At 37.3% G+C, this 72,089-nt stretch overlaps 2 protein-coding genes across 6 annotated transcripts in view; both read right to left on the bottom strand.

Moving 5' to 3' along the window:
* LOC134563685 (uncharacterized) overlaps positions 1-24,384 on the bottom strand; it is a 40,439-nt gene extending 16,055 nt beyond the window's left edge. The window contains exons 1-8 of the mRNA XM_063421856.1: positions 24,043-24,384; positions 16,417-16,511; positions 12,886-15,414; positions 10,273-10,455; positions 6,996-7,163; positions 5,253-5,354; positions 1,609-1,719; positions 1-2 (exon numbers count right to left, since the gene is read on the bottom strand). The exon at positions 1-2 is cut by the window's left edge and continues 177 nt beyond it. Coding sequence (XP_063277926.1) covers positions 1-2; positions 1,609-1,719; positions 5,253-5,354; positions 6,996-7,163; positions 10,273-10,455; positions 12,886-15,414; positions 16,417-16,474 — 3,153 coding nt within the window. The 5' untranslated portion in view covers positions 16,475-16,511; positions 24,043-24,384. The remainder of the gene's footprint in view (positions 3-1,608; positions 1,720-5,252; positions 5,355-6,995; positions 7,164-10,272; positions 10,456-12,885; positions 15,415-16,416; positions 16,512-24,042) is intronic.
* Positions 24,385-26,310: 1,926 nt separating this feature from the next.
* On the bottom strand, positions 26,311-36,820 carry NUDT12 (nudix hydrolase 12). Of its 5 annotated transcripts, none has more exons than XM_063421857.1 (7): positions 36,688-36,820; positions 35,985-36,198; positions 32,775-33,367; positions 31,635-31,817; positions 30,562-30,675; positions 28,979-29,178; positions 26,311-27,735 (listed from the first exon to the last, which is right to left on the bottom strand). In XM_063421857.1, the coding sequence occupies exons 2-7, from the start codon at positions 36,188-36,190 to the stop codon at positions 27,625-27,627; spliced, it is 1,407 nt and encodes a 468-aa protein (XP_063277927.1). In that variant the 5' UTR covers positions 36,191-36,198; positions 36,688-36,820; the 3' UTR covers positions 26,311-27,624. The 5 variants fall into 5 exon arrangements, with proteins under 5 accessions (XP_063277927.1, XP_063277931.1, XP_063277929.1 ...); XM_063421861.1 differs by having other exon boundaries at positions 31,635-31,802; XM_063421859.1 differs by having other exon boundaries at positions 36,670-36,793.
* Positions 36,821-72,089: the final 35,269 nt, after the last annotated feature.

Here is a 72,089-nt window from a genome sequence, read left to right as displayed (position 1 = left end):
ACCTAAAATATTACATGAGAAAACACAAGTAAAAACAATGAAGGTGTCAATACTTCTGGATACCCACGTAGGGTAAGGAGCAGGAAGGCAGTATTCTGTACCATGCCCATGTCCTCCCAATGTAGCTTCTAGAAGCAGCAAGAAGCAGAGCAGCAAAGGAAGCATATTAAATCATGTGTTATTTGGCCTTCTTTTGACACAAATTCAGGAATGAATCTATGTTTGTGTTGGGAACTAGTAATGGAGCCAGCTATCTGAAGATACCTCTAAAATTTTTTTGTGACCTATGTTTGCAAGCAGCATTTTTGGTACTTGTCTATTTTATCAGTTAGGAGAAGTAATTGAATTTTATTGCTCAAATGGGTGTACATAAATTGAAATTTAACCAAAAATTGCTGAGAATGTTCTGAGGGGCACCTTCAGTCCCTGGAATCTTACATATGCTCTTGAGGATTCTTTATTTTACATGCCTTGGAGTATTCTAACCTTTTCTATGCCCCTCACTGAGGAGGCTGGATGTTGGAAGCTAACCTGTGCTAAAGCATCTACTTATCATTTGCAGAAAGTAAGCACTCAGAAGAGATGAAAGATTGCAAGATTTGAAAAAAATACGTTGTCTTCATCATCAATAAGATGCAACATCAAAATATTTGCTGACAGTACCAATATATCTATTATTTTGACCCTAAAGGCCTGAAATTCTTATTTTATCAACACTAAAGAGCAGGTGGTAATGGCTGAAGGCAGATTGAGAAATGTGACTGTGACATACTTTCATCCACAAAATATTTGCTGAGTTTCTTTTCGGGGTACACTTGACTTTGGGAATGCTGACGGTGTGCCAAGATTTAATCCAGAAGGTATTCTCTGAAGAGTTAAAAATACCAGCAATCAGAGATTAATCTGCTAAAACGCTCAACATTCTCTTAAATACAACATTGTGAATGACACCTCTATAATTAAAGAACATGGTATGTGTCAAGTTACATTTGTCACTGTCTTGTAAAAGTATTTTAATTTATTGAATTTCCCATGAGCCTTTGTCAAAACTTTATCTTGGATAAATAAGGGAATAGCAGTAAATTAATTTTCAGCATGGAAACGTGGCTGTCTTTGGGTTTTAGTCATCACAATTCTGCGAAGAATATACACGTCTAATGTCTGACTCTGACTGACTCTGTTTCTGTGTTGGTGCAAAAGGATGCCTCATGAAATAAACTCTCTGATCTCCTGACTAGACTTCAGATCTCGGTGACAGAGAAACAGAACAAAGATGTTAAGTCTCTCCCTGAGGAAGTATAAGGCGTAAATAAGCCATTTGTGCCTCTGCAGTCAGTTTCATGGCTTTCTGAGTCACTTCCTTTATAACAGGAGAGCCAAAACCACATGTTCTGCTGCATGCTCTTTGGGGAATAATTTTCTAAAGTGTTGAGAACACAAGGTCTAGATAAAAAGTGACCTCAGCAATATTACTGTATGAAATAGTTATGCATTAAATTATTAATTGAGATTTCTGTTGCAAACATCACCCCGTTTGTCTGGATGTATTTGGAGCACTGACCAGGACACCTGACCCATTAATTTAATTTACTGTGATCTCAGAATTACCTTTCCTTGCCAGATTGGCAGCTTCTGAATGTGGCATGCTGGTGACATCAGTTCCATTGACTGCTATCAGAATATCCCCAACTTGAAGCCCTGCTTCTTCAGCTGCACTGTCTGGAATTTAAAGAAGAAAAAGAAAAAGAAAAAGAAAAAGAAAAAGAAAAAGAAAAAGAAAAAGAAAAAGAAAAAGAAAAAGAAAAAGAAAAAGAAAAAGAAAAAGAAAAAGAAAAAGAAAAAGAAAAAGAAAAAGAAAAAGAAAAAGAAAAAGAAAAAGAAAAAACAACCAAACAAACAAAACCCCAAAACCGCAAACCAAAAACCAAAAATTTATTCAGTGCTAAGATATCAAGCATATCTATATGATCACAGTTTTCTAGCAAAACAAGTATCTGTTGTCTTGCGATGCAAAATGTAACCATATGTATTCTACTACCATCTGTTAAAACAGGTAGGGCAGTGTTCTTTTTCTTTTCCACAACTCATCCCTCATAACTCCAGGGGGAACCTTCTCTTAATGGGCCAGCTGTTAAAACAAGGTGGGGCAATGTTCTTTATCTCTTCCATGACCAATCCTCCCTCCAGGGGATATCTGCTGTTAATGGGCCATTGAGTCTCACTGCATGACTGATAAAATTACGCCATCCCACTGGGAGATGCTCCACCCAAGAGCGGAGCCCAGTATTCCTACCTGGATATAATCTGACATTCAGAACACCAGGACAGCCTGTTTTGGCTGGATTCCCAGAGGAATACTGGGCCCATCTACACCACCACTGGACCTTCAGAGGAAAACTGAATGTTTCTCTAGGATCATTGCTTCAACAGAACCACTTCTGTCACTCCAGGAGGACTGGAGCCACCATTTACTGGACTGCTACCAGTGCCCTGACTAAAAGGGTGTCAGGTTGTATTCTGACTCTGTCAGTGTTTTTGTACTACTGCATTTTATTTTTAATTTTCCTATTAAGTAGTGGCATTTTTTTTATTATTTATACATACTAGTAAAGATCTCTTATTCGTATTCTCATACTTTTGCCTGAGCCCTTAATTTCAAAATTATAGTAATTTGGAGGAAGCAGATTTACATTTTCCATTCCAAGGGAGGCTCCTGCCTTCCTTAGCAGACACCTGTCTTTCAAACCAAGACACTGTTCAACAAATCAAGGATTACGTTTTAGGGCCTTCATGATGTCAGCTTGGAGGTGGCAAAAATTTTACTGAGCAACCTGTTATTCATTTGTAAATAAAGCTTCGGGATCTGGGTACTGGTGCAGCCCTAGATAATCACTGGCAGTCGACAAATTTCATTTAAAATGCCATTGGGATTTAAATGCTTTAAGATGCAAATAGACATTTCAATATTTGAAAGTTCTGGCCTGAAGTACAAAGATAGATCTGATGCAATGCTCAGTAGAGTCAGTAGACAAAGAAATAAAATCTATTATTCTGATAATGTTTGAATTTAACCCCAAAAGAGAATCTTCTGTACTGCTATTTGTCTTTGCTGATTAACAGAATTTGGATATGTCATTTTGAGGATTTTTTGCTTTAGGAAGAAATTACATGCTAAGTTAGAAAGGTCCCATTGAAGGAAGAGTAGAACAAGATTTTTAATGCATCACCTTTTGCTTATTTGTTAACCATTGCAAAGCATATACATTCCTAATAAAACAGTGCTCAGACACATGCCAGCCAGGAATGGAAGCAAACTAGGGAGGTGATAAATATGCTGTATTCATAATACACCAATACACAGTTATTTAAATCCCAGTTACAAATTTCTCAGATACAGTATTTATCTTCTCATTTATAAATAAGCATTCTTAATGGACTGTGAAAGAACGGTTTTGAAAAATATTATTCCATGTCCTTAACATTTAATGTATGCTTTTAAAGATTTTGTATTCTATGATGCAGAAAATGTGTTCCTTCAGTGTATTTCTGAGAATGCCTAAAACTGTAGGTATAAGATTAGTAAAAGTTTAGTAAACAGGCACAATAAATCCCCAGTCCACACTCGTGTGTTACAAATCACTTGAAAATGTCAGAACATTTTGGGTTGTTACCTTGAGCATGCCATACCAGACTTTATGACCATAAGTGGTCTGTAAATATTATTAAAATGTTCATTATAGAATCATAGAATAGTTTTAGCTGAAAGGGACCATAAAGACCATTTAGTTCCAATCCTCTTCCACTAGACCAGGTTGCTCAAAGCCCAATCTAGCCCTGCCTTGAACTTTTGAAGGGATGAGGCATCCATAGCCTTTCTGGGAAACCCTGTGCCAGTGTCTCACCACTCTTACAGGGAAGAATTTCTTCCCAGTGAAATGAATTATATTTTGAGAAAACATAATTTTACTACAAGCTTGTCTGAAAAAACCCCTTTTTAAAAAATGTTGTCACTATTTTAAAGCAACTATGCTTGAAAACAACATACAAATAAAAGTGATATAAAATGTGAATTGCTATACCTAATTTTAACTAGTAGGGATAAATTGATGTCAGAGTTATTGTATGCATGATATACTATTTTATTTGTACTTAGGTAAAAAACTTATGAACTCACAGGCTGCTGAATTCACAGGCTTTCCCAGTGTTGTCAGGATGATGGACAATCTAATACATAAGGCTGGTAATAGTGACAGAGCTATTCTCAGATGACATGCCAGAAGAGCCTTCTCTGTATAGGATGACAATTTGCATAGTATCTGGGGGCTTTTTTAGTAAGAATCTATCACAGTCTCCTTTACGTTCTGCACTTCTACTAATTCTACTCTGCCTTTCTTGAGATGCAGAGCAGTAGAGCAAGCAGTGCTCTAGATTCAGATGAGCCAAGGTCTTAGGCAGCAGTAAAATGACAGACTGCCTGTGTCTCATTCTCTCTGCTATTACTGACTGAGTCAGCTTTTAGCCAGATTTCTAAGCTGACATTATGCACAGAGCCAATGATTTCAGAGACCTTTCAGTGGTGACTCCCAAGATCTCATTCCTGAGCGAAAGGGCCAACGCCATTATTAAGGCAAGCTAGCTCATTCTTCTCTAGAGGCAGTATCTTACATTTCATCTTTGCTGAAAATGATCTGCCATTTTTTTCTCACTCACTTGGGATTGGGAGTTTCTTTTGGTGTTCCTTATGATCATCATAATTCCTGAAAGCAGTTAACAGCCCACCTGTCGAGAGTGACAGATGGCTTGATGGATCCAAGCAGAAGTGTGCCTAGCCATTAAGATTTTTGTAAATATTAGAAGGACCACTTCTAATATTAATTCATTTTAATTTTTAAAGGCCTACTGTCATTCATGGATGTCAGCCCACAAAGATTTTCCACTTTACATCTTGAGAGATGTTGAATGCAGGCACTTGCACAAGGTATGAACTGACATGGAAGAAGACAGGGCACTGGAGTCTGATTTACTCCTAGGGATACTGGGGCTCTAAGACTGTTGTTCATGAGCACCCACTAATTATGGAAATTATTGTGTACATCTATATTATGAATTATATAAAACAAATGTTTTATGTAGATCATAATATATCATGCAGCTATATATTATATATATAATCAGTTTATATAATAGAATATTATGTGTTTAATTTTTATATATCTCCACAGGAGAAATTAACCAGTACAAACACAACTTACTTGTGTCAACTTCAGTCACAAGGATAGGCTTTGAGAACTGGATCCTGAAACCCCAAGGGTAATTGCCAGTTCCTTTAGCGATCTTCACTGTTCTTTCTCGAACTGGAAATAGGAAGAAAGATAGCTTCTTTTCTCTACATATACAATTCAATAAGGAGCAGTCTGTTTTTAAAACCTTTAAAACTTTCTGTAGGCACTGAGCGTTACGGATCCTACAAATAGTTGGGGTGCTGGTCCTCAGACAGTGACATCCCTTACACTGCAACAGACCAAATATCATTCATGTTAGGGCACAGCAGACAGCAGTTTAAATTAAGTCCCTGGACTTTGTAATGAAGAGCTAAGTATTCAGGTATTCCACTCTATTGATGGTGTTCCGTGAGAGTAAAACACTCATGCTTTCTGTGTCAGACCTCTATACTGCAAATACAAAATACACTCTAATTTTACAAATGGGTTTTAATCTGTTTCTTGTCGTTTCATTCTTTTTATATTTCAGAAGGCCTCTATCTTATGGATAGTTGTTTCTTCATTTATTTCTTCTTCCACTCCACACTCCCACACTGCCCTCCAGCCCTGTAACCAAGCCTCCCCAGCCATAGTGGCATCTTCTGCCAAGGGGGCCTGAAATCTCTTTCAACTCAGCAGAATTTAACACTTAAAGGGATCAGCCTCAGTAACAAGGAAGATCAGGGTCTAATTGCCTACTTCCATCTCTTCCATTTCTTTCACTGTCTAACAGTATTATTATTCTGACTTTAATGGCCTGGTTCTTTAGAAAACCTTATGCTTAAGAAGGATTTAATTGTAAATTTGATTTCTTGCAGTGTTTTGATCATTTGACTACCTTACTGTAGTTTATTAATGGAGGCCATTCATCAGTAATTTATGACAGCTGTTTTGTCTCCAAATTGTGTACTATTTGGAAGACAGAAATTGCTTTAAAGGTTACTTTACTAGTAGGCCAAATGATATTATCTGTCAAAAACAGATACTTCAATACTGACTTTAACTATCTTGCTGAAGTTCTGAGCTCTCCTGTGGGAGAAGATGCAACCGAAATGGTTTTCCAGAATATTCTGATGTGTTAAGGGTAATTTTTCATGTCAGAAGATTTATAGAGGCCATTTGTTCCCTCTCATATTCTGAATGATTTATGAGCTCCAACAAAGAACTTTCCTGGAAAGCTACAGGTGTGTTTCAATTTTTCTTAGTTCTTTGAACTGTGTTACTTATGAGTAACTCAATATCTGAGAAGTGAAGGAAAACCTCCCATCCCCCAGAAAAAGTTGTTCACTATATTTGTTTGACAGATTTAAACTATGAATAGAACAACCCTACTCATAGCAAATAAGTATTTTCTTCCTGGATCAACCATGTCTGAAAGTTTGAAGTAAAACAGATTTTATGTCCATTATAATACTTTATGACCACAAATATCTCTATGGTTTTGCCATGCTTGAAGAAGTAATGGAATTACATTGCCTCTACCTTTATCTCATGAGATTTAGTTATGAACTTTTGCCAGTTTATCAAGTAATGATGACACTTTGCAAGACAATAGCTAAATAAGAACTATTCATTTTTTTAGTAATCTTTTAGATTCTTGGGTTACTCCTTTTCCTGTCTTTAGCATAAGTGACCAGCATCTTCTTCAAAATGTTGTTCCCCTGAAGTACTGAGAGTGCCCCAAAGAAATAATTTTTTTATGACATTTATTACCTGTTGCTCTAGCCAACTTACTTGCTACTGGTCTAGGCCTTTTGCTGAGACATCTAGGACTGTTATCTGGAGAGACATCATCTCCTCTGAAAACCCAGGAAGCAGAATGAAAGTTTTCTGTATAAAAACCTCCGTCCTCATTTTCAGAATATAGTCCCAGATCTACTGATCGAGCATCCTCTGAATTTACTGTCATGATGATAAAACAAGCAAAAGTTATGTCAGGAGGGAAAATACATGAAGAATAAGAGACCTCAGTCACTCAGCATGGAAGAAGTGCCACAAACTTCTTTATGAACTGTTTGTAATGTTTGTATTCACTTCCTCAATTTTGTTGCTGTTAAAGGTGAAGACTGCAGGAATTTCCAAATATAAGATCAAAATACTGGAGGCTAATGCATGTTGGACTTGAGTAAGAAGTGAAACCTTAATGCGAGTGGTCAAAACAGGAGCTGCAACTCTTTAAGATAAATATGGCTTTAGCCAGTTCTTAACCTATCTGTGACCCATTTGATTAGGAAATCAAACAAAACTTCTAGAAATTTAGTATGAGTTCAGTGCATGTCAGAAGACAAAAGAGAAGATTAAAAGTGTCTTCCATGATGGGGGCATTGATGACTATAATTTCTGTTTGCTTAATCTTAGCTCTTCCAGACATGTGAAGGTTTTTAAAAAGGAGGTGAGAAAATAATAGATTGTTGGTGGTGTTTTTTCAAATTTTATTTATTTATTTATTTATTTATTCATTTTTTATTGTTGTTGTTGTTGTTTTTAACCATAGAACTCCTGGCTAGTTCCTTCATAGACTGTTGAATATTTGTATGATATGTTATACTGAGGATACAAACAGCAAGTTGAATGTAAACAAAAATGCTGTGTAATAGTCTGACAACATCCCAAGTAGACCAGGAGCTGGAACTTCAAAGTTAAGACTGGATGGTGCAAGTCATATATAAGTATATCATCAGATGCTGTGCTAACAGATGGACTAAAAATATAAGTTTTCTGAAAGAAAAAAACCATCATGTACCATTCAGTATGAAATGCGTGGTATAATGCAGCTAGATTTAATGCAGCTAGAGGAAGGATCTGTTTGCTTTGTTTATCCTGTGTTTGATGCAAAATGATTCCCAGTTTAAAAACAGAGAAGATAAAAATTTACTTTTATTTAAAGTTTTATTTGTTCGGGAAGTCACTTCCTGAATACATCTAGATGGCAGTCCTTTTGTCACTTAGAAAATGTGCTCATTGTGTCCACCTAGACAAATACTCCACATCCATTGGTTTTTCTCTTATTAGGCAGAAAGTATGAGATGATATGCTTAACTGTATAAGAAGCTACTAGCAAATAAATAAATAAATATTACTATGCTGATATGTTTAAAGCTCATTTTACCTTGCTACCATGAATGCATAAATTAAAACCTAGCACCAAACAACTCAGTACAGCACAGTGTTTTGCCAGTTTAATGCTGAATTTTTATAATAGCAGTAGAGTTAGAGTATGTTAAAATGTGACAAATAGGCAAAACTATACACACTGCCACACTGACATTATTGAATTCTGCCAAATGTTTATTTTCTTTTCAACTTGAGTTTTTGGAACAGATGTCAAACTGGGGTGTCACAAACAAGTGCAGCTAAATCCTTCCTAGAGGCTGGAATTAAGTATGTAAGGAGCTGCTGCTTCCATATGTTAATCAGAATTGTGTCAAGTCTGCCAACACAGGGGAACAGTCAAACTACCAAACCAAAAGGGACAGAAGTCTCAGGCCTGTGACATACTATCCAAAACTATTAGATGTGAGAATCTGTGACAGTTGTCTGCCCAGTCATCTGTTCTGGAGAGCACCCTGGTTTATGCCATGTACTACCCAAAACTTTGTCTCAAGGAAAGCAATTCTAGCTTTTGCAACTTGCTCTTTTTTGACTTGATTTGTTAAAAATATATATATGCTTTCTCTATGAAACCAACACATGCCTGACTTAGTAAAATTTATGGTTCAGCTTTATATTCAAGAGACATTACTGTTGAAATCAAGGAACAGTTTACCCTGGTGTGTATAGCTTCTGGTAGTTTTTCTGAGCTCAGCTGGTTTGACATGGTAACTTTCTGGTCCTAATATGAAGGCCTAGAATCTGTTTTAGGGGCAAGCAATGAAAACTACTACCAATAAAGAGCTTCTCTATTTCCATGTGAAATGTCAGTCATGCATGCTCCTTTGTTAACAAGAATTAAAACTTTATGGATTGCCTCAGTCACCTGAACTTAGGTGGCATGTACCATATTGGGTACCTCAGGGTATCCTGTTTGCTGTTCAATTACTATTTCAAAAATGCTTGGATTCCCTGCTGGTTCACATATCTCAGGCCCGTCTTGGTATCCCCAGCTGGCAACTGAAATCCATGTTTAGGCAGTGAATTCAGGCTCCGTTGATGTAGGATTTGCCTCTTTGGTACAGGCATGGAACATATTTATAGTTTATAATATATTGTACCTGCACTGAATTCTTAAGAGTTCGGAGTCTTCAAAGGATTTGTATTTTCCCTTCTTCAAAGAGGAAGTTATATATCTACAAATAAAATTCCTGTACCAAAAGTAATCATTGTAGCCCAAAATATTTCCACGGGGAAGTACAATTTCTTATCTCTACAGAATATTTCTTATATTACTAAAAAAGCAAAACAGGAGGTGAGGCAGTGTCAAGTAAGAAGTACCACATATGTTCTCCTTAGACTGTGCAATCCTTGCTTGGTGGGTCCATCTGTATGAAATGTAAATTCACTAAGCAGCTCATCTTAAAAATTCCTTCCCATTAAGTTTAAGCTGATGAATTAGCACGTGGCAAGGTGATGGATTTCTTAAAGAGACAGTTATGAGTTACAGTGAATCACAATCTAGGCAACGAACCTAGATTGAAGTTGGAGCAGGTGGTTAGCTTTGTGAGGAGAGAGACTCCCCGCTCAGCATGGCTTGATGTGATACCAGGATTATGACTTTTGTTATAACCTCAAACCTGCTGCCACATGATCATGTGTTTGTGCCTAGAGTTTGTCTTAATATTATTTGAGTATATTATTTGAACATGTTCTAACATGAACATGCAGGGTAGAATCAACATTTTTTTTTTGTCAGATTGTTTGCTTAACCAAGGAGAAAGGATGTTTCATGTTACTCACGATAATGACTAACACAGACACTCAGATAGTGAACTAGAGATCAATTTCCTTAGCTGAAAACCCTGTCATAGTGTCACACAAAGGGGAAACATCTCAAGTGTAATACTGAAGTACTCACTTGATCCCTCAGTGATTGTGCTGTTTATGGAGCTCCCTCCAGTTGAACTGCATTTTTTGCTGTCTTTGAACTGTTTCCGTCTTCTGGCCCACTGGTCTATTGCATCTTCCTGGGAACTGTCACTTGCCCTGGTATCTTTCTTCAAAGGTAACTTTCTGGTTTTATCCATTTCTGATTTCAAGTCTAAGTTATAACCAGATGTTGTTTGTGAGAAATATGTGAGATAACTTGTATAGGTAATTTTACTGTTTAATATTTCCACATTCTAAATACGAGAATATATATAACCAATATATAAATGAAAATACCAAATAATAGTGAAAATATTCAGAAAGTATATATTTTAGACTAACTGAGGCCTTTATGCAGCAAGAACTCTAGCTAAATACCTACATAGCCCTTGAACATCACTATTTTAATGCAGAAACTTGTGAATTGCTCATGGTTCTTATTTAACATCATACATTTTTGAAGTGGCCAATAGGTAGATATATAAACTCCTGTTTGAACACCAGTAATCTTGTAAGATATGCATGAAGATTTTCCTTGTTTAGATTTCATTCCAGTTAAGGCAGAATAAACTTACTTCTTGTATTATATGTCAGATAAAGTAGCAATGGTAAAACAGATCTTGTGTTCTGTTCTGTTCTGAAAATGTGACTGTAACCACTGGAAAGGGCACATAGGCCCCAGCCTCCACAGGCTCCCTGGAAGAATGTGTAGGTGCACTCATGGCTGTACAGCCTTTTTTTAGCTTTAACTAGATCTTCATCACAGACACATGTAACTGAGCAAGGGCATTCCAGGGCACCATTCCAGACCAGTATTCCAGACCATTGTTGAGAGTTACGAAACCTATCTCACTGCTCTTGCAGTGCCCTTTATAGGGGTCTTGTCCTCTCTGATACAATCATGAAGTCCCCAGAACACCAAGAGACTTCTACATCACCTTTCCCCCATCTTCTTTACCACAGTGGCATCTCTTCTCCTCTGTTCTAGATGTTCTCACTCTTTGCTAAAAAATGACACATTTACTTTCCAGTGTCACTGGATTATTAAACTCTGTAAGTGCCATACTGTCCAATGTCTTGGCAAAGTAGGCTGGTATTCTCAAACTAAAAGTAGATTTTAATTCATATTAATAAGCTGTAATATTCGTGCTGGATGTACATTTATTCATTTAAGGTAGGACCTCCACAGCATTGCTAGAAATGAAGGAAAATCAAAATATGACCCTGGACAAAAAGAGGCCCAAAGAGAGATGACAAGTATGAGAAAGAACACACACAGATAATTCTTAGCAAGGGGTAAAAGGGAAGAGAGAATAAAGGAAGAGAAAATAAAATAAAAATGGAAGACATAGATACACCTCACTTCTGTGCTGTGTCCTTAACCATTTAGGTCCAATGTCCAAGAAGCCAAGGATTTTGGCAGTTTTCCTTTAGTATCTTAATTCTATACCTTGTTCTATAGAGATTTCCATTTCATCAATTCTCTATTTATTTCATATATTGATAATGAGATACTGGTATTGAGATATTGGTCTATATAGTATATCTATATAGTGTATATAGACTTTAGTTTTTTAAATTTCTATTACCAATGCAAAACAAGACAACCATGGAGGTCATACCAGTCCTTTTTGCAGGTATTGTGAACTAAACAATTTTTAAAAAACTTCATCTGCTTTGAACTAGGATTCTATAAGACATTTTCCATAAGAAAATGTATATTTTTCAACAGAATAAACCTCTTAACCTCCAAATCTGCAGGAAATGTCTTCTGGAGAGTTAAATCTGAGATATATTTGCATATAACCTGGTTAATATTAAAAAAAAAAAACCCAAAATGTTTGGAGTGATATTTAAACAACACATACACACATACGTGTGTACATATTCATCATGTAAAAGGCTCACATTGTGCAATGTCCCAGGATGGCTTAAAATTTTTATAGTTCAAAACACTCATTTCAAATGACAAGTTATGGATACAGGTAGATGAATTATAAAAAGGATTTTGTAAAGAGATTTTGTAAAATATGAGTTATAAAAATTAAGCCTTTTTCATATGCAGTTTTTTCAAACATATAAAAGAGAGGAGAAAAGCAGGTTAAAGGATCTTTATGGTCATTCTATGAAAATGTTCAGCCAGAATTAAGACCGAGATGTACTTAGTATTTATATATATTCAGTATTCATATTGATCACATAGATTTGAAAGCCAGATTTATGTGGTTTTAAACACTGACTTGTGCTCTGAGTTCATATCACATGCCATCTGCTTTTACTATTACTTTCTGCAATGCTATTTGCTTCTCTCATTAGTTGTATAGGATGGGTGGGCAGTTTTATGTAGGAAAATAGCGTCTTGATCAAAGCTGCATGAATTTATTATTGAAGTTTTTTAAAATTTATGTTTCTTGGCTCTACAAGATGGTTCCTAGAATCCTCAGCAGAATAACTGCATATTATAACTCCATGGCCAAACATATACCATAACAACATCATTGTAAACCTTTAATATACATTTATTTTCCATGAAAACAGATGTCACAAAAGCTCCTGTGCAAAAGGTGTGTGATATTAACTTGAAAAGTCTTGTAGCACCTACCTTTCTGACTAATCTGTTTTACTGATGACAAGATATCTGTATTCTCATAATAGTCTTCTTTCATTTCAGAATTTGACTCAATTTCTTCAGAGTTGGACTGGACTAACAGAAGAGGTTGATTTGCTCCAGGCTCTCTCCTTAAACTGTCATCAATTGACTGCTTACTGCAAAAGTTCTCCAATCTTTGCCTAACGTTTGAATGTTCTGTGAAATTCTCTTTCTTTTCCATGCATACTGAAGAGGTAGATAATACAGAAGCCTGTGCTGAATTATTATAGCAATCAGATTCAACAAGGACATCTCCAGATATGTCCTGTACCTTGGAAAGGCTTTCCAACGCTTTATTCGTGCCATGCTCTTTGTGATCTAACAACAAGGATGACAGCAAGGATTTTTCTTGTACGGTGCAGGTAAAGTTAGGTTCTTTCTTTACAGCAGAGCCAAAACATCCCGGTATCAATGTCGTGTTGCCCTGGGAAAGCCTTCCTTCTACTTCTCCAGTTACCACTGGAGGGTCGTTCAATACTGACTCTCTTCTTTTATTTGTTACCTCAGACTCTGCATAATGAGGATGAAAATCCAACTGTAAATCTGAACTTTGTTTTGGGATGCTTTCAATAGATGCATAATTAGTAATTTCTTTGTCCTTAAGGAATTCACCTGAAGGGCTTATAGAAAGTGGAGAGGCTTGCATCAGGCAAGTTTTGTTTTGCCATTCAACATGCTTTTCTATAGAGTTGTATTCTGATTTCTCTTTATCTAAAGCTTCAGTAGACTCAGAGCCTTCCTCCCACATGGATAGGTTTCCCAGAGGCTCTTCATGGCCATTTTCTTTTTTTTCGTGTATAGTATCACTGGAATGAAGACTCTCCATTAATGTTTCTTCTGTTCCTTCATCTTGCCCCACACAGTCTGCACAGTCATTCAGTAAACAAGTGCCATCTAGACAGCCATCTTCTTCAGGCTCAGATGGATAAATGGTAATATTATGATCAAACAATGTGAAAGCATACTGATATGAAGACTTAAGACTTCTCAAATTTCTCAGCGAGGAGGACAAGTCAGGACACTTGCAAAGCTCTGTCAAAGAAGAGGTCAAGCCAGGACACTTACAAAACTCTTTATATTTGGTAGGAATATATAAATTCCTGTTATGGGTATCTCCTGCTTTGGTCTCCTTAAGCAATACATTTAAGGATGGCAGTGAGTAAAAGCCAGAATCCCTTCTAGGGTGAACAGGTGATGGTACCTCGAGGGTAGTATCTGGGAAAGACTTTCTTCTTGCTGTTCTTGGCCCTGTGTCTCTGTGTTTGTCACAGTTACTTCTTTCTTGACCTGATACGTTGCTTTTACTAACACATTCTTTCCCACTGTTTGGGTTATGCAAGGTATTAATAGCTACAAGACAATTAGTATTACTTATTTTTGAGAAAAGCATTTTGTCCTTTGAAAAATCTTCCTTTTCATTGATGTGGTCTTCATAGTCCTCTGTGTTAAGTTTACAGAAATAATTTTCTTCCCCCCAAATGCTCAAGGCTGTACTGAGACCGTCAGATTCCTTTCTGCTATTAACAGGGTACAAAGATACACCTTCTGTGATTGTATCCAGGTGCAGTTTGTCACAGTCAGCAAATTCTTTTGGTGGAGGGAGAAGTGTATATCCATCTGGGAATGTATAATCTGTTTTTTCATGAAAGCTAAATGATGACTCACAGTCTGTGTTACACAATGTCTCCGTTACAGAATAATCTGTTTCACTCCAATATGTATCTTCCTGTTCCCTGTTGAGTGGTTGGCTCTGTGCCTGCTCAGCAGCTTTGAGGTTAACCTTCAGATTTTTCTTTCTGCTGGTATATTCCACCTGAATGTCTTTTGTTTCAATGTTCATTTCCAGGGAGGCACTTTCATTGATGGCAGTTTGAATTTTATGTTTAGAGGATCCCTTGTATTTCCCCCTGTGTTCTTCTGAATGGTCAATTGAAGGGCACTGGTACTTTGAACATTCTGAACACTGACTTTTCTGGCTTTTTCTTTCATGACGTTTCTTGTTCTTTGAACTTTTCCTTTTTTCATCCACAACTTTTGTTCCAGAATCAAACAAAGAAATATTCTTAATTTCTACTTTCACATTAAAAGAGCCATATTTTACTTCTGCAGAAATTTTTCCAGTGGCCAAACTAACAGAGTCTGAAGAATCTGGCTTGCCCCACAGTGTAATTTTTCCTTTGGATGAGCCCTCTGACTCACCAAAAGTTACTGTAGCTAGAATTTCATCTTGCTGAGCTGAGAATGTTTTAGGAGGGCAGTTCTTTTCCTTCTTCCCTTCTTTTTTACTGTGTGATACATTATCAAGGTCTCTATCTTCAGAAGCATCTGAGCTACGCTGATTCTTGTTTTCATGACCTTTTCCATCTTCTTCAGCACTCTTTACATCCAGTGGCTCTGTGAAGTGAGACAGAGTCTCATGTGCTTTATTTTCAAGGCTTCCTACACTTTGCTGGCATTTACAAATGGGTGACAACTGTGTATCTAATTTAAGGTAAAAAAAAAAAAAATTCCCATGGTTTGGTAAGCAGTATCATAAATGCGTGATGAGCTTTGAGACAATTTTCATAGAAAAAGCCTACAGTATCTTTAATATTTTCCACATTATTTTTTTTAATTTCAGTATTAAATTGTTTTGTCATAGTTATCTGATAAGTAATGTAGAGTCAGATAAGCAGGGTGGACCACATTAATTCACTTTGATTTGAGAAATTCAATATATTTGCGCTTTTTTTTTTTTTTTAATAAATTTTAGCTTTTGTTAGGGGATAAGGTATTCTATTTGCTTATAATAAGAGTTACATTATAAATTATATTACTCCCCCCAGTATTTACCTTGTTCCTGTGAACACACTGGGTCAATCAACATCCCACTGCCTGCTTGCAGTTTGGGTAAATTCTATGGAAGTTGGCTTTTATAATCCTTTTACAGATTGGCAAACAAAGGGATTAATTAATAAGATCACAATCACACAGCAGGTCAGTGGCACATTGCCAGATGTGAGTCACAGCTACCTGAGCTAAGAATAAAATAATGTTTCCTGGCTGTACTAGGCAAGATTTCATGGCATTCACACAATGACACAAAATTCTGTCTTCAGTTTTTTTAGAACAGGTCGTGCATTACAGGACATAATATAAACATATCAGTTTAATAATGACAACTACCTAAACAGGATTAGAACAAGCTATTAAACTAAGACAACACTGAAATTTACACCAAGAATGATGACATTTTGAGGCAATCAGACAACAAAATATTTGGAAAGCCTTTGCTAGAAACAGCCAGAATAGCAGTTTAACTAAAATAAAAGAACTAGCCTCACCAAGACATTACCTATATGTACCCACACTTAAGTGTAAATATTTCCAACCTGACAAACAGCTTTGGGCACCAGGTGAATTTCTGTCTTGATGAGTAAATTAAGAATAGCCATATATGTTTCCATTGATTTTACTTTATATTAAATATTTCTGTAAACTTACATTCTCTGGAATCAGAGCTCTTTCTGCTCTTGCAGCTTTTTCTTTTTTTTCTACTCATTTCTAAGAACCAAGGGCATCTGTGTCATCTGTGTTTTCTGTTTGGGAGGGAAAACATTGGATAATGAGAAAGCTTCTCTGGGATGGTTTTGCCCTCTCTAACTCTCAGGTTTTCTAACTTGTTTTATTATAACTTGTTTATATAACTTGTTATAATAAAAACCAGAAAAGTTCTAGAGCAGGTACTAGCTTATATAACAATAATAATGCACATATTTCTTCTGTTGGTTATTTAGGAACAACTCTTGAAGATTTTCAAATAATAGCTTAAAATCAAGATCTCATGGTCTCAGTTATAGGGCCTGAACAAATACCCTTTAAAGTCTGTGGAAGCCTTGAGCGGTGGGCGACCTTTTACAGTCTATGATTTTATCTGATTCAGATTTTTAGAGATTAATACTTTGTTTTAAGCATTGATTTAAATTCAATCTTATTTATATGTGTAATAAAATATGTAATAATAATTTATTTCTTCTCTTGAAAAGAAACTCACTTTGAAGTGAGAAGTATTTAAGCACCTAATACATCATAGGCATGGTCTTTAGGAAATCAATATGGGTTATTCAGAAAAATCAACTAATTACAAATGTTATTAGTCATAATAGTCTTTTGATGTTTGTTTATCAGAAGATGCAAAACATCATTGCAGAAGGAGTGTGACTGAATTTTTAAAGCCACAAACTTACTCGGTATAATGAGAATATATGAATTTCATTATAAGAATGAAGCTTTTAAAATAATTGACATTTTAAGACGCATGTTACATGTCACTGTATGCCATGATACATAGCTAGCCAAACAACTGGGAAGAAATTTTTTCAAAACACAGTCTCTTCTACTTCTGAAAAATTTTAAATTTGTGTCAGGCCTGAATGACTGAATACACCAGTGTACATTCATTAGCTGGCTGCAAAATGCACGCAATTCTCCTCTGTCTTTTTGGAAGATACTAGAGAGAGACTGTGAAAATTGTGTACTTATTTCACAGCAGATACTTTGGAATGTTTACACTCTCAGTTTCAGTATGAAGATATACCTCTACTTTTTCCAGAGGTCTTTTAATCAAAGCTTGACAGGCAGCCAAATCCACCAACTGAGCTCTGTTCTCAGTAGGAAGAATGAGCTTAAAATCAAATACAAGGCTTTAAAGGACACAGAGGTGAGAATTAGGACTGGTACTATTTGTAGTGTAGGGCATGAGGGAGTGTCCATCAGTTCCAGATAAAAATCAATATTCTCTTAAAGAGTTACATATGCAAGTATGCCGTGAGTAGCAACCTCATATTTGAGGTGTCATTTGTAAGATTTGCAGACTGATGCACATATTCATGAATTTAGGAACTAAGAGAACCCTATGTGATGTTACGGTTGAGGTTTCAGTTATATTTCATTAAGATTCAAATAAGAAAATGTTTTTATTTCTATGAATTCCCTCATTTCAGCCTAAGGATGATGCTACACACTCAACTCCTTCCGTTCACCTTCTTGACCTTCATGGTTGTGTTTCCAAAATACTAGCATTTGCTATACTACTTTTAATCATTCCTCAGAATTCCATTTTCATGGGTTTTGCCCCCTTTCTGTAGTCAGTAGTGAAATGGTTAACCTCAATACAGGAAATGTGATTTCCAGTTGTCACTGCTAAAATGCTGTTAAAAACTATCTGCAGATCAAAACCAGCTGCCTGTTCTACTTTAGTTTCTCTTTACATTTGATGGTTACTTTTACACTTGTATGCACCACAGAATATTTTTAAACAATTTTTTAATTTTACTGAATGCAACATTAGGCCAGAGACACATTTTTACACAAAGTGCTTGAGGCTTATTTTTAGGAAAGAATAACAGGCATATCTGTAATCAGTTAGCAGCAGATTTGAATTATGACAACTTTGTGGATAAGGTTTGCTTAGCTGACGATAGATTGAAGAATAAAAAGTACCTAAACTACCAGAAAGAACCACTGCAAGAAAGATGCTTGAATATTAAGGAGGTAGAAAGGATTGTAGATCAGTTATAAAGAAAATCATATTCATTTCAGTTTCTCCTCATTGTTGAAATGTCCAGTTTTGCCAGGTTTTGTAATGGTAGAATATCAATCAACTTTGCAGAAGGAATTCCGTAGCTGAGATGATCAGTAGTTCTACTACTATTCAAATTTATGTGTATTTGGTGTCATGGGACACTCTGAAAGTACTGAAGGTATGTAGTGCTAATTCTCTGCATGACAAGGGCTTGGGAAATGATGTGATATCTTCTGAAATTTAAAACTCTGAGCAAGCAGCTGTGAAATCATCAGTAGAAATAGCCACAGATCACGCTTGGTTTATAGAGGTAGGATTACAGATTTTGCTTTATTGTTGAAGATGAGATTTGCAATATAGGTTAACAGGATGATTAGGTTGTATTTTTTTAATAATTTCTGTAATTAGTAATAAGTAGATCAAACCTATAATGACTATTTGCACTGTTCACTTGTGATTAATGTTACCAGCTCTTATGTTTTTATGATTAATTAATTAATAGCTCTTGGCTATTAATTATTTACATACTTTTATTGTACCTGCAGTGTGTTAAGTTGTTGATACCTTAAATTTCAAAAAAAAAACCCCAACATTGGAAACAACTTCATGGTGCAAACAGTTTTGCTGCCCAGATTATATTTACATATGTTAATTCATCCTTTCTTCTATAAGGTCTACCATATCAGGAGAGGCACCAGTTCTTTGTTTTTAATTTATCTTATCAATGCATTGTTTTTATCTATTCTTGTTTCAGTGGTTCTGCAGCTGAGATGATAAGAGAATTAGGAATCTCATCACCTTCCATCCTACTCATGAGTAGACTATTGACTTGAGCAAAGATTAGTTGTATGCATCAGGACTGCATGGTAAGACCTCACCTTAGGAACTGTTTTGTCCACTGCTGCAGACTAGATGAACACAAGCCAAATTAGCTTAGCTGAGAATAGAGGCATTCAGCATTTGCCTGGATGGAAGCCAATGTCCACTGACATAGTTTCTTACATGATAGGTTATTCTTACTACATAGATTAGTACTTGGGTTAGCTCAGAATAACAACATCCTGATTTTGAGCAAAAGATCACTTTAGAAATGTTTGTATATGTATCACACTATAAATACAGGTAAAGCTCTGTCTAGAATGCATTTATTTTCATTGCTGATAACATCTGTAATGTTGTTTCCTTCAGGTTAATGCAGATGATGACAAGCTCTCTGACAATGAAGCAAAAAAAATAACCCCACTTCTGTAATGAATGCTTTCCTCTTTTTCCTGCATCATTTGAGTGACACAGGAAATGTTGCTTTAAAAACACTGACTGGAAGTAAATTTGGAAATACAGGAGTTATTTAACTTTATGTTTACATATTTATATTGTGGAAATTTCATGTGAAAATATGTGTTCTTTTGTTTTCTAAACAACGTTAGTGAACCTATTGTCAGAAAAGACAAAAGAAAAAAAAGAAAGGAAAATATGGAGAATATATTTGCTAATTCTGAATTGGAATGGTGTGATGACACAATAAATTTGTAAAATATTTTAAGTTCTTTCAGGGTAATGTAAATTATCCTTTTAGACTCTAAGTCTCTTTCTTATAATTCAGTATCCTATGCTGTACAAGGTTTTGCTATGAATATATTCAATGGCACCTCACTGAATACTTCCCTACTGAATTCTACAGTGCTCACAGAATTTAGAACAATGATGTCACAGCATACAAAAAAAAAAGCCTTTCTCAAACAAGAATATTTTACTTCTCCTTCCTTCTGTGTTTCAACACTAAACCCTTCTGATCTGCTTCCTCCCTTTGGATACAGAATCTTACTTTTTGTCCCCATATCCCTAGATGAACTTAATTACACTGAATTTCATTCTCATTTATTTCACAATTAATGAGAATGTCTCTTTGTATTTCACAATATGCTTCTATTCCATACTAAACACTGCTTTGGTTTTGCTCCCCAAGTTACCAGCTATGTGTGGTCTAGTCTCTTATGGCTTAGTTCCCCTCCTCTAATTACTAAAGTTTGAATTTTCCATGTGGATCATACAATGGCTTAGGCTGGAAGGGAGCTTAAAGATGACTTCATCCCAATATTCCTGCCATGGACATGGACACCTTCCACTAGACCAGGTTGCTCAAACCTCCATCTAGCTTGGCCTTGAACACCTCCAGGGACGGGGCATCCCCAGCTTCTTTGACTGACCTGTTTCAGTGCCCCACAGTGAATTAACCGATACAGTTAAAACCATGGAAACTCTACACCGAATTATCCAAAGCCACCTGAGATTCTCAAACATGTCTAGGCAAATGCTAAAATTTACTACTTGATTTCTTTTTATTCTCCATACTGACGGTGGTTTGTGGCATATTCCATACTTTAGATTTCATACGCTGGGGTAGATGCCCCACAGATAATTTACAATGTCATTAGAATGAGTTGGATAGGAGAGTCTTGAGTTCAACAGAGAGCAGGCAAAAATGTTCATCCTTGATTTACCTTTTACTTATCTCATTGAAGTACATCATATTGAAGTACCTTCTAGTTTTGCCTTTTTCTCTTTATCAAGCTTCCACTAGAATTTTATTTGAAAAATTTCTGAACAGACATTTCTGAAGTACTGCAAAACATATTTCATGTCAAAGAATGCTTTTTATGTCAAACACATACAAAATGTGTCATCAAAAATGCTGGTATTAGCAGTGGTTCTCACTCTCTGCCTCAGCTGAAATTGATCCTATTTTCACTTGTTTATAGTTTCATCTATGTATTTTCCTGAAAAGACAGGTCTTTAAAAAGGTATCTGCAAAATGTCTAGAAAAGAAGCAGGCAGCCATTTACAGGGCCGGTAACAGTGTCATACAGCACTTTGCAAAATCAATAAAAACGTGAACTCTACGCCTGCAAATAATCAGGTTCCAGTCAAATGGAATTCAGTGGATATAAGGCAGTATCCACTTAGCTCTGAGAACAGAGCATCCAAATGAAACACAGAAAAAACATGGGTCAGTGAAATCAATCTGCAACAGGTGTTGTACTGGGACCCACTGACCAACCATTTTATTTCATGAATTGTACTGTGGCACTTTTACTGAGTACACCAAATCAGACCACAAAAAGATTGCTAACACAAGTCACTATTTCTTCAGTCCTGATTCAGAAGGAAGGTTACTGTCTAAGCAACTAGGAATATCACATATGCCATAAATCAGCATTTTTAGGAAACCACATCCCCATGTAATTAGATTTTGCATTATTTTTGACTTTTCCACAAGCAGAAATGGATACAATATGAAGCATTGAACAGATTTTGACCAGTCTTTTGAAAAGAAATAATAGGTATATTATTCTTTCCAATATATTAAAGCTGTCCCTATACAGGTAGGGTACACTTCACTTCAGATTTAGAAAATGCTACTACAATAGCAGTCAGTCAAATGTTTTCAAGATTATTTTAATTTAGCACTGAGAATGCAAATGTCAGAAAAATTGTAGTGAACTACAGATTAGCAATCATGGGCTGTATATATACAGGCACTTTTTAAGGGAGACATGAAGTCACAGGTTTCAGCTCTTAAATTCTGCAAAATCATATATAAAACTCATTTCCCGTAAAGCTTCTGTCTCCTTATGACATAATTTTGCTTTTCAGTTAATTTTTTTGAGCTTTTGCAACAATAATAATAAAGACAAGCATGTATTTTAGACGTTGGAGATACTTAATTTCTGCACCAATATTTTTCATTTTTTTCTTCATTTAAAAATGTGGACTGCCTTACAATGCAATAGACTAGTAGGTAGCCTCTGTGCTGTAAATGGTCCATAAAACATTCCATTATAATTTTAACACAGTTATCAAATAACGAATATTTCAACTTTACTACAATGGATGTTCATGTTCATGTTCACTTATTATCATGTAAGCAAAAACATATTTATAAATAGAGAACAGAATTTGCTGTGCATGACATCTTTTCTACTGCATAAAATAACTTTTCCTCATCAAAAGCAGTGAAAATGAGTTTTAAAAATCACATAAAATGACATTTCTGTTTAGTGTTGGACTTCTGCTATTCCCATTTTAGAACCCAAAGGAAAATCTCCTAAACTGAGTATCAGCTGGATTAGCCTGTTCATGTTAGTTTGTCATTCTGATATTTAGAGTGCTATCTATGGACTTCATGCTTTGTCAGTACCAAAAATGACAGCAGGTATGGCAAATAACCTCCAGATGTGATGCAGCAATTTATCATGAAATTAATAGAAATCTCACTACAACATATACTAACAATAGCAACTATAACAAACATTTCCAATACTTAAATGTAGTTTCTACAGTCAAAGATGTTACTGTCAGTTAATTCTATAACTCCTTCTCAGTCTCTGAATTACTCCAATTTATTTGAGCTTCAGAACTGCTCATACATCTTAACAGAAATCAGGTTTCAAAGTGTTTGCTTATACTTGAAACTGAGCCCATCAAAAAACTCCTGCAGAGTAGTTGTACACTATAAAAATTTTCTTTGAAAATGAGGTAGTTTTTTATTTTCAAAATGTCTGGGACTATAAAATATAAATTACAATTATAAATGAAATTCCATCATTCATAGAATGCAATAAGGGCAAAATCCATCACTCTAACATCTAGGATTTGATTTCTGGTGTCTAAAATGGGAAAACTAAGACACCATATTTTCTGACCATGCCATTTCCAGGGTCACTTTCTCCAGACTAGCAACTTACACAAAATAAGTAAGGAGTAATTTAGATTTAGAATGACAGAAGAATTCTAGATGCTTATTTCATACACTCTTTTTGAGCTTTGGTGGAGGTCTTGAGAAAATGCCTACACTTCTTAACTGAGTATTAGAATGCTAGAATGCTTCTCTCCTTAGAAAGAAATAAGGACATATTTTACCAAAGCTAGCTTAGTTTGCAGGATGATGAAATAGTAGGAGGAAAAAAATTACTATCCAAGGTTATTTCAGTGCTGAAAAATGAAAATGTAAGCTTCTCTACTCAACAACATGTAATATTCCTTCTTGACTACTAATTCTCTAGTCTTACCACTACAGTTCTCCATATTCCAATGTGAAATATCGGTTGCAGAAAGACAATACTTCTAACAAATGGAAGTTCATTCATACAGGCTTTAATTTCCAAAATTATATACCATTAAGTTTATAGTACTTATATGATAAAATAAGATAACCTATAGTCTTAGGAATCAAATATCCATCTTAAAAATCATTTAGGAAAACAGTAATATTTTCTCACTGTGAAAAACATCTGCAGAATTCCCATATTTAATAAAAGCTATGATGAATTGTAACTATTAGTACCTACAGAATACTACCTAGAAGAATCTAATTTAAAGAAAAAAGCTTATACCTACCATTGCCACGAGCCAATATTCATTTTCCTCAGATGCCTGCTGTTATGCACTGTCTGTGAACAGTTTGCTTTTCTAAGCTCATGAAGGATAGGTTGGCTATCTTGCTAAGGCTTAATAGGATAACAAGTTCAAATTTTTTTTAGACTTACCCCCTTCTGTACCGTCAAACCCAGTCAGCAATGATATGCAGTACATACATATCCTTCAAATCACTGAAGAAATAAAGGAGTACCAGTTATTTAACTCTTTACAGCTAAAACAGATAATAAAAATAACAACTAAACTACCCAGTGGATACAAAAGGTCAGCTTTGTCTGAAAAGTCTTAATCAATCAGATTACCTAATTAAAATTAAAGATAAAAGAGGGAGCAATGTCCACAGTCTTGTTCCACTTCTTTTTCTATTTCTGTCTGCTAAGCTCAGAATCTGATTAGTATATTTAATTCCAAGAAGCATCATGACTAGTCTACCTTTAATCAGCCTGTTGACATCCACCCGTTTTTCCCTCACATGTTGCAGACTTCAACATAATCATTTACTGACTTGCCAATGCTCCTATCAAAAACATAATGTTCAAAATATAGAATCAAAACTGGAATGATTCTACTTTTCACATGTTTACATATATCCAGAAAAAAATGAGTTAAAAAAAGTATGTTTATTGGGATAAATGCAAAGTTTGTAAAAGTATCTTAACTAGTATTATACTTCTATAAAAGGTCATTACATTGCATGAGATTCATTAGAAGTATCAATTTTGGTTTGTGTTCAAAGACCTAATTATCCTTTTATGCTTTATTAAGCTACTATATCTATTATCTGTAAGTTATTATAAAAATAGGTAAAATACGAAGTATTTTCGAATTACATAGTGAAGAGAAGGTGGTTCTCTTTAGTACATAGGCAAACTGTATCTCCAGAATTTTCTCCCTTGTACATCTGGTAACACGAGTACTCTCTTTGATCTGTTACTATTGTACAAGCAACAGAGAAAAGAGAGATCATTATTCACAGCGCAGGAAAAAACCCCACTCTTTTTAGTTTTTTAAGTAACACTATTCTCTCAACGTACCGCATTAACTTTGTGCCAAGAAACAGCCTGCTTCCAAAGCTGCTGCTGTCTTTTGGATAAGTCAAACTACTGAGATCTTCTGGAGGTGTTGCCCAGACAATACTCCAGTCAGAACCACTACACTCTGTACAATTGCTTCTAAATTTAATTTGGCACTTTCCTACACTGTTGTTGTTGCCAGATAACCACGATTTGACAATTCTATGTAAACTGCAAACAGTAACTGTCCTTCAGAAAATGTATAGGCATTTTCAAATTACTATTCAAACCTTGACCTACAAACAGGGCAAATTGAACAACAAAAAGCCACAAAAAAATCTTTCCTCAAATACATTATATTTTTGTAAGTAGTTTTCTTAAACAAGTGAGATTTGTCTTCTTCCCTGCAAATGGTTCCTCTATTGGTGAGGGAAAAAGGAAATGAAAGCTTCAAAAGCCTTTTCAAAAGCCTGGTTTATATTTTGAAAATGTATAAAGACTAAAAATCATTGACACACTGAGGTTATTAGACATGAAAGATGATTACAATATTATTCTCAAAATCAGAGATTATTTAAGTGTTGCTCCCTTTGCCATACGATTCTTTTTCTGTTTTTCTTCATGCAGGAAAGTGAAAATTTTCAATAGCATTGTAATTGCAGATATATACCATTACACAGATTCTCAAAAAAGAATTAGCAGATTAATAACATCAGTTTTGGTTAGGGATACTGTGTTTGGAGTTTCACTGTTAGACGCACATCTCTATGGCAACTCACCATAACTTTCTACACAAAATACTAGTATTCCAATGGGTCTTAGTCATGTAGCTTTAGTTCTCTCAAGTGATAAACTACCTAATTTTATGCTACCTGTATTTGCTCTATGCTTTACTCCCTCTTCCACCTGCTCCTTTGTTGTTCATGTCTCTGAATGTAATCACCACAGTACTAGTTGAAACTTCCTTTCATTTCTGAGCTTCTGTCACTTTTTGCATACTTTCCAATACTCTCCTTCACTCTATGAGCAACCTGCAACTGATTAATGCCATTGTTACCATGCAGTCCTGCTGGTACACGTGGCCTACAACAGCTTTCCACAACTCTCCTTCTCCGTAAAAGAAAATTTTAAGGGAAACGGTGTATTGTTTCCTTTTTCTTGCCAAACAACTCAAGAGACAATCTGATTGTCTTTATTTGTAGGTATGGCTGAAACAAGGGAGAGAATGAAGCATCATAATATGTCAAATAGTCCAAGTCTGTCAGGAATGCTTCTTGCTTTAAAGTTTCTTAGGTATTGCCTTACAAAAAAACCATGAAAATTGCTGAGCATAGAGTGACATGGATGGGGAAAAAAATGAACCAATCAGGATTTTACTACAGTTTTACTGATTCCAGGCTGCAGTGGATTTTGGAAAAAATATAACACCATTCAGTGTTAAAAAGAATTTAAATTACTCCAAAGAAACAACTCATATAATAATAAGTTTACATTTGTCAGTATAATTGCATTTTCCTCAGGTTATTTGCATTTCTTTTCATATCACTGCAATGACTGCAGAATGACAGACTATGAACTGTTACATAATGGAATTAATAATAAAACAGTATACTTTCCTTTTTAGAATATCAACATTATCATAAGTAACTTGATAAAGTAAGGCACAAACCTGAACAGCAGCATTAAAAATACATAAATAAATATTTTAATTAACATATTGCTATCCCAGTCTTATAGAGGCAGTTAATAAACTTCTTTCAAGTGTAAGATTCTTAACAGCAGATACAACCTTAGCATCTTTATTTCCCTAAAGAACTTTCTGCATATTTTGAATATGCCTAGTTCTTCCTTATTCATTACTCTATAGTTTCATTTCTAATTATCAGAGAATGAAATTACTTATTTTCTAGCATCAATATGTACATTGTTCTCTTGTAAAACCACTAATACTTAGGATTTGGGGGTGGTTCTCCAACACCATTTTCAAAAACAAAGTACCGTGTTATACCTTTCAATTCAGGCTGACATACAATTGGGTAAGTGCAGGCTAAGTCAGAATGGACAATTAAATGCTCTGCTTTTACTCATCCATTAATATACATTAAAATGAATTTGTAATGTAAAAGATACGAAATACCACATATTCACTATTTACATATGATATTAACTTTAAAATAACCATAGTTGGTAAGGCTTTCAGCACTGAATGTAGATTTTTGTGACAGGTCAAATTTAAAGAATGGAGATAGGCAAAAATGAGAATGAAATAATTAAGGCCAAATAGGAGGATGTAAGTAGAGAATTCAAACAGCATGCAAGGTCAGACAGCCCTCTTTGTAATGCTGTGACTCCTTCCAGTAGGGGAAGACCAAATCAAACATAGGAAGTATAAGAGCAAAAGGTATAATAATTTCATTCTAAAACAAAAAACACAGCCTGTACTCAACAAGGTACCAATTCCACTTATTTGTTGCTTGCTTGCTTGGGATAATTACTGGCTTTTGTCCAAATCTCATTCAGGTCTGAAAACACCTACAAAGGTTTGCACAGTTTAGCTCTAGAACCAATGTGAAGGCTCAGAAAATCACTTGGTTACACATTCACTAGACAAACAGTTCTAATTTATTCCAAATTAAGCATTCAATAGAAGAAGCAACTTAAAGAAATCCATTTCTTGAATTAAAGATTAGCATTCATTCCAATCCAATGTTTTATCAACTGGTGTGCAATAGCTCGACTTGGTGGTACAAAGAAAGAACGCTGGTTTCCTTTAATGAGAACTTCCATGACCTGCAATAAAAAGATATTTTTTTATTTTTAGAAGACAGCATTATAAACCATATAGAATCTAACACTGTATTAATGCAGAAATTATCTTCCTATAATGATCCATCAGTCTACCATTGCTATACCTATCGAAGAGCTACTAAAAGATTCTCCAAGGTAAATGCAGAGGAAGTCCCACATTGTGTGAATGATGACATTTTTGAGCTTAATGTACCCCAAAGGATACCGTCTTCCAAACAGAACTGTGGAGACTGCCAGCATACTATTTCAGGTTTTTGTGGAGCCTTTTTATGGGAAGGACCACCAGATGGTGCTCTACACTGTGACAAAAGTAATTCTTTCAATTTTTACATTTAGTGCCAAACAAGATGTGTTTTGTTGGTCTTCTGAAGCAGTTGCAAGTATAATGCAAATACACTTTAGTATATCTTTGAAGTATATTTATTTCCAGCTGCCAATCTGCAGGTGATTAGCTGTATTCAGAACTGATGGTCATTTAAAATAATTCTCTCAGCGTTAACAGAGATTGTAGGTGACTAACTCTGCCTTCAAGGTGACTTACAGTCAAAACACTTGGAACTGCTAGGCAGATGTCCACTGTTATTAAAAGCTTAGCTCCCAAGCTGCCTATGGGAAAACCCTGTGAAAACCAAGTTGTGCAAGCAATCTTTCCCTCTACACATGAACTGAAATACTTCTGTGGAAGTCTTTTCTGTAACTCTTTTATTTGACTATATTTTGACTACTGATGGAAGCTAAGTGTAGGATTTCTTATTAATGCACAGTAATCTGCATTAAATACCAGCGCATTAAAATAGTACTGCATGAAAAAAGATGGTCAATTTAATGAATTCCCAGAGTCCATACTTTAGCTTCCACCATCACACTGGTAGCATGCTTGTTTGGAGAAACTGTGATGAATAATGCTATTTAATACTACTTCTGCATGAAAATCACAGGCTTGCTATGGAAATGGGTTAAAATAACCTGGCTATCTTACAGAAGGGAAAGGTGAAGAGTAAACTGGCAAAGTCATAAAATGAGCTTGCAAGTAACTCAGACATTACTGTGAATATCTGTCTTTCTCTGATTGTGCCTAACCTACAATCACAATATAATGCAACTGTAGTATGATAAAATGAAGAGTACACATTTGACTTGATGGAAAAGCAAGTGTCTGTTGTATGCCAGAACCAATACAGTCACAGACTAATCAATAGAAGAAGAAAATGAAATTGAACTCTACCTCTTCTCTAGTGAACCAGCGGGCATCCTCTATTTCATTCTTGTCAACTTTAATTTCTGTGGACACTGCAACAGCTAAGCAGCCAATCATTAGGGAGGAGGGCATTGGCCACGGCTGACAAGAGATGTACTGAACATGGGCAACTTTGACTCCAGCCTCCTCCTCTACTTCTCTTCGAACAGCATCTTCTATGGTTTCGCCTAATCAAAAATGGCAAACAACAAGCAGCTCATAAAAATACTCCAAGCAATGATCACACGCTGTGCTTTGAACTGACTCAAAAGATTTGAAACTGCCCAAGGCAATTATCTACAAAGATCTAGTTCAGAGATCAGGGCAAAGTCCTCAGCACAAGACACAAAAGTCTAACAAGGTAAATCAGCCACCTAATAAGGTAAAAACGCAAAATGGAACGTTGAAAATAAAGTGTAGTAATTTCTCCATAATAATACTTATTTCGTGAATTGATAATTCATCATACACACAAATCATTATCTATACCTAAAATGTCAAAAATTAGGTAGAAAATATATAATTCCTATAATTATTCTTGAAACATTGATCTGTTAATTTGTAACTAGCTCCATGTTAATTTCTGGATTTTCCGTATGATAGCATGTAGTACAGCATGTACTACAACTTGAAAAATCAGCATTTGGAATTACAACAGTAAGAAAGCATATTAGAATACTTGCTCACATTTCTGCATTGTATTATTCTCTTTGCCTGACTCATTCTTCATAGTCCTAACACATGCAGACAATACTGTAAATTGAAACTTCAATGGAAATCTCTGCTTCCAAATCCATAGAAAACTGTGGATGCCTGTGTGTGGAACACTGATGGTCACTGGCCTACATATGCACACATGTACTTTGCTGTAACCACGCATTGCAGGTTCATTAAAAGACACAGTCCAACCATCAGAAATAAATATCTTGACTTCTTCCAAATGATACCTGAATAAACATGCTGTCACTGTACATCAACCTGCACACATTTATTGAATATATTTATTCACTATAATTTCACTGTTGATAAAGATCTATTCCCAATATAAGAATGTTTTGCAAGTTGTTCTGCAGGTACTTGTAATTGTAACTACTTTCAACTACTATTGCTTGACATAAGTATTGAAATATCTCTTCATCTTTCTTTCAGAATTATGTAATTTCTACTCATCTTCCACAGAATCAATGAGGCTGTAAACACAGAAGTATATCCTTAACTTCATGTGAAGTTTAACTTAGACTGTAACTCTTACTTTTCCTATGCTAAAATCCTTTACCAAGTATCACCAGCCAAAGTAACATGTTTTAAAATGATTTTTTAAATTTAAGTAGTGATTTAAGGCTACATGATATGAAAACTATTTTTTTATTTACTCAGGTTGCTTTTTGCCTTTTTTTTTATAAATCAGCAGCTGCAAAGTACAGAATAAGCATATTTATTATAACAACTCATCTATCAGGAAGCAAAAAACTTCAATTTGAGCTAACACAAAATATATTTCTCTGTAATTGTAAAGATATAATTCTCTTATTGAGAAAACACATTTGATATAGGAAAATGAAATTACTTACCAGGTTCTACAAATCCAGCAAGGCAGGTAAACATTCCGGGGGGAAATCTCTTCTGCCTACCTAAAAGGCAGTGGTTCCCATCTGGATGGATGACTTGCATTATCACAACAGGATCTGAAAAGGACACGACATGAATATATTTCAACATCTGAGGGACTTAAATGCAATAAAAACTTCCAGTCTATTCCATACCAATGCATATAAAGACAAAATTTATATTGAGATCATAATTGTGTGCATGCCCAGAGTAAGCTGTTATTTCATTTCACTTTGAGATTTCTCTCCCAAAGAGATGCAAGATACCTCTTAACTTGTTTGTGCAACACATATACTTAGTAGAAGCAGTTTACTAACCAAGGCTTGAAATGCAGGACAGAAATTTCCTGTAGCCAAAGCACACCATCTACTAAGAGTATCAGCAGTTCTAACCTAGCTATGCATCCAGTATACACCAACAGTTTTTACACCAAATTCAGTTATTAGCACCTTCTCTTCACCATGGAGGTCTGCAGAATGTATTTTTGACTAACACCAAATAACTAGACACTTTGCTGACAATGTAAATACTGACTAAATACTGATTACTTTCCACCTTTGACTTTGTTTACTCTTTGCTGTCAGTTTCTCATATAATGTTGCACTTTGACAAATTTTCTCACTTCTGGTCATCGTATCTGTCTTTTTATTTCTACTTTACTATTTTCTCTTATTGGTTTAAGCAACCCTATTACATTCATGATCTTTTTCCCTTTTTATTGTCATCTGGTTTTAAGTAAAAAGTACAATGTGACCCTTTTGTACTGCCGATATCTCATTTATACTGTTGGAATTCCTAATTGATATTACTTGATGAAAGAAGGTTTGCGTTGTCACAGCAATTCTGACTAGTGCAAGAAAGAGAAGCCAGAACTACTTAATCCTAAACAGAGCTGAGACACACATAGCCTGTGGAGACACAAGCATGGAAGACCTACGACAGAAGTAAGCAGCTGAAATAACTAGAAATAAATTAGAAATAAACTGATTTACATTCATATAATATAAGCAAGCCACTTTTGAATGAGTAATCTCACCAACTCTTGGATATGATGTGTTGTGAACTCCTTGGAGACTGGGACAATCTTCTTTTAAGCAAGTTTTCTTGTAACCTCCTTCTTCAATCTTGGTTGAACTCCCACATGTTGGGCAGAATCGGTAGCGGCTGTGCCATGCTAGAACAGATCTTGCCTGGGCTATTACTCCTTCAAAACAATACATTGAAAATGCACAAAATCAAATACTAATTCATACTAAGCTTTTAACACCACAGAAAAATCACGTAATGAAGTTTAACACATAAAAAAATCAAAGTCAGAGTGTGGTTTGAATCATAATCGTGGCTATAGGTGAACTTGAGCAGTATGAGTTATGCAGACCTTTTTCTTTGCAGCACAGCAAATGCAATAGAACATGGTATTAAAGAGCTACTGGGCAATTTACACATATTCAGAAACAAATTCACCCAGATCAATATACTGTTTCTCACAAAAGTCACTTTGTGTAGGCAAACTGCCAAAATTACATGTATCAAGTCTTTCCTAGACGACCATTTTAGGGCTACTGCAGGTATTGACATAATAATGCATTGTTCCATTTGAACTTAAGGTTCAAGGCAAGCTTTCCCTTTATTCTTATGCAAAAATGAAACTGCTACAACAGCAGTCATTAACAACATTTTTTGTTAATGTCCTTACTAACACTAATTCACTTTGGCATCCTGACTTTTCAACACTTCTTTGTCAAATGAGTATCCAACCCACTCTTATAAAGGAATTAGGTTCTCATTTCTTGTTATTAATAATTTCATAATAATTAATTTTAATTGTTAATTTCATTACTGAAAACTCGGTATTGACAGATTTTTTCCCTTTTTTGTGTTTATAATGTTCATGCATGAATATTTGAATAGCACTGTTTAAACTCCATGATGATCAATAGTTTTACAGTCTAATATTGTCATAGCAGAAATTATTGCTTTGCAAATGCACATGTTCTTACATACAAAGTTCTTCATAAAACCATTGCCAGGCTTTAAAATCAAAACATTTTTAAAGCCACTGAATACATGATTTCTTTGCAGTGGTTTGTCTTTTGTTTGAATTATATCTCAGGAAATACCAAAGTGTACCTTTCTGATTATACGTTTTGTACTTGCTGCATTTTATGCATCTTACCAGCTTCTTTTTCAGGTAACTGCAGTAGTGCTGGCATTGGCGGGTGAAGGAAGTAACAGTCCTCATGCTTCTGCTTAAATTTTTCAGCAGAATCAGAATCTATGCTAAGAGCAAACCAAGCAACTAACCCATCTTCATCTTCTTGCAGAACTCTTCCATTGCAAGCAGCCATCATGTTCACGTCAAACTCAAGTTCAACTCCAAGAAAAATCAAGGTACATTCTTCAGTTTGGTTCATGTACTGTTCTACATCCTTGTGGCACAGCCTACAAAGCTTTACTTCTGGTTGGTGTGAGCTCTCTCTTCCTCCTCCCAAAGTAACTAAGGGACTTAGATTTGAGAAGAGGATGTATACTGTAGCTGGATGGCTTTGTTTTTTACTTAGCCACTTGGAATCTGTTCTTTTATCACTCCTTCTGTCCAGAAGCGTCATGCCAAAATAATTTTCATATTCTTTCACATCATTTGACAAAAAACTAGGTTTCTGATCACCTTTCACATTAGCCAACAAATTTGCTATGTGTTTGTACCCCCAAAATTTAGCAATGTCCAGAGCTGTCTGCCTTGATTTATTAACGATGGATCTGTCACACCTAAAGAAACAGAAAAGAGCTGAGGTTACCAAAGTAAATATGTTTAGAAAGGGTCCTGATGCTGCCTTATTCTTATTTACTGCATATACATCTGACACTATTAAGGTACAAAAACTTCTAGACACTCTGTCTATACTGGGATAACATTTAGGCAAAAATATTTAGCATCATGATGACAAAATATAATTATATTTATTTTTCTTTTGCCAAGGCTATAGTTCACATTTTTGTTGATCCTTTCCAGATTATCATTCACCAGAATTCATGAAGTAGTAAAAAGGCAATGAATTAATTAAAATTCCACACATTGTATCATTAAAAAAGGGCTCACAAACAGAGTTTTGAATGGCAGGCTACAGGTCTGTTCCTCACAACCAGTAATCAAAACGGAGGGAAGCAAAAAAAAAAAAAAAAAAAAAAAAAAAAAAAAAAAAAAAAAAAAAAAAAAAGCGCAGCCTAACAAGCATTACTTTCTAGACACTACTGGAAACAGCAACAAAACATTTACAACAAAATATTTTATTGAGATTAATTGGCTTGTTCAGCCTGGAGAAAAGAAGACTGAGGAGAGACCTCACTGGGGTCTCCAAAATCCTCATGAGGGAAAGCAGTGGTGTAGGTACTGATCTTTTCACTCTGGTGGCTAGTCACAGGACATGAAGCCAGAGTTCAAGGAGTGTTTAGACAACGCCCTCAGGCATTTGGGCACACAGTGGAATTCTTGGATGTCCTGCGCAGCTGCAGGAGTTGATCCTTCTGGGTCCTTTCTAACTCAGGATATTTGACGATTTACCAAAAAATTAGAATCAAGAATATAGCCTCTGCTTAGTGACAGAAGCTGGTTCCTGTAGGGATCTTTTAGTTACTCAGATGTCTATAAAGTGAAACAGATAAGTGAATGTTATAATCTAATCTTAGAAATTTAAGAAAAAGAAACCCAAATTTTAAATAAGTTGAGGTTGATTGGGAGGTCAAAACAACACAATTAAATTATTTGTTAATCTTAAATTGGTAAGTGAAACAGAAATGTCACTGTAAACTACAAATTACATAATAAATACTAGACTCATCAGTTTTTAAAACCAGAAGATGCCAGTAATCTTAATGTTGCTGATACACAGGTAACCATACCACAGGCAAGATCATTTTGAGATTTTATATTCAACTCAGTAGTTTTTGAGGGAATTTGAGTACAGCTTAGAAAACTACTCAAAAGTTAAATTACAAGGTTTTGCTGCTAAAGCAACTCCTCTCGTGACTCAAGGGAATGGTATGAAGCACTCTGAGGGGAGGTTTAGGTTGGCTATCAGGAAAATGTTCTTCACCCAGAGGGTGGCTGGGTACTGGTACAGCTTCCCCAGGGCAGTGCTCACAGCACCGAGTCTGACAGAGTTCCAGAAGTGTTTGGAAAATGCTCTCAGGCACATGGTGTGATTCTGGGAGATGCTGCTGTGCAGGACTATGAACTGGACTTAATCCTTGTGGGTCCCTTTCAACTTGGGATATTCTACGATTCTACAATTCAGTGATAAAAAACAACTGACTAGATTTCTAGAATTATTCTCTGTAATGTTATGAAATACTATCTTTATAGACAATTATATTTATATAACCAGCAACTGCAATTGTCAAAATAATTATTCTAACCGTTAACTAATAGGAGAGCAATGAGGCCACAGCATCATTTTGCAAGCTATATTCAATTGCCTAAGAGAGCAACCATGAAAAGGACATTTAAAAGTGATATTCACTTTTTTCAGATGAAAAGCATAACTTTAAAACTATTATCCTATTTGCCAACTGATAAATTCCCCAGCATGTCAAAAGATTCCTCAATACACAAAATCTGGAATACTTAAATCAGTACTGGAATGTACTGATTATGGTAGAAACCAGTGGTTCATCTAACACCCCAGACTGAGCCCCATCAGAGGCTACAGGTCTTGGCTGTAAAAGAAAAAAAAATCAAAACCGAGTGGGATGATTACTGGAGGCTGAGGAATGTTATGCCTGAAGTTACTCATTAACTACCGAATGAACTAAACTAGCTTTTTTCTGTAATTAGGAGTTCAGAAAGGAACAGCTTGGTCTTAATTAACATTAAACTCAGTTAAACACATTTGATTCTAACTTAGTTCTAAAACTTTTTTCCATTTGAAATAACTTCGGAAAAGGTGAGTCTGTCATGTCCTACTGAAGAGTCAGCCAGCATTTTACATTAAAAAATATTCAAGTGGATTACATATCAAGTTTAGAGAAAAAAATTCAAGTGGATCAAATACACCCAATTTATATTTAGTACAGTGGTTGAAATTAGGGTGCAAACTTTGTTCTATTGTGTCGGCCTCTGTAAAAAGTGACAACACAAGCTCGAATATTAAAGGAGCAACTTTAGAGATATTTATGACTTTTAGACTTTCTTGGCAAACATGAAAAGCATGACGCAACAGCAGATCCCAGTTATAAACTGACACAGAATACATTTTCTGTGAATTTCAGAGAATTCTGCCACTGTCTGAATGGTAAATTTACTTCTGAGACAAAACTGATAGGGATAAAAAAGGGGAGAAGGGTGTGCAAGATAGAGCTCTTGAATGGGGTCTACTACAGAGCTTACCCTTCCTGAAGAAGAACCTGCACCACGCCGAGGTGCCCGTTCCTGGCCCCGTACATGAGGGCTGTCCAGCCGTTCGCCGCGGCCGCGTTGAGCAGCGCCGGGCAGCGCCGCAGCAGCGCCCGCAGCGCGCCCGCGTCCCCGGCAGCGGCCAAGCCGTGCAGCTGCGAAACCAGCTCCTCATGCAGCTTCTTCTCAAAGCCCGTCATCGTGCCAACTGAGGGAAAAGAAAAATGCCTGTGGGCACACCCACCACTTCTAAAACTATTTAAGTAAAAGACCGAGATTTAATGCTGTACAGAAAATCAGTATTACTACCGAATATACAGACACAGCAAACTGTGTCCGTGATTGGTGTTATATTGTTATTCCAAATCAAATCTTCGTCCTACCCATCTCCTAACATAGTGAAGCTTTACCTTAACAAATCAAAACCAGTTTTAAAGAGGCTTAAGGACCACAAGATTTCACTACGGAAATGTAAATTCTGAGTGTAAAAAAACCACTCCGTGGTTTCTAAACCAAACGCACACACAGAAGCGCATAGACACAGACACACACATTGCTGCCAGGACTGCTGCGCAACACAGCGACAGCTTCTGTTCCTCGGGGCCCGCTGCACTCCCTTCCCCAGGACCGCCACCCGGCCCCAGCAGCGGGGCCCCGTTACCGTGCGCGGCCCCGTTACCGTGCGCGGCCCCGTTACCGTGCGCGGCCTCCGCGGGCAGCCAGGCCCCGTGCGCGCTCCCGCCGCGCCCGGCAGCGCCGCCGGAGAAGCCCCGCCCCGGCGCGAGACCGGGGGAGACGGAGCGGGGCCGAGCGGGGCCGAGCGGGGCCGAGCGGGGCCGAGCGGGGCCGAGCGGGGCCGAGCGGGGCCGAGCGGGGCCGAGCGGGGCCGAGCGGGGCCGAGCGGGGCCGAGCGGGGGGCCGAGCGGGGCCGAGCGGGGCCGAGCGGGGGGCCGAGCGGGGCCGAGCGGACTTCCCCGCCTGGCCCTTGAGGTGGGCGGCGCGCCTCAGACGCTGCGTGTTCCTGGGGAGAATCGCCGGTCGTTCCCTGAGCGCCGCTGCTGGCGGGGCCGGGTCGATGCACAGGGTTAAAGGGCAAACAGCCATTTTGTCCGCGGGGCGGGAATCTCGGCGTTATAGGGAAGCGATCAGATTGATTTTTGGCATTGCTTCACTGCGCTAGCAAAAGACAAGGGTCGGTGGCAACAGATGGCGAAGGTAGTTGTGAAGAAGGTGGAGCAAATTGACACGGCAGGGGAGAAGAGTTAGCGGGGAAATAGGAACGATGTAATGAGCCAGAAGTGTGTCCTGCCTCATGTCAGGAAAATTCCACAAACCCCACAAATTTATGTCCAAAAAGAGGAGTCCTTCAAGTTTTTTTTCGAGTAAAGGGGGAGACTCTACTGGGGCGCATGCCCTCGGGATTTTCTCTCTCTCTCGGTTTCTGGGGACGCAGCCTCATTTTATCCCAAATTCTCAGGCACATGTTGCTCTCTTCTTTTCCCCATTGCTGAGGTACTGGGAAGATACAGCCTTCCCAAACCACCTGCCACTTGTTACCCCTTGAACCTAATGTCATTTTACCCCAAAATTTAGAAGTTTAGGCTTGTGCAGACCCTTGTCTCTCTCAGGAGCCAGGCCTGCCTGGGCTCTGCAACAAACCTGCTGCCCAAAGTTAGTAGAGAGGTTGAGGCCCATTTCAAAGATGTTAACACCCATACCTTCACCCATTCAAATTGCGTAAAGGTATTAGCTTTCATCTCACTAAGGAAAACATTGTAAAACTGAGGCTATGTTAGTCCTATAGAAAGGAACAGGGGACTGTTGTCCTAGTGCCTTTGCATCCGGAGACTGCTAAAAAAAAAAAAAATAAAATAGGGGCATAGCTTTTCAAAGGTCAAAATAAAAGTTTTGTACTGTATAGGATAATCCTGCAACACAGATTGCAGTTATTCCAATAGCCTAAAGTTAGAATGCAAAGGTTAGGCTAAATCCAGTTCTTCCATCAGTGTTACATTACCGGTTTTCCCACTTGGATTTGTATTAAACGTGAATAACTAACTCATATGAATCTTTGTTTTAATGTTTTATTTGAGATACTCACTGTTGTATTCAAATAATAAAACGATTGGTCATCAGCTTGCTTTTTAATGTGGCTCTCAGAAGGTCCATCAAGTTTCTGTTTTAGCAATAGAACTTTAGCTTGAGATATCCACATATATAAAAATATGTATATACAGAGGTATATGTATATATCTATGTAACCTGTTACTCAAGGGCAGTGTCATTTAGGATTCAAGAGCATTGCAGAAGTTTAGTAATGTATGAACAGGAATAAATAATACAAGGAAGTAGGTATTATGTCTTGCTGATGGTAGGATACTCTCACTCTGTCCTGACATTATGTCAGCAGTTCCCAAGGTCCATGATTTTAAGTACGTCTGGTGGAATTAGTGCCATCTTCCAGTGCATCCTTGCAAAAGCAACTTAGTATCCTTTGTTTAAATACCGGTAATGATAACAAATTGTATGTGACTTTAAAATTGTAACATAGCAACTTGTGAGTTTGAAAATATTTTGTTTCTACTAACAGATGTAGTTACTTTGCTGGTTAAAAGGTTAGAAATTCTTGCAGATATGTAGATTTCCATTTAATAGTCACTGAGCTGAATTTTCTAAGAGCAGTTTAATGTTTCTTTAGAATGGAAATGTGTAATAGTAACTTGCTTTAAAAGCTGTTTTTAGCTTTGGTGTAGTCAAGAGATAAGTAAAACTCATTGATAAGGTCAAAGTGGTGCTGGATTTAGCTGTGCCATGGTTCTTGAATTTTGTAGAGAATAAAGCCTGTACTGGCCAGTATTCATTAGACTTGACTGAGTCTGTTAGCTCTTCAGTAGTGGGGAGCACGGTTGTAAAGGTGTATTTGCAAGGCTTCAGGAGTCTGAGGTTGCCAGTGTGAGAATGGAAATGAATGCAGAATCACTAATTTACTCTGATCCTGAAAGAGGGTATGGTGGCTTCATCTATCTAATGATAGTCTTTTCAAAATGCTTGCTGCTTGCTGCTTGCTGTGGACAGCAGTCAGGGAATATCTAGGGCCTGATTCATTCAGTGCTGCAGCCTTTACAAAAAAATTGCATGTGCTGTAAAGAATATACCTACATGCCATTGGGAGCACTGCAGTGGTTGGGCAAAATAATTGTTGGAGTGCCTGCAAGAAGTGAGAAGACTGCTTCTGTCTGGTCTGAGTTAACTTCTAAATCTCTTTATTTGGGCTAATAAACTGTGCTGAAGTGGATGTCTGAAAAGACCCCAATAGCTCTCATTTAGGTTAATAGAATTAGTAAAAATAATGTAAAATTCCATTTTTTTTATATTTCTATTATCTAGATTCTTTAGAGTGAGACTCTGGATTATTCTCATTTTAGTGTTGGGGCTAGGTTACACACAAGGATTATTTTTAACACTATTTTTAATTCTTTTCAGTAAAACAGTAACAGTATGACAGAAGGTTTGTTAGTTCTTCATTTGGGCTTGCAGTTCATTCTTAACCTCTCAATTCCACCCATGTTTCATGAAGGCTCTGTTTTTCAGAGTTGATGTGCTGGGTAAAGTTTAAAAGAAGCTCTGATTTTAAGTTGCTGAAATTAAGTTTTAAGTTCAATGGTATTGAAGGTCCCAGGCTCCTGGGTCAAATCCTGGCTAGCTCTAGGCCCCAGTGTGTTACCCTGATAACGGCCCAAAGGCAAAAGGCAGAGGTGCTCTTCCTCTTCAGGACCACAGTCCCACTGTTTTATTGCAGAACTCACCTCCCCAGCAGCAAAGAAAGAAAGAGCTAGAGCCACATGTTTTAGAGGTTTTATGCCCAGGGAAAAGAGGGCAGGGAGAGGAGGAGAAATTTTAACCAATGGGAAATGACCCCGGGAAAGGCAGGGGGCATAGGGAGGAATTGAATAGGGGATACCAAAACCCACAGAGGGGGTCTGGAACATACCACGTACAAAATATAACAAAACTACTTCTTTTGTGTGCAAATATAACAAATCATCCAGTGTAATACAAAAATGAACTAGCTACTTAGTGCACTGCAACAAATGGAAGTGAAAAAAGTAAGACACTGGATGTGTGAATGTGTTGTCAAATATTTAAGTTTATGTACATAAACTAAAGTGATTAGTGATTAGTGCATTATAATAGACTATACTTTTCGCACTTCTTAGTTTCAAAATAAAATTTTGGTGCACATGTGATTTGTCCTAAGGATTTAAGGTTGTTATGAGGGAAGCAAAAATCAGTATTATCTGGCACTTCAGCATTGTGTAATAAACTCCAACTTCTTTGGAGTTGTAAACAAGAACTTTGGGACAATACAACTAGTGTCTTTCCTAAGCATCTCTGATTAAGTTTCAAGCAATCCTCAGTGGAAAACAATTGGGCAAATGCTAAAGGGCCTGATCCAAAGCAACCATTGGTCTAAATATGAGTTTCTTGGTATTGAAGAGATGGAATCCTTTTGATGGGAGTTTTTACTTTCTTGTAGGAAAGAGCTGTAACAAAGCTGTATGACAGTATTTAGTATTATCTTGGTTTGGAAAGACAGGTCTCTGTCAGGTAAAGCTGGAGCTCCCCTTGGAATAGAGAATGTAAACCCCCTCCCTCCAAATTATTATAATTTTGTAATTAGGGGCTTTCAGGCTAAAATATGGGACTAGGAATAACAGGTTTTTTACTAGGAATATTAAAAATACAAATGTAGTAATAAAAAAAAAAAAACCAAAACAAAAAAAAACAAACAAGCAAAGAAACAGAAGTCCTAGAAAACCATGATGGAGTCAGGAATAGGACCTGACACTCTGTTGACCAGGGTGTTGGAAGCAGTCCAGATAAATCCTCCTGGAGTAACAGATGTTCTGTGGAGTAGAGATGATCCTGTAGAAAAGGGTCCAGTGCTAGCGAGATGGGTCCAGTCTTCCTTTGAGAATCCAGTGGAAAAGTGAGTGCTTGGTGTTCCTACACCTCAGTTCTTATCTGGGTAGGGAAGGGTTGGCTCTTCCCCACTGGGTTGATCCCCAATGGGATGATGTAATGTGTCATGTCATTGGTGAGCCTTAATGGCCCATTAACAGAAGATATCCCCCAGAGGGTGGACAGTGGTGAAAGAGGTAAGAAACACTGCCCCACCTGGTTTTAAAAGATGGTATATTATCAGAAGGCATCTGCCCCCTCACCTCTGGAGTTACAAGAGATAAAGAAAAAAAATCTCCGCAAATGCTTTCAACAGATGAAATAGAATACTTTTTTTTTTTTTTGGTTACATAACCCAAGACAATTATTTAAAAAATCTGTTTACACATATCAGTTAATTTCAGTTTAAAACCCCCAAATACTGTTTTTAATACTAACTCTGGACCTCAGCAATATAGAGGATAGGTAGAATAGGAATTCTTTCAACTCAAAGTGCTTTCAGTCAGCTGAACAGGAAGTTTCTTTCAGCTGTGGAATGTACTGAAATACATGCTGTGTTTGACAAGAAAAAAAGGCATGTAGCAGGACCAGTCTGCTCAGAACATGTTCCTGAAAAGTGAATGGTTGTCATATGATGGTTATGAAACAAATTTTCCCCAAGCAACTCATGTGAGGGTGGGAGGTGATGAGTGCTGAAACTTAATAAATGTGCCTGAATTAAATTTGTGAGGACAGTATGCACAGTATGGAGATCTGGCGGGCAGAAGCACAAACCACTTACTTTTTCAGCAGGTGACTTTTCAGAAGGGACCACTGCTATGAAAGGTCCCAACTGCTATGAAAGGTCTTCCTCTGTGAGACTGAATGCCTGACCACTGCCCCATTTTCCTGTTCTGCGCCTTGCTTAACTTGCTTAATCTTGATTCATTGGGGAAAGATGAAGGCACTAAAAATGTAGCTGTTCAATGACCTAGCCCAAAGTGCAGTCCAAATGGGGAATTCTAGAGTAGTAATCTGCTGGAGTCTCCAGAACCAGAAAAACTGTGAAGGCTACAAGAAAAGTAGTGTGTCTAGAGTGGGGATGAGGCAATATTATTATAGTATGGGTAAGATTATTGTATGTGCTTTGTGACTGATGAAGATTTTCAAGTTGTTCTCCAATCTTGTGTTTTTTTGGTTTTTTCCCTATTCTAATTTGGGTCTATTTGTTAAGCACTTGTGTTTAACTAATTGCTTATGAATTTGGAAGCATGGCTCCCTGAGTTCTAGACAGGTTAATTTAGTTTCTCAAATTTCTCAGGTGATGGCTGAGTTGATATTTGAATTGTTTAATAAGGGTTGATTAGTAAAAGTGGTTTCAATAATCTCTTAGTGTCTGGCTTGCAAGTACTTCCTCATGATCAGTGAACTCATATTTGCAACAAATTTGCATTGAAATAGCTATTACTTTTCCTTTTCTGTGGGCACTCTGACACCCAGAGTTGGCATTAAAAATATCAGATAGCATTTTTTTTTCCAAACTGAAGTTATATGATACCTGCAGATTATTTTTTAATTATAATTATCTTCATGCAGATTGTTTCAAGTTCAAAGGATGACTTCCCTTAAATTAAAGTGTATTTTAAAACTAGGAAACTAGTTTTACTTATTTTGGAAAAAAAAAGAGAGACTTTCAATATATCTGTGGAAAACAGTGGATTCAATACAGGGATAAAGATTTAGATCTTCAAAGCAGGTTTCATAAAACTGTTCCTTCTCTGGGCTAATTCTTTGTTTCTATAATTTAACCTTCTATCTCCTGTGACCTCTGGTCCTGCTCAAGTGAGCTTGTTCACTCACACCAATGCCACCCAGTATATTCTTCTAAACACTGTTCCTGCCTGTGACAGGAGTGGCCCCTTCTTGCTCTGTAGCTTGTGCTGGGATCTCCCTCTTTACTGGAGTCTCTGATGCCACAGGCCAGGGACACCCACATTCCCAGGTTTATTCTGGTGGCTGGCACCACTTTCCATTCACACATAGGCACATGCAGGTCCCGCCAGGTACCTGGCACTGAGTTCTTGCAGCATGCACATGCATAGGACAGTGCAGTTATGTAGAGAGGAGGATAAGAGAATTTTTAATAAGAGGATGCAAGAAGATGAGACAGACTGTGGCCCTCAGGCACAAGATTAAGTTGGATGAATGTACTGAGTGGCACTACTTTAGAGACAGCTGGACCCCTTTGTATCATTTTGTCTATCTTATCTCTGTTCCTCCTTGCTCTGTCTTCCCCTGCTTGTCTCTCCACAGCTCTATTGATTCCCTCACACCACATAGTTCAGGGCCCCTGGGTTTGCAGAACAACCAGAGGACCCCTGGGTTTGCAGACTGATGAACTGAAAACTCCGGGTGAGTTTTCGTCACAGTGGTGACTGTAGTTGCTAGACAGCTCAGCAGCTGTTGTGACTGGCAAGGTTAGTTTACTGTCAGTGTTGATATGTTTAGTCAGGTGTGTGTCAGTATATTTTGCTTCCTGACTTGCCACTTGTTCCTTTGGTTTGCCATCTGACCAAGTTTCCAATCAAGATAACCTTGCTGGAATAAACATACCTGTGCCCTCACAGGCCCCCTCATCAATTCAAGTGGCTGACCAGACCTGGTTGTCATTACCACCTTCCTTATCATTTGGTGGTCAGGTTTGTGTCCTTGTGTGTTCCTGTGCATGGCTTTTCTCATTTGCTGCACTGAAAAAGTTCCTTGACCAGATATCCTTAAAAATACTGACATTCATTTCTACATACCCTTACTGTAGCCATGGTGGAACACCTTGTATCTGCCAGCTTATGCTATTTGTCTGTTTCCTGGATCTACTTATGTCTGCAGCCTTGATTCCTATGACAGATTTTATAGTGCTCATTACACTGCTTTCTCTTTCTCATTATTCATCATCTTACACAACTTCTATAATTTTGTCCCACCCAATCACAATTATGTCTTCAGTATTGCTATATCCAGGCTGCTGTTGTTCAGTTGTCATCTCCTATTCTTTTATTTCTCTCAAGATAGTTTGGCACACTTTCAGGCTGGTGTTTGCTCAATTTTTAAAGTCCAAGATGTCTATGACTTTTTTGGCAGTGATTAAAAACATATTTCATAGTGCTAAAGATTGCAAGAGTTCTTCCTTAGACCTGCTTTCAATAATTTGCAGAATACTTTGGAGGTGGCATTCATAGTTACTATCAGTCAATTATATTTTCTAGAAAGAGTTTTAAAAAAATTGGGTTTTTTCAAAATCATTGACTTCAAACACCTGCAGCATTTTTAGCAAGGAACTCCACAGGTTAATTGCAAATTGTTTGGGAAAAAACCATGCTTTTTTCACCCAGTATTGTTTTTACTTTGAACCTGCCATCTAGTATGCTCTTTTGATTCTTACTGTATTGGAATAGAGTGAGAAGTCATTTTTCACCTATTTCATGTCACTTGTAGTACAAGTCTTCCATATTCTCCTCTGTCTTTTCTCCAAATGAAACAGTTGAACCCAATTATTGCTATCACCATAAGACTGCTTATTGTACTCTTTTCTTAACACATGCAATTTATATTCCCATACTATCTTAACGTTGCAAATGTCCTTGTTCTGTCAGCCCAGTCCCTCTGCTATCTATCTACACTTCCTTGTCAGTATAGGGGCAGTCATATAGCTAAGGGATTCTTTATAGTCAGCACAGTGGGAAGAAGAAAGAATTCCCATAAAAAGTATCTTGTGGCTTGACTTTACATGAATGTCATGTGCCCACCAAACTCACTCTGTCACTCTCCTTGTCAGGTGGACAGAGGAAACAATATACAATGGAAGGTTTCATGGGGTGAGATAAAAACAGGTACAGATTGCTCAATGGTTGCTGTCATGGGTAAAACAAACTTAGAGAAATTTATTTAATTTATTACCCATCTAACTAGAGTAGGATAATGAGAAGTAACCCCAAATCTGAAAAATAGCTTTCTCCCATCCCTCCCTGCCTAATTTCTTAGCTTTATTGTACCTCTCTACTCCTATCCCTAGCAGTGCAAGTAAGGCAGTAATGAGAGTTGTGGTCTCTGCTGCTACATCTTCCCCAGGGGAGGAAATATTTCCCCTGCTCCATGTACTTCTTCAGTATGAGTCCTTCCCACAGGCTGCAGTTATTCATGGACTGCTCCAGCATGGGTTTCTTCCATGGTCTGCAGTCCAGGAGTGTAGTTCTCCAGCCCAGGGCCCCTTTTGTTGCGATGTGTTTTATGATGTGAGAGTTCATTCCCATTAATGGTTTTTCCTTGGACCACCCTGCCCCAGATTTGGGTCAGTCCTCCCTTTTCCCCAGATCCCCAGAACCTTCTACACCCCTCCCCAGAGACATGTCCATCAACGAAAGGGGTTTTACCCCATCAGGGGAATTTCAGACAAAGGCGTCAAATGATAGGAGAAAAACAAAGGAAACTCCCCCTGCTAGAAGAACACTGGCTCACCTGAATGCCCCTCTACCTGAATTATCTCCTCCTTTGCCCCCTTCTTGGTGGGTTCCTTACCCCTTACTCCCACTCCTTCCCTGAATAAAAGGGACCACAGACCTCATGATCAGGGTCTGTGGGGGCTGTTTGACTGGTTCAAAGCCCATGCTGGGGCTCAAATAAACTTTGGACTAAGAAAGTCCCCCCACAGTCTGGCTCCTGCTCCTTCACCTCGTCCAGTTGCTCGGCAAGTAAACATCAGGGAAAGTGGTCTCCTTTTCCCAGCTCCCTGAGGGTCTGCCTCTACAGCCACTGTTCTCAGTCTGGACAAGTCAGGACCTGGACCAACACGTGGTACAGGTGTAGCCGATCTCAGCCCCTGGGCCAAGAGAGGTATCTCTGCAAAGCAGCTGCAGCAGCTGTCTCTCTGTGGTATCAGCTGGGACTCGGCAGCGTGTAGGAGTCCTGTTCCACACCCTCTGGGGTCACAAGTCCTGCCCACAAACCTGCTCCAGGCTGGGCACCTCTCTTCACAGGGCCAGAGGTCCAGCTAGGTACTGCTTGTCTTCCCACAAGATCATAGCCTCACTCAGACATCCACCTGCTCTGGCAAAGGGTTGTTCTTGGGCTGAAGGTGGATCTGTGCTCCACCATGGTCCACCATGGGCTGCAGGGGCACACCTGCCCCCCCATGGGCTGCACCTTGGACTGCAGATGGAATCCAACTTCAGAGCATGAAGAATTTCTACCCTTCCTTCTCCTGAACTGTCCTGGGTATCTGCAGAACTGCTCCTCTCACATGTGCTTACTCTTCTCTCTGGCTGCAATTGCTTTGGTGCTGTAATTTTTTCACCTTCTTAACTCAGGTATCCCAGAGGTACTACCACTGTCACTGATGTGCTCAGCCTTGACCAGTGGTGGGTCTGTCTTGAAGCTGGCTGGCACCAGCTCTGTTGGATAGTTTCTCACAGAAACTACTACTTACAGACTACTTTTTAATGGAAACCACCCCTGTAGTCTCCTTGCTACAAATACCTTGCTATGGAAATCCACGGCAGAAACAAGTCCTCAGTTTGAATCTTCACATCTGCCCCAAAAGTTTGTCAGTGCTTTTTATCCCACAGTCTGCTCTCTTCATTTTAGTAACTTAGCGATGAACTTTTTTTCCTGGAATTCAGCCTTCAAGACCAGGCACTGGAAAGGAACATTTTTCTTCCAACACAATATTCTGAGCAGCAGTATAAGGCAACCATTTATGATAGCATGGCTTACTTTCTACCCCTGAAATTTAGTAGGAGAATTAGGATGATGTTACATGCTTAAACAGATAAACATATAATTAAATAAATTTATAAACTCCCCCACAAACATACATCTCATCTCATCTCTCTCTTTCTCTCTCTCTTGCTTTCTCTATATATAAACTTAAAAAACATAAGTATGTGCATGTGCCAAGTTTCAATTTCAGAAATAAAATTATTCTTTAATTTGTTTGCACTTTTGTCTGTACAGAAACCTAAGCTAGTTCCAAAAAGAGTTGCAAAGGAAATGTAGCAACCTGTCTTCCATTGTTTAATAGTCCTCTCTGATTAAATTCACGGAAGCCTATTGCTACCATAGAGCTGAAGGCCTAACTTAAATAACAAAATCCCACAAGAACTTACTAAGTCTGTTTTCTAAAGAATAAAACTTATTTCTTTAACATCTCCTGAATTCCTGTGCTAGGTTTGTTGGCTTAAAAATTAAACAACATGATTTAATAAATTTTAAATTAAATTATTTACTCTTTAATTTTTCATTATGTGAAAACATCTTAAGAAACACATACAGAATCTTAAACAAACAGTTCCATAAAGCAGGCAGAAAGTCTTGCTTCTTTACTGTGGTTATTCTGTGCATTTAAGAAAGCATCAGAAGAAGACAACTATGCATCAGCTGCCAACAGAAACTGAAGCAATGAGTGATGTTTAAAATGGTCAAAAAAAAAATCAATGTTATTTGTATATCTTTCTTATAGATAGAGTGAAATTTGGTGTAGAAACTCAGTAGTTTAAAACTACTGAGCAAGAAACAAAATTAAGATGAACAGCAGGTGGCAGTGCTATCAAGTGCAGTGGTTCTGATGAGCATAATCGGCTCGTGTTCCTATGCTGTCAGCTCTGCTGCAAAGGTAAGTTAAATACCACAAAATCAGCTATGGCTTGTGCTTTTGGGGTAAACAATAATGAGATATTAGCCAAATTCGAACAAATCTCTTGTTTCAAGTGGTTTCTTCGTCTGCAAACAGGAAATCAAATTAATAAGAAAGGTTGTATTTTTTTCTATAAAATGACAAGCTAATTCTGTGCTTCCTTCTAGATGAGATTGCAAGTGATTATATGCAGTTTATATAAGAATACATACAGAAAATCAACAAAAAAAATTTGACAAAATAAGTTTGGTTGTAAAATTTCAGACATGCAAACACTTCAGTCCATAATTCTGCTGTCTTAATTACTGACTATTATATCTTTGCTAATGCAATGCTCTTTGTCAAAGCTGATGAATCTGTTGATATTTTATAGAGTATTTTAAAAAACATTACTGAAACAGTTTCTCTTAAAGACTGTATTTTAACATCCTCTCATATAATTGTGCTAAGTTACATTTATGCATTTCATTACAGAACAAGTTGCCAATTTTTTTACTTAATTGACCTTTGGTGGAATTTACTGTTATTTGTGACAGCTTAAACATCTGCCAATGGTTAGCATCTTGCAAGGAGCTACACAGCTGGAAATTACATCACTGAGGTTCAGTGTGCTTGTGCTTTTTCTATTAGCCTAAAAAATCATTCCAGCAATAGAGAATGCCAGGATCCCACGTGCAGAGAGCCAGTTACTGCTGATGATTGTCCCCAGGGACACTTCTCAAGCACTGTTGTGAGGTTCCTCTATGAGTCTCCTCAATGTTGGTGGAGAGCCCTCACTGTGCTTCTTAAAAGACAAGTTGCTAAAAAAAAAGAGGGTAATCTAAATGGAGGTTAGAATGTTATCTTTAGGACTTACAGGCCATTTTATGAGATCGGTGCAGTCTATGGATGTTGATACAAACTTTTTTGAGTGTAGTATGATTGTAAAAAGTGATTTGGGTCATATTGTTTCTGGTATGTCTGATCATGACTTCCCAATGCTTTCAACTGTATGGACTACAACCTGCCTTAATTACACTTCACCTAGTAAGCGGAATAAGGTTGAAGAAATTCAGAAGAAAGATGTAACACAAAAACTTTGTGTCTAAAATGTGTTCTTTCAAGATTTTCATAGGATGTCCGCTGATCCTTAATATTCTATTTTGAATTCAAAGTGCTGAAGTTTTCAATAGATGACAGATTAATATAGCTAGCATTAGAAGTTTAAGGGGCTCTAGAAGTTGCATAATTTAAGGAAGAAGAAAAAAGAATCAAGAAGAAAAAAGAATCAAGAATCAAAAAAGAATTATAATTTTTTCAGTAAAACTTTACCTGCAGGAACATAAGGCATTATCAACTCTGATTTTAGTAATCTAGGTATTAAAGAACAGCTCTTTTCAAATCACTGCAAAGAATTGATTTGTGCACATTTCAGGCAAGGCTGCTTTCTTTGGATTTTTGCTACTGAATTTGCATTGCAGTTAAACCATCTTTTCTATATAATTAAATCTATATTGGCTGCTTCCCTGAGCTGAAACTGCATTTAAAAGTCAGAAATAGAAATTAAAAATATTTTTTTAATAAAAAGATACTGAGATACTCTTTTCTTGCATGAAATATAGCAAGTGAGAATGCAGGGTGCTCTGTGTTTTGATTTAAGCTATTACAGTTGTTTTGACTAAATTTCTGAAGACAAATTGATGTTGTCTTTAAGGCATTTCAACGTTTTCACAGAAATACTAAATTTATTTCACCAATTTATTTAGTGTATTTTCAGCAGGTGGAGAGTGTACTTATACTACTTGCTAGGTATTCCTGGGCTTTTAAAATAGCTGACTCTGTAGTAAACTCTTTATTGTAGCAGTAAAGCCCACCTGAGAGCCAGGTTAAGCTGCCTGGTTATGAGCAAGGCTTCAGTTAGACTGCTTGTGCCTGAAGCAGCTGATGTAGAATGGTAGTGTGACCCATGAACAGGGCATGTGTGATAGTGCTGTGCTATTCTATGCATATTGCAATATATATTAGAAGTGTTGTTTGGCATCTATGGAAGATTTTACATTTTAGTATGGTTTTTTTGTGTCTAAGGAGTCACAGCAACACTTAGTGTATATGAATCAGTGGGGGAAAAAAACCCAATTAATCTTGTGATTTTGTCTGAGTGCTGAAAAATCAGGGAAGATGTTACAAACATGAATAACTGGTCCGAGAACCTTGGTCCCTAGAGGTTTCTCATGAGACATGAGAGAGTACAAACCAGTGGATCACTCAGATTTCTGAAGAGCTTAAAGCAAACAAAAATATTATCCAATAGAAAAGATATTTGTGTTTAAACAAATAGTTTTTTCATTGTACATGTTAGTTTAATCTTATAACAAAATATATGGTTTGCAATAGAGAAGCTAAGGAGTGTACATGTGTCTATGTGTAAGGTAATGACACCAGGAACATGTGTGTGTGCACAATACAGAAAAACTGAATTTTTTTTCTCATCCTATGAAGTAAGCAAAATAGGCTGAAAGACAGCAAACCAATGTGTGTAGGTTTTGTCTGTTTATATACACAGATGTATGATATGTATTTGTTCTGGATATATATATTAGTTATAAATTTTCCATCTGAACTTTAAAGTCACTATCTCAAATACATACAGAACCTGTGCAGGATCTGATTTTGGGTGTGATTTGCTCTTTCTTTGCAAATACCAAATATTTTTCATTTTTAAAAGGTCAGTTTAGGTGATTCTTTAATAGAAATCAGACACAGTATTTGCCAGGGAAAGCTCTTCCTTATCATGAAAATGGAGTGCCAAAAGATGGAGAGAAAAATTATCAGGATAAAATCAAGTAAATATAACCTATGAATATTCACATAATCTCCAGTTAGACTTAAAAGACTATGAGGCATAAAGATATTTAATCAGGTGTTTGCATTGAATACAAGAAGACTGTGGAAGAAGTTCCACAGGTGAGGTGTTTGGTTAAAAAAAACCCAAAGAAAATGAAACCAAAAAACCCTGTAAGCATTTTTTACAAAACATGTTTATTTTACGGTAAAGAAGGTATTTCAGATGAATAATAGACACTGGAACTAGAAATCAAGGTATGAAGGCTCAAAATGCTGTAACACACATAAAAGCAGCTTATCTTTATGACCATAACATGTACAATTAAAACTGATAATTTTAATGTACTTATAGACATAACACTATAAGGTTGAAACAATAGCTCTAATAGTGTTAATACATGCAGTGTTTGCTAAAGCATTTTTTTGAGCGATATCCTACAAGGCAAATTAATTCTGTCCTTATCACCAAAATAATTTGCTCCTTTTTATTTAACACTATTCAGTATAGCATATCTGTTTAACCGTGATCTATCTGTAAATTAGTAAGGACTTCTAAGAACAATTGTTACTTATACAAGAGGATTGGGCCTCTTTCTGTAGGTTCTATGTAAGTGCTTGAGTCAGAATACATTCGTTTAGTGGTTATACTTTTTAGTTATTGTAAGGACAATGTTTTAATCAATTATTATGGGAATTCAAAACGAAGAATGTAGTTAACTCTATTTTTGGAAACAGTTCAAGTGCTACTTGCTGTTGCATGAAATACAACTGCATGCAGTTCATGATACAGATTGTCTGATAAACTGGTAATAGCATAAAAAAGACACCCTTGTTTCGTCAAAGTCAGCAAAATCTTTTCTTATGGGAGATGTGCCAAGCATGCAGCTCTCTGTTAACCCATTTTAAATACACAGACCTCTAAAACTAGGCCTTTATGTCCTGTTAGTATAACTTAACAACATAACATGGCTGTTTGCAGTGTTTACTAGAAGTTTATTGGATATTAGTTTCTCTATGTTTTGTTAGGATGGTTTATAGAAGTTGCAGAATTCTACCATCTCAGAGAGCATCTGTCTGACAAAGGCGCTCTGCAGACCAGCTGCTCCTTTTCTGTGTATATCCCGTGTTGGTATCCCTTAACCTTCTGTAAGACATCTACTAGTCTCTGGGGCTTAGGGTAAGCATGTATTTGCTCAGAATACTTTCATCTGTTTGGGATCACTAATTTGAGTTTTGCTTTTATTGCCATTATCTCATCCAGAATCTTGAATTTGCTTACAAATATTTTAAGGTATAATCATTGCTTGTTTGTTTCCCTATTTTATGGTTAGGATTAGTCCTTGCCTCCTGAGTTTAAATTATTTTTGCTTCTTTTCTTTAACTTCTGACCCTCCTGGTTATTATTACTTTGTGTTCTAGTCACACCAGAAAATCCAGACAAAATCATATACAGTATTGTGCAAACTACATTAAAATTGTGCTAAACTAGGGGCTATTGCAGTATGTCAGTAGCAGTTGGAAAGGGCTTAGATTCCAGGTATTTAAGAGAGGCATTTATTGCTTATGGGTAAGTAAGTATCTTGTTGATGTAGGGATGGGATGAGTGACCTTGGTTACAACAGAATTACCATGAAAATTTATACAACCTGCACAGTCATTGGTGCATTGTGAAATCCATTTAAAATTTATATAAATAAACTAAATAAAACTCAGCTGTTGTGTGTCATGAAAACAAAGCTGAAATCCCTGAGAAAATGAGGAAAAGTGCATGTAATAATGCATCTGTCGTACATTGACAGTAAAGCTGAGAAAGAGTTGGAATATTAAATGAATGGTTTGTCGGGGAGTTTTTTGCCACTAGAGGGTACACAATGCACAGGAATAGCCTAAAGCTGTGCAAAATCTTTCACTAATTGAACCAGAGCCCAGAAGGACATGTCTGAGGAACCTTCTATGTTTAGCATCTTGGGGACCATTCAAAGGTTCCTAGAGCATTTTGCTGAGTGAGTCTACAGGTGTCTGTGTTTTGCATGGTTTTAATGATTGCTTTCTTTACTTAAGTCCTCTGAAGAACAAATTGTCACTGTTTATTCCTGCAAACCTAAAATATGCTTTAAATTCTTTTTAATAGCACTAGAAGAAAATAAGAATTTAATTTAATGTAATAGTTTTAAATAGTGCTGCCTTCTGTACTCTAAACTTGGTAAGCATTCCCATGCTTAAATATGACTAACCACTAAATGTTTGGAGTTTATCTCTAAAGTTTCCATAAGAATCTTTTACCTAAGTATTGGAGCTCAAGTATTGCAGATCTGCAGGAAGTATTGGTTCAGTGAAAAATATAAGAGCAGTAACAGGTAATGCATCATAATGGTGCATAAAATACACTTTTTAAAAAAAATTACTATGTAGTTTCAATTATTCAGTATAGTTATTCTGCTCTCTGGGGTGTATTCCTCATTCCTGCTTTGTGTCCAAGTACATGTTATGTGGTTTTGCCCTTTCAATGTGGTTGCTTTTCTGAACTTAATTTTGAGTGCCAGAACCATATTTAAGAAAAAATTAGGACCAAAGTGGTCTAAAATACTAAGGGATTTTTAATCTTTACACTGGTAGATATGATACATTTCAGGTAGCCTTTAATACTTGGTTTTCTGTTTTTCAACTGATTAATGGGTCTCTGGTTGAAGCAAGACATATGCCCGGAACCAGGAGGAAGGTCTGTGAAAAGTATGGCTACATGGAGTGCTCATTTTCTTATGGATTCTTCAGAGACCAAAATCCTTGGCCTGGGGACATCAGCTGTAGAGGATCTCATCCATCAGAACAACAGTATGAGGGTGGCAATAACTAGCTGTGGGCTGAGATAATTTCTGTGCTCTCTCTTCTTCAGTGTTGTCGAGGAGGATAATTGTGAGGAGACTGTGATCAAATGGGTTGTGCACACACAAGTTGTATTTGTATTTTCCCTTTTACTGCCTCAGTCCAAGGACAGGTCCATTTTCTCCCTATATCTTGGCAGCCTTGCTTTCCTGGAAGCAGCAGTCAGGGCTGCCTTCTGGTAGTGTCTTTTGTAAAAAGAAAGGAAATAGGAATAGGAATAGGAAAAAAAAAAAGGGAAGGAAAAAAGACTACTCCAACTAAACTGGGTTATACAGTCTGATAGTTCAGTGAAGGTAAAGATCATTCCTTTCCCTCGCACTCCATCCTCTGTGTAGTTAAATTCCAGACCATCTGGTACTATGAATATTTCTACTTTTAACCTTCACAGAGATCTCTGAGCAGCAGGGAAGAGTTAAGTGGTCATGGAATTGGTCCACGTCCTCACCATTTTGCTTAAAAGCTTACTGTACCTAACACAGTTTTATGTAGTGTCCGAATTCTGAGCTAAAACACCTCTTCCAGGTCTAAAAGAGCAATTAATTTCATAGATCATGGTTCTGCAACCATTCTTTGGAGAATACCAACTCCTGTTAGCCAGTGCCACATGTGGTGGGTTTTTTGATATGGAATAGAGCTCTGAGCAGACTACATTTGGTTCATATAAAACTTTAAGACATAGTTTCATATGGCTTTCATCACTATCATCTTATGATGCATTTTAATTTATCTTATGGAGTTGAAAGGCTCTCTGTGCCCTTATCTGCCAATAATCTTCAGTCATTCAGGACTCTTGTTTCAGATTGTTCAAAATACTCTATAAACAGCTGTAGGTATCAACTACAGCTCTGGAAGAAAAAAAAAAGTCCAAACAATACTAGGTGCATAAAAATCCTACATTAAACTGCTAATGATCTACACCATTTTATCATGAGAACAAAGCAAATGTTGGGAAAGTGTAGAGACAAGGAAGATGAAAGCAGGAGACACATTTTCAGCATGTTAGAAAAAAATGATTGAAGAAGATTCAAGAACATTCTTCACTTCTATGCTTTACTTCCTGTTCGGAGGGTAGAGGGAGAAAGTACTTTTGTTTCCTTCTAAACAGAGGCAGAGCTGGTCCCTTTTTTTTTTTAATCTTTTTTAATTTTTTTTTTATGTCAAGATTTGCATTGAAGTGTTTTAGGAGGCACAAAGTAGCAGGAAAACAGAAAAAAGCTGCCAACAAAATGGTTTAGAAGAAAGGGGGGATGCAGTAAAACCCCTTTCACATGTACACTTGTACACTTACTTTTTTCCCCAGTCCTTCTTTCTTCTGCTCACACCTACATCACACTCTGTCTTTTGCTTACTCATGCCATGCTGATTCACCATCACGCTGTGCACTGGCTCACACACTGACAGACCTTCAGAAAATTGTCAAAGGAGCTGAGTCAGAATTGTGAACTAGAGAGGTCATTCTTCTGATCTTGATGTTGTGTGGCTGTTGAAGCTGAAAGAGGAGGGGAAAGGGTTCTTCCAAGGAATGAACTGTACTGTGATTATGGAGCTGATTAGGCTTTAGCGGTCTCTCAGCTGTGTTTCTAAGGTGCCATGATCTGGCATTGCAATAGTATGAGGTGTAAATGGCATACAATCTTCAGAATTTCAAAAGCTATAGTAAGTAAAATACATAAATTAAATGTGGTAAGCTATGCAATTCTGTACCCTCTATTCTATACTCTTTCTCAATAACTTTCAAATCAGAGAGTCAAGAAAAGGAAGAATCTGAAGACAGAATGAAAGGAGGGTTCTATGTAGCTTTATTTGTTGTGTGGTCCATCAACACCATTGTGAGGCTGTTATATATTAGAGTAGATCAAAATGCAGCATGAGCAAAGGTGTCATACACTTTTTTCTTCTGCGCTTTGCTTCACAAAGAGTACTGTGCCCATGAGAAAGCATACCCCATAGTTTAGCCAAAGGTTTGTTTTTACAAAAAATATAAAATGTACCTTTTTTTTCCTCTCTGTAAGAAAAGATTAGATGCTTCAGGAGGTTTTTGCCCAATCTAGGCATGGAACAAAATTGAAAGTAGTTGTAAATTAGGCCTTTAGGATATCCTTTAAAATGGCCACTGCCTGTTTTGTGGATTACAGTGGTACTGCAAAGTGTCTGCAGGATGACTGAGAATTGTAAACTGTGATTCTAGATTTGTAGGATATACCATGCTTTTGATATACTGGGGACAGTTTGTCAGACTGTTTTTGCTTTTTTACGGAAATGGGATGGTGTTTTGAGCATACTGCTTGAGACTAATGGGGTTTTTACTCAATGCAGATCAGGATGTTTCAAGAATGTCATCTGTTGCCCTCCAGTATTTTGCAAATGTAGTTGATTCCATAATTAGCTGTGCCAAATGTATGCTTACTGAACCTGGTTTTTTGAAATGCTTGCCAGAGGCACATCATTTATCATACCTTTTATAAACACACAGATATTGACACGTGCTAGCAATTTAAGCTAGCATTTGCAAGTTCATGGTGTAACAGTTAAATTACTAGTGCAATAATTGTACTAAGGGGTCCCAGAATGTAATAGCAGCAAAGTCTATGGCTAATTAATTTTGGTAACATGAAAAGAACATCTGGCCAAACAAGCATAGTCTAGATTAAATCCAAATTTTTGCTTTTTTAAGGCTATGCCTTCTGCAGAGAACCATGTGTTTCCTGACCCCTTCTAGATAAATATATGTCTTTCCTTAAGTCATTTAATATCTGACTTTGTCAGATCCCAAACAATCTACAACTGGCTAATACAAAGTGCTGAGCACAGGGTAGAAAAAGACCCCAAATATTATTTTATTAAGACCTTTCAATCAGCTATTGTATTTCACATCAGAGGATAAGACATTCTGCTGGTGGCTGAAGTGAAACTGTTATAATCTTTGTCAAACTATGGCAATGTTGTTAGAATTAATTAGCTGACCGTTCTTAACTTTTTGAGATTCTTAAGTTAGCTGCCGTAGAAGTGAAATAATTGCTTTATGCTTTCAAGAAATTTTGGTCATAGTAAATGAATAAGGGATTATCGCAAATCATTATGCAGAAAATCCGTAAAATCATGACTGAAATAGAGGAATTTGCAAATATAATATAATAAATATCGTATCATTTCTTATCATCATGACAATTATTCTCAAGATGAAATATTGTAGGTTTTTGGCATTAAACAGTTAAACATGACAACAGAGTTGAAGGTTTACCTAGGGGAAAAAATTGTCCCATTTTTGCTGAACCCATCTGCTATCGATTTTATTTGAAAATGTAAATATTGCAAAGTTTATTAAAACTGGATCATTCCTATGACTATTAATGTCATTTTTGTTAAGAATGCATATGTCAGAGTATGTAATTTCCATTATGATTATTGAGAAGAGGCAGATGAATATTTTTTTGCTTGTTCTGCCTTCACAAAACCTGCTTTTGCCTTAAAGTAATCATTGCCCAGTTGTTACAGGACAATTTAACATAATATTGTTATAAACAATTTAAATGAGCTCTGTGTTAATAGTGGAGCCTGTAATAGAGCCAATCTTTCCTCATGCCTACTCTATCATGTTTTCTGGAGGGAGACTACCTTTTGCAAGCACAGTCTTCATAGCCTCACTGAAAATACTAATTGCAGTCTCCTCTGCAGTGTGCAATGGGAGTTAGGCACATGAGAACAGGCTTTATTGTTCGGACTTGCCTCCAGAAGGGAAAGCTGCTTGTAACCATTCATCTTTTATCTTTCCAGAAGAAAAGCCTGTAAAGTTCCCATGCTGTGATTGTGACACTCACTCCTCATGCCTCACCTCCTAGATCTCGGACACAGATTGGCTGGAACACTTTCCCTGCACAGATCCACAATATGTTTCTGGCTCCTGTAACAAGCCAAAGGATGGTCATGATGGTTTGTTTTGATTTCAAAGTGCAAAAAGAGGCAATGAGGACTTAGTTCAAGTAAAATCAATTGTATCTTTATTGATACACACAATTATGTGATAGAAGAGAAGGGAAAGAAAGAGAGAGAGAAAAGAGGAAAAGGGGAGTCATAGCTACCGACTGCAAGCGTGAGTCCTCATGACGCTGGAAACCGAAGTAGACCACCCTCGTAGCCCTTGTGGCGCACCAATAGACCATCATGTCTGCCAGGGAGATCTCAGAGAGTCTCCTCTCTGGGGGTGACTATTATAGTTCTTTTTCGAGGCGAAGGGCAACACGCCAGGAAGGGGGAGAGAAGAGATCTCGTGGGCACTGCAAGTGTTTCTCTACAATGCAGGAGCAAGGTGGCCCGAGCCTTGCAGTCAGTACAGTACAGCCAGTTAGAGCAAACACCCCTCCACAAACACAGCCCAGGAACCGTAACAGTGTCCATTCTTCATCTCTGAGAAGGGCGTTTCGGTCTAAAGGGTGCACCTGCAGGGAGAGGCCCTGGATCCCACCTTAATCAGGCCAGAACTTCTGTGCTGTGGCTCAGGGTCCGTGGGGGTCTCAGCCTCTGACAATCGTGAGGGACCTTCAGATCGACTGTTACAGCTCCTGACTGTTTTTGACGAGAGCACTACCAGGTTATTTCAATGCAGCCAGGCCTGTGTCTTTTGGAGAGTCATCCAGGCTCAGAGAAGGTTGATTGAAGTTACATTTCAAGGCACTGGGCTGGCCGTGCGGTTGCTGTTCATCAGTTGTCCTGCCTAGCATGAAGGCATACCCATCATGTAACTGCACATATGTTCATATCTGTCCTGTGGCTGTAGAACACCACAGGCCTTTTCTGCAGCTTTCCTACCTGGTCAAATAATTGCATTCTTGTAATCAGCATTCAGATAAGTTGGAAAGCCTTGTCACGCAGGGGTTAGAACTCAAAAACAGAGTATGTTAAAGTTGAAAAGAGCTTTAAAATATACTTTGGAGTTTTTTGTCTTTGGAACGACAAGTGTGCTGAATTGCTGTCAGGTGTAAATGGTTATAATTTGTGAGTACAAAGAAATGCAAGCAAGTTCGTTGACTCATTGCAGTTGTGAGACAAGCAATAATTTTAGTTAGATTGTAATGAAAATAAAGTGTTGTGTTGACCTTGCTTCTCCCCTGGCAAATTAATTACCTGATTAATCAAAAGGGATAAAAAATTCCTTTATATTTGCATTCCTTTTTGTCAAGTGATATGGACTTTTCCCTCACATGTACAAAAAAATGAAACCAACTAATAATAAAACCACTGAGCATACTTAGCCATAAAAGGAATCTTTTAAAACCAGAATTTAGAGGGTGGATTCTGCACACAAAACAATCAGAATAACAGAATGGAGGTGATCCAAACACATCTGGTTTGTTCCTTCTCATTTCTGAGGACCTTGAGGCAGGCTTATGCTCTTTGATACAAATGAACAAAATATGATTTTTTTTAAATCTTTAGATAGGTTTTCCTGTGCATGTTTTTGTCTATAGAGGCCTATTTCTATCCAGGAGAAGCAGGTGGAGAGATGTATCTTTGCTCTGATTCACACACTCATTGTGTCTTCCAGAGAGGGTGATAAGAGAATATCCTCTAGGAGAAAAGGCAAAATTCAGAACATCTGTAGAAGAACTGTTTCTATACATTCTAGACTGCAATTGATCTAATACTCTATATCTAATTATTTATTCTAAAGAGAGTGTTATGTCTATAATCTCTCTCCCCCCTTTCTGAAGGGAGTTGCAGAAGAAAGACTGGGAATTGAAGAGAAAATTAAATACTTCATACTCACAGACCCTTTCATAATCATAGTTTTTATTATATGCTGGCCAAATATTTAAACACATCTTCAGTCCAAGAAATTTCTAAATGGTAGAAAGGCTACCCCAAAGCTACTAAGTGGTTATTACCATTACGGTAAAGAACTATTTGATTTATTTTGTTTTCTGTTATACTTTCAGATACATTTCAGACATGTGATCCTTTTTGTTTGGAGTCTCATCCATACTTCATTAAATCTGATCAACTTGCACTTGAATAATTCTGGACATTTTTTGCATTGATATATATCAGTGGGGTGTAAGAAAGAGGACTCAAAAAGCTTCTTTGGGGCATTAAGTACAGACCTCTACTGTCACATCTGAGCATATAGTAGAATCGTGCTCATTAGCTTATCAAACTGTGATTTAAACCCAAACTTATTTATTCTCCTTCATCTACAGAATTTGACTCTTCTGAAGGTCAGAGAGTAGGAACTGGATAATCTGTCCTTTTATCTCATTTGAAAGATGTGCTACATGTAAAATCACTCTTAGAATATATATGTTTCCACAGATAGCTCTATAAGATTTGCTTAAGAATTTTAAAAATTATTTTGTAAAATTTGCCAGTTTTCTGATTTTTTTTGGATTGTGTATATAACAGTTTTTTCTAACATGGAAATAACTGTGGCTTTTTCTTTCCCTATGCTGACCTCTGATTCACTGATGCACCTTCTCCCATAGGAATTTAAAGCACTGCCAACAAAAGATGCTTTGCCATGTGTTGAATCTGTCAAGCTTTTAACTAGTTTCTCCTCAGGTGTCCATTGAAGATGAAGCAGGTTTTGAACAAATGTGTCTTGAGGCCTGTTTGTTAGCTAATTTTTCATCTGGATTTCCAGGTGCACCAGCAACCTGAGCAAGGAAAAAAGAAGGTGATTTTCAAGACAAATTCTCACTGAAATAGAATAACCAATGCAGTGTTTGCTATTTGTCTTTTGAGATAAATTGCTTTGACCAGTTACCTTCACCTGTTGCTTTGTTATCTCTGTGTTTGTTTAAGTCACCAGCAGTACAAAATTTGTCTGGAAATACAAGCAGATATCTTTAAAGCACATTTTTCTTGTAATTCTTAGAAATTTAAGCCATGACTGCTATTTCTGCAATAGGGAATTCTAATTTTGAAACAGTCTTGGGACAAAAGTAATTCATAACATTGTCAATGTCTAATAAACTTATAGGTAGTGATGTTTCATTATGAGTTAATAAAGTAATCAAATAATCTGTCTCCCATGCTGCCAGTGAGTGGCTGCACAACAACCTGGAGAGAGCATGGCCTGCAGAGGTCATCCAGACTGGCCAAAGAGACATTCCATACCTCAGAATGCCATACTCAGTACCGAAAGTTCTGGTTGCTGCCTGAGGACACTCTAGGCATCCAGGTGCAGATAGTGAGCAATTGCATTGGCCATTAGTTTGACTTCTTGGTTTCAATCCCTCTCTTTCATTATTATATTAATTTATTATTCTTCATTATTATTATCATGTGGATTTTTAGTTTTGGGTTTTTTTACTTTTTCCAATTCTCCTCCCTATCCAGTGTTGGTTGGTGAAGGGAGCGGAGTGAGTGAGTGGCTGCACGATAATTAATTGCCCGTTGGGTCTTTAACTCCTAATTAAAGAAACACACCTACTAATGCCTCTGGGTGCTGTTCTTTCTCAGTATTATTAAATCAACATTTTCCTTACAAGTGCCCATTAAACACAGTAAGAGAAAATTCTTGCTAAAGAATTCCTGCAAATCTCCCACAAAGGATTAAAGTCCAGGAAAGACTTAATATGAGAGGTTTAAGTGATAGGTGTTAAAACTTTTACCCTTCTGCTTTGTAGTATTGTGCATATGTGTTTTCTTACATGCATCCTCAGACATGTAAGTTTTCTTTTTTTTTTTTTTCACTGAAAGTCTTCAGAGGTTTCTTCTTTGCTGTTTATTATAATGTGAACATCTTTGAGTAGGGTAGTCAGATAATTTGGCCTTCTTGTTCTTTCATCTCAGAATTCTAAAATGTCTAGTGACTTCACTGAGAGTGATATTTTTTCTTTTTTCATTTAAATGTTTGTCTTTTTGTGTGAATATTAGGAATGTATTGTTTAATAACTGTCCTGTATCTAAAAGTTCTAATCACCTATATTCCATGGGGTTGAGCATGTTGTTTTCTTCATGGTGTTACACCTCCATTAAAATCATGAGTCTTGAAGTAACAAGATCTCACTCTGACCAGAACAGAATTTGATATGTAGGAAATTTTTCACTGCTGCTTCTCAAGTGGTATGTAACCTAGACAGTTTGTGGTGGTGATTTCTCTCCTGGGCTTCCTACTGCATATTACACAAAGGCTGAAATTTGGCATTGAAAGAAAACACTTATTTGCCTCTCAGACAAGCTAGCAGGTAACTTCTCCTAGTGTTTTCACTTTAATGAGCTTTATGCTTCAAGTTCTTGTGAATTTTGTTTTCCTTTTTTCAGAAAATAACCCCAAAAAACCCACCAACCAACCAACCAACAACCAAACAACCACACAAAGCAAATGAAAAAGAAACAACCAAAAAACCCCACCACAAGTGAGATTTTTTGCACATCCAAAACCAAGTCAGAAAAGGAGAAGCAAACCGGTTTCAAGGATGCTGTATCACAAAGCTGTTCAGGAAATCTTTTTTTCAATTGGAGATCTTCTATCGTGAAGCAACAATTTTGCTTTTGAGGTCAAGAAATGTTAAAGAAGAGATTACATTAATCTAGGTCTTAGTGAAGTGAGACAGCTTCAGATTGAATTAATGTGTACACAGATAATGTGGTGCACTTCCTTCTTGATAATGAAAATGAGTGAAAATAAGAAGAAATTTGAGAAACAGTTCAGAAAGGAATCAACTATTTAAATATGTGTCTACGTGCTTCTGCTAGGCAGGGAAATATTTTTTTTTCCAGATATCTAACTGTTGCTCTTCTAATACTTCATAGCCTTTTGACTCGGATGTAGTCAGATTATGGTTCAGAACACCCTAAATTAAAAATAATAGCAAAATGTATGTCTTACAGAACATTTACAGCTCTAAAGGTAATGATTACAGTGTGCTTCTTCTAGCTTTAAATATTGATAATGGAAATCTCATGTAAAGATAATAAAGGTTCTGTGTAATTTTGAAGAGTGATGTAAACTGTATAATCAATTCAATAAGATGTTTGCAATAAATTTATTTAATAAAAAAATAAAATGAAAAATAGTTTGAATAAATGAAAAATCGTTTGAATTCTCCTGTATGGTACATTTGTGCTTTGTCTGGACTTACAGATGTTGGCAGTAAAATTCAATTATATGTGGGTGACAAATTATGTATTCCTGTTATTGATTTCATATTTGTATCTTAGTGTACAGTTCTTGATTCTTGCCTCTCTGATGGCTTTGATGGTAGCAAGGCTCTTTACTGCTATCACTGTGTGTGACACACCTCCAACACAAGGCTGGGAGAAACTGGTGGTTTTACAATGCAAATCCACTCTGCTATTCACAGAGTCCAAGATGAAATGAATACACTTTTTCAGACCATCACCTAGGGAGCCTACACTGAAGACATACCTTTACCTCTGTGTAAAGGTCCAATGGAGTGCATTATAATTCCTAACAAATGTGTGACACACATTTCTTGCTCTTTTCCTTAATCTTACAATCTTGAAATAGCAAAACCTCTTGCAGAGACAATAAGAAATGTGTTAGTTTTGTAACTAATGTTCCAGTAGATTTAATGGCACATACGATAAGTTTTGAAAACTGCCTGAACTCTATTTAAATTATATAAATCACATGCTAATATAAAAAGCATTTATTGAATTTTTTAATAATATAGCTACAGTCCAATATATATCATGGAATAAGTAGTTTCTGAGTTGGAAAAAAACAATATTCACAGAAAATATGACATAAATTAAGGAGAATAAGTGTGTTTCTGCAATTAATCTCACTTCCCCTGGTTGGGGGCCTTGACAAATTCAGCCTAGTAGCATTCTCTCTCCATTCTGATTACATTTCTGTTGTAACAAGCACTTCAATACTTAAACAATTCATTAAAAAGAAAAAAAATCTAAAAATTAGACAGATATACCTTCTTAATAGCTTTCTGATATCTGTTGCAGTGTAGTCAAGAAAGTACAGAGAGCCATTTAAAACTGATCAAGTCCACAAAGGAAATTTTGGTGGGCTGACCTCTGTGTGATGCTGACACCCACCCAGCCACTCTTGTAGTAGCTTCTTCTCCCCAGACTGGTGTAAGAAAATAAGATGAAAAAGCCCACAAGTAAGGACAAAATAAGGACAGGGAGATCATTCACCAATTACCATCATGGACAAATCAGACTCAACTTAGGACAAAATAATTTTATTGCCACTTAAAATAAAGTCAAATTGTGAGAAACAAAAATAGACAAAAAACTGCTTCCTGAACTCCGTTTGTCTCAGGCTGATGATTGTGGCAGTTCACTAGTAATAATGTGAAATATGAAAAGTTTCTCAAAGGTATTAACTCTACTTGTGTCCTGTGAATAACATGCTAATAAGAAAACTATTCCATTCACTGCTTCATTCCCGACTTCTCAAGGAACAAGTGTTGTGGTCAGCCCACAACAGATCATCTCTGATGCCTCGTCCTCCTCACTCTTGTTTATTACGGTTCGCTATGTTTGGTCTATTTGTCTTGATAAGCCAAGGACAGTAGGTACTGATTGACTGTACAGTTGTACTTTAGGGTAGTGGATAACTGATAAACATATCATTTTATTTACTCATTTATTGGCCATGATGGCATCCAGTAGTTCATCATGCAAGTGTTGGCTACAAATACCTCTTTAATTCTTTCTATTTTGCTTTGAAACAACTGGACTTAAAATCATATTTTGTGTTTCAGTGACACTCTTTGCACCAATATGACTGTAAGTATATTGTTATCTGGCAAGTACTTTATTTTCAAAGGTTTATAGGTTAGTCATTAATACAACATCTAAGGAAATTTATTATTCACATCTTGAATGTAGTAATAGAATATTTTTCCCAAGAAAAAAGGCAACATTTTCATTAAAGATCTTGAAACCTCCTAAATCATTATTGAAATTTTGTATGTTAAGATGCAAGACTGAGCCATATTACAAAGATAACAGCAAAAAGAGTTAAACATGCTTAACTTGTATTTCAAGAAAAAATATCAACATGCAGTTACAAAACAAAGATCTGGATTCATTCTTTTTTCCCCTGAATTGCTCTGTGGTTTTCTTACTGCACCAGGGACAGATCCTCAGCACCTGTAAACTGACTTATCTCTGATGTCAAGAAATCTGTGAAAGCTTGTAGTAGTGAGGATAGGCTGCTGCTCTGTTTCTACATATTTGCTCTGTCTTTCCTGATGTGTTCCTCGGTCTCACAGAGAATGGAGAGGAAATGCTAAGCATTCCAGGTCACTTGAAACTAGCACTACTGGCAGTATTCTTTTTTTAGAAATGCTGTCTAATTAAATAACCATTATGTATAGCTTCTAGCACTTCAAACCATTTTTTTTACTAGCACTGAGAAATTATCTGTAATGTTTTATAATCCATACATTGAGTAAACAGCACTAGTATACCAGTGACTCCTCAGGATGAGTCAGTTGTAAACACAAGCTGAAACTCTCAGAATTCATGTGTAGAATTAAAGGAAACCATTTAGTTCTAGGAAAAAAAATACTGTTTTTGTATGCCTTAATTCCAGGATTTTTTTCCCCGTGTTTTTGTGAATAACCTTGTTTTCACCGCTTTGCTGTGTCCAGATGCTGAAAAACAATTTCATATTTACTGACTCATGAAAATGCCTATTAACTTCTCCATAATCTAGATCTGATCATAAAACTGACTTATCAAACAAGTGAAGATGACTTTTGAGGTATCTGTGTAGTCCTTAGTGGCTATTTGCCGTATCACAGAGCCAGAATACCAGATAACTTCTGTCAGGCCCTGCACAGGAGAGGTCCAGGTCAAGAACAGCAGGGGTATTATGGATTGGAACTGAAATGTATTCACAGAGCTCTGCAAGGGAATTTGTGTGGAATCTGCTAGTACCATGTTTGGCATCCTTAACCAATGTTATCAATTCCTTACTTGAACAAATACAGTAGAAATTCATTCCAAGCCTCAGAAAATCTCTATCAACCCACCAAAGAGAAGAGCAACTTAAATCCAAGAGCCAAGCTGAAGACCTAGGTTTCACATTCAAAAGCAGAGAGGCTAGTGAAAACGAGGTAAAGAAAATGATCTATATATTGAACATGCTGTCTATAGCTTTTCCAGTTGGAGTTTTTCCTCTCAGTAGTGGGTGGGGTTGAATTCAAAAAGTGAAACTAAGAGTGTAGGTGTAAAAAATGCAGGTATGTTCTGCATCTTCATTGGTGCTTGGAGAAATAAGACTTGCAAATAAATTTTTGGATGGTTTGCCTAATACGTTGTATGTATTTTGAACATGTTACATGTATCTTGGGCTTTTTTTTTTTTTTTTTTTTTTTTTTTTTTTTTTTTTTTTTAAATATAGTCCTGTGCTGGTTTTAGCATTAATTGATGTTTGGTGAGGAGGGAAGACACCACCAACAGAAATTATTTTTTTAAGAGAAGCTGCTAGCAGTTTCCTCTGTGCCTGACAAAACCAAAAACCAACCAGTGGCTAGATCAATTAATAAAAAAACAGCTCAAATCCTTCTTTTAAAACTCATTGAAAGATGAATTATTTGAGAGGATTACACAATACTGTGAAAATTATAAAGATATTTAGAACTTTAGGTGCAGCACTGTTAGAGTGTAATATGCATCTTAAATTGCTAAAACTACCTTGGAAAAGAAAGACATGAAGATAAAAGTGTCTCTGTCATTCTTCCACCTCTCCTTGAAGACTGCACCAGGAGCACTGTGAGCTCTATTTTGTTTTTCGGAACAGTGGCCAATATCCAGAATATGAAAGAAAATTTGAAGATTGCTGTGGTGTAATAAGTCATTTTACACAAATTTCATGTTTTTATGTGATGTGCTTTTATATTGTCATGTCAGTCAGTCATGGAAAACTGAAGTTCACTTCTGCTATCCTCTTTAGGGAGGCTTTTGATTTCTCACATTTATATGAATGACGACACACATTTATCTTCCATCTTAGTTAAAGACAGTAGTGCATCTTAGAGGATTTTTTTCATTCTTTTACACAGATAAAGATATGCTAGCAAGGGCAGAATTGAGAACTTGGAGTAGAAAATGCCTAGACAGAATTATTCTGAAGAGACACTACAATGTAAATAAACTTCTTCATTTGCACATGTAAATGGGTACAATAATTAAAAATTTTTGAAATGTTAGTGCCATGCAATGAAAGGTAAGTACAACTAAAACTTAATGTAAAATATTCCAGTTCTATGGAATTATAAACTCTGATGATAATAGAGAGTATAGTTCTTGTTAACTGGCAATTTTCCTAGACAGAAAAAGAATGGATATGTTTGTATTTGGTTTTGTGTTTGTTATTTTTTTATAGATGTGTGCTCTTTTTAAATTGGAATGAGCAGTTTTTTATACTTAGTGAAGGAGAGGCTTAATACTAATTCAAGGCCTCTGAGAAAGTAAGTTTCACTTTCAGGTGCCTCTTCACAGCACTACTTTGTGGTAGTATGTATGAAAGTAAGTTACTAATGCCAGGCCTGCGAGAGGCTTGTGCATTTATGAAACCCATTTATAATGGGCCTTGCTAGCTCTTCAATATAACAAACCTTTTGCTCAGAAAAAATTTAGATATTGTGAATAATTGCAGCCCAGGTAGAAGAGGAGAATGAATTCATGGCCTTGAAGGCAATGGTCCAAGAGCTGTGGAAATATTTAGAGGTGCAAGATGAAGAGTGAAGCTGATGTTGAGATGTTGAGAATGCTTTGAAATGGATACCAGTAATTCCTGAAATTTACAGACAGGGACATGTAGATCAATCTATGTTTTTTGTAATTCCCTGTATTTTTCATTATGTTATTGTGGATGATTCTGGGACATTTCAAGTTGTTACACATTTAAAAAAAAAGAAAAAGAAGAGAAAATACAGCAGTGGATGATTGCAGTTACTGCAGAAATTGTTAAGTTTTAAACTGAGATTTTTGACACATGCTTGTGTCGTGGTTGCGGGGGAGGTGAATTTTTTCCAGGGGGATGTGGGCAGTCCAATCAGTAATCAGCTTTTCTGCTGGCACCTGGATTGGTCACTCGGAGGTTTGGACACGCCTCTGAGGACACAAAGAGTTAAAAGCAGGACCCCAAGGGAGTTCGGCCTCTTTTCAGATCCCGGTTTCAGCAGAGAGACGTCTCCGGCCTCCTTCCCCTGCCCAGCCACGAGGCTGGGTGGGGGAGGGGAAACACGTGGTCGGGCTCAGGTAAGCCGGAGCCCCCGGGGGGAGAAGAGAGTGGACAGGACTGGAACTGAGCTGCCCCGTCCAGGATGGAGGGGTGGAAAACTGTGGAAGTGCCTTCTGTGTGTGCTCACCCCCCTTCCCACCCCCAAACTCCGGGAGAAGTTGCCCAGCCAGGTGGGGGTTGCTGAGCCTGGGAGTGCCTCAGCCTGCAGCACCCTGCCGGGAGATAGAAACTGTTACCCCTTGCTGGGCAGAAAGAAACTTTTCTTAGACATTGATTCTCATGACTGGTGGTTTCGGAGAGAGGGAAGCGGCCTGAGACTGAGATGATAAAGCATGATTGGAAGGAACCCAATGGAAGAATGAGAGGAGTAGCTTTCTGAGCTGGACTTTTCTTGCATAATGTCAGCCATGGACTGAACTTAAGTCTCTTTTGAACATAAACTGCATTTTTGGGTGGATGCAGCTGCCCCTGCTTTTGCTACAGTGACTGGCACTTGAAGAGTGGAGCGAGCAGAGACGAGAGGGGGAGGGTGAGGTGACACCCTCTGCCCTCAGGGCAGACCTGCTCCTGGAACCCCGGCCCCTGGGTAAAAAGGGGAGAGCTCAGCATGCAGCATCCTTAAAAAGCCCTGTATGCAGCTTCAGACTATGGACAGCGGTGAGAGCGCTGGACATAGGAAAAAGAGAGTGTCACCCTGGCAGACTTCTCCAGGCGGTGCCACGGGTGACACGGAAACACATAAGGGGTGGACCTGTGTTTTCTGAGGAACAGTCTGTGGTGCGAGAGAGACTCCTCTCTCCCTTGCTGACTTGAAGATTAGTTTGTTTTTGAGTGGTGATTGTTTGATCTAAAACCCAAAGTTTTGGTCTGTGAAGAGTGATGTGTGGGGAGGTAGAAACTGGGAGAAGAAATGTTCTAAGAAGTTTTTATTTCTGTCTCTGTGTGTGTCTAAGAGCATTTCTGTCCCTGTTCTTATGTAATGTAATAAAGTTTTGGTGTTTTTTTTTGTTTTCAAGATTTAAGCCTGCTCTGCTCTGTTCCTGATCACATCCCACAGTAGCTGTTAGGGAAAAAACATATTCATGGGTGCATTAACATCTGGCCAGTGCCAACCCATGACAGCTTGCTAAGTATATTTGGAGAAAAATAACCAGCTTGGCTTTCACACTTATCTTGAAACTGGAAGATTTTTCCCTGGGTATATTTTTCGACTGCTGATAAGACATACTTCTAAATGTTTACCTTGTGTTCTACACCATTTTTGTCTGAAAACAAATAGCAAAATATGGTAGTATATAACGCAAGATACATGCAAAAACTCAGTAAGTGCCAGATGACGCTACACGTTCCCATCTTTATGAGTGTAAGTCAAGATATTTGTGCAGTTTAACGGAAAGAGCAGTTAGATAGAACTGTGCATAAGAGTAAGGAAAAAGAGAAAATACAGACTTTGTGACTGTGGTACAGAGGTTAGGTGAGAGAAGGATCTGAGGATGATAGTAGACTTTCATGAAATACCACTAAAAATTCCAGGCTGCTTTGACAGGTATATAAAATATAACATGGAACTCTTGTGTGTAACTCTGAATGTGAGGAAGTTCAAAACAGGAAAAAAGAGTAAATGGATGACATTAGGAGTGACATTTTTACATCACGCTTCAGCCTAAGGACTGAAAAACCCCAACCCAAACGCTTTAAAAAACAGACTGTTTTTTTCTGCCTTGCATACTGTAGACATGATTTCTTATTTTTGAGTTTTCTTTCATTTAGAAAGCATTGTGCTAATGGGTCACTTGGAAAAGCCAAACAAAAACCTTGAACTGACAAAAACCTTGAACAGATGAGACACTACTCAGTCAACTGAGTAATAAGGATTTAGATCCTATTTTGAAAATACATATTTACTTTGGACAGTATATTTGGACAGTATAAAAGTGTCTAAAATGTATATATAGCTGATAAAACATAATGTGGGGGAAAAACCCTCATTACATTTTATCAGCTATATATACATTTTAGACACTTTTAAGAGTACATGAAATGGCTCTTTTTTACTAATAAAAAGGTCTCAAATCTAATGAGTGCATGCAAAAGGAAATATTTTAATGCATTCAAGTGACAGTAAAACATTATTTTCTGCCACCTAGAATAACTCCTCTAATATTTTATGTATGACTGATTTATTTACAGTCACTAATCTCCAGAAGTTCAGCTTTTATTGTAGAGTTTTAGAACTATGTCACTATTCACTTTGAACATTTTGGTAACCTCTGTGTTGCTGTATGAATCTATAAAGTTAATTAAGATAGAGACACTAAGATTACAAGTATCTTTGGTTGTTGCTTTAAATAAGTAAGTTGTAGATAGAAACAGAGTTAGTCTGAATTTGGGTGCCATTTGTGGCAGTGTGTTAATTTATTTGGTTATGCTTTATATATTTTTGTACTTGTCTGGTTCTCTGTATCCCACCCCCCTGATTGTTCCTTTGTCTAACTCACATGACTCCTGTCTGCACCTGCACCTGTTATGCGGCACACGGTTAGCTGTCTGTTATTTTTTCCTGCCTTGGTGAAATCCCTCCTACTCTCTCCTGATTAGTTCAAGTTATGTTCTCCCTCCCCCAGGTCCCCTAGCAACTGGCCCTGGTTGGGCAGCAGTGACTGACCACTCCCTTTTTCCTCCCCCGACTCGCCCCTGACAAAAACCCACTGCACTCTCCTCCCCCGGAACAATCCTGGGCTGAGGAGGTGTTTGTAATAAACCCTCTGTTTGTCTAGAATTTGTTTCCTCCTTTCTTTCCACTGCCTGTCGAATTACCATCGCTCACACGAGCCCCTTTAGGACAAGAACCCACAGGAGTCAGCCCTGCCTGCATTGCGTGCAGGCTGACCCTTGCCGACGTCTGTCACTGCTCTGGGCTAGCTGGTGACAGAGCCCGTCGGCTCTCAGTGAGCATCCCGACAACCATTCATGGGAATAGGGCTTAAATTCTTTTCTCTAAAAAACAGGTTGACCAATTTTGTTGACCTTAGTGGTATATAAATCAGTGTCCAAATAGATTGTTCTAATTTCTCTGAAGTCTTTTAAGGAGTTAAAAACCCATCAAAAGTTATTTAGGAGTACTGACTTTTCATAATTTTAAACCTTGGAATTCTGTCTCTGAGAATGCAAATTATAAATGGCACTGGCTATTGAATTAGCCTAAGAGAATGGGTTTTAATCATTGGAGACAGGATTGACAAGGCTTCAGATTCAGAGAAATATAGGGAAAGCAAACCTTTAGTCAGAATCTGAGCAGTTTATGAATTACCTATGCAGTTTTTTGGAATTACAAAGCACTGATTTTTCATGACTTGGGTTTTCTTCTACTTCTAAGCAAGTAGATTTGCATCACAAGGACAAATTCTAGGCCATTACTGTAATTTGCAAAGACAATCAATTACCTACTGCTTCCATCTGCATCTTTGACTTCATTTTCAAAAAAAAAAAGAACAGAATGAATATTTGCATCTTCATTTTTTTAAAAATCTATTCCTACACTGGGAGAAAAAAGGATAAAAGTTACATACATCCTTAGATCAGAATAAGACTTGCAAACTCAGAGTCTCTACCAACAGAAATCAATGTACAAAAGTCATGAAGAAGAGGAACCTTAGGTAAGTAGTGTAAATAGATAAATGTTATCAGTAAAAATTTTGGGATCTTTGTGTGTAGTGAACCAAAGAAATAAGAGCCTGGAGAGAAAATCTGGAACATGAAGCCTGTGAGTTTCAATGAGGATATGAGATAAGATGGGTGGATGTAGGCTGAAGATATTTGTGTCATGGTTGTGTCTATGCAAGTGGCTCTAAGTGTCCCATTAATACTTCCTGGTGGTGGCCCATGTTCGTCTGGACTAATACAGAATCGGAATGCTTCTTGGCATGAATTTGGCCCATGCCATCCAAGGCCCTCCCTAGTACCTCCATGGGTATGATTTGGCAGTTAAAATGCTCTCAATTACTAGAATAGATAAGGCTGTGCTGCTTTGGCATGCTCCCTCTGTCATGTCTCTACAAACATCCCAGCAGGCCTTCTGCCATTCCCCGGGGCCTGCCAGATGCACCTGTGGCATCATGCTCTACAAATGGCCTTCTTGTGAAGGGCTGCAGTGTAATTTGCAGATTTTTCACAGTCTGGGAGCAAAATGCAGAGTCATGGTATTGAGGAGGCCAGGAGATGACCACCCTCTTTATAATTTGCAAGAAACTAAGTGAGAAATGAAGTTCAGGTCTGGCTAGATCCTTCTTCTTCATCCATCACTGCCTGTCTCAAGACTGGCTTGCCTCCCTTTCCAAGACTGATGATCAGACACTTACACACACTAAGTTAGGGCAGGATACATGTGTGCTTGCACCTTTTTGTGGGGTTGGGATCTTCAGCTGGGAGGCCTTCCCAGACCCTGCCATGGGGCATGGTTTTAGGATGTTTTCTCCTCCAGAGGACTATTCTAGGCCAGGGTATAGAAACTGAGAGAGGACCTTATCCTTTCTTCTCGTTTTATCATTAATATCATGTAGCCTTGTGGCACAGTCTACCTCTTCCA

The sequence above is a fragment of the Prinia subflava genome, chromosome Z (assembly GCF_021018805.1).
Source record: "Prinia subflava isolate CZ2003 ecotype Zambia chromosome Z, Cam_Psub_1.2, whole genome shotgun sequence".
In the NCBI taxonomy this organism is placed as follows: domain Eukaryota; kingdom Metazoa; phylum Chordata; class Aves; order Passeriformes; family Cisticolidae; genus Prinia; species Prinia subflava.
This window is presented reverse-complemented; position numbering and strand designations above follow the sequence as displayed.

Bases quoted from the DNA above. Each gene is read 5' to 3' on its own strand.
- NUDT12 (XM_063421857.1), bottom strand. From the start codon at position 36,190: ATGACGGGCTTTGAGAAGAAGCTGCATGAGGAGCTGGTTTCGCAGCTG. The intron at 33,368-35,984 runs GTAAGCTCTGTA...CTGTTTCTTTAG, and splicing joins CAGGTTCTTCTTCAGGAAGG to GTGTGACAGATCCATCGTTA. The intron at 29,179-30,561 runs GTAAGTAATTTC...ATTTTTGATTAG, and splicing joins TGCTGGATTTGTAGAACCTG to GCGAAACCATAGAAGATGCT.